Below are 72,089 nucleotides of genomic sequence, written 5' to 3'. Positions count from 1 at the left end.
CCAAGCAAAAGCAACATAGGGTCCAGACGTTCCACGTCCGCATCATCGTCATCGTCGTCGTCTATCCTGGGGAAGAGTCTACATGTGTCTGCGACCACTGCCCCAGTACTTCCGGCACTAAGATCAGGGCAGGAGGGACTCTCCCCAGTAAATGGCACTTGTTTCAACTTCTTCAACCTCAAAATGTGGAGAAAGAGAGTGGAAAAGAATAATGAACCTTCCGGCACTGGGGATCATGATCCACAAGACGAAAAAGTACCTTTTAGAAACCAGGAAGAAAACCAGGTACGAAAGAAAAAATCTGCACCGGAGATTGTTCAGGTATGGCATTCCTCCTCGATTAATTATTGAACTTTGGTTTCTTGATTTTACTTTTATGTGGGCTACTACCTCCATAACAATGAATAAGATGTACATACGTATTAAACCAGGACCAGGATGAAAAGCAGGTACTAGAGAAAAAATCTGCACCGGAGATTGTTCAGGTATGGCATTCCTCCTCGATTAATTATTGAACTTTGTTTTCTCGATTTTACTTTTATGTGGGCTACTACCTCCATAACAATGAATAAGATGTACATACACGTATTAAACCAGGACCAGGATGAAAACCAGGTACTAGAGAAAAAATCTGCACCGGAGATTGTTCAGGTATGGCATTCCTCCTCGATTACTTATTGAACTTTGTTTTCTCGATTTTATTTTTATGTGGGCTACTACCTCCATAACAATGAATAAGATGTATACGTATTTCAAGACTAATTTTGATCTAAATAATTGAAATAGCCGAATTGAATTTCCGTTTATATTGTACTACTATGTAATTAGTATTGTTGGGTTTGATATATTGAAACAACAAAATATGGAGTAATTCTTGGTCAAAGAAAAAATATGTAAAACGAGCACGTCTTATTCATTGGAGTGGAGGAAGTAATTAACTAGTCTTAAAGGTAGGGCTCGTGATATGCCTTAATTTCCTGGTAGTTTGACGGTCTAGAAGTGTTGAGTTGTCGTGGTATGTTAGGACCCTAACTCACACTCTCTTTTATTTCAAACGACGCAGACGCTCATAAATACGTATATACACCTCTATGGACGTGTATGTTCCAACGAAAATCCTCACTAATATTCTGTGATGAAAAAACTAATACAGACTGAAACAGTGTAACATAACATAAATGGAACTGCACGCACTACGGGAAAACTACACGTTGCCGTGCGAAGAATCGCACGGCAAAGGACCCTGTATGCCCGGCAAAGGCTTTGCCGTGTGTGGATGCACGACAAAGACCGCCCGGCAAAGGTTCTGACGGCAACGTGCACGTTGCCGTGCGCATCGCCAATTCACACGGCAAAGGCATTTGCTGTGCGTGCGCTGGGCTGCCGTGCGCGTAGCCTTTGCCGTGTGTGCACTGCGCTGCCATGCGGCAAATCTTTGTCGTGCGCCAACTCCTTTGCCGTGCGCGAGGACGTTGCCGTGCGGCCAGACTCTGCCGTGGCGCCAGCTTTGTCGTGCGTTGTCAGCCCAGACGCACGGCAAAGACTCCTCCAGCCACGCCCCCAGGAGCTCCCAGGAGCACAGCTGCGTGCCACATGGCGTCTTTGCCGTGCGTGTGCACACAACAAAGTGGTAGGTTTTTTTCATTTTTTTTGTTGTTTTTCATTAATCCATACATTTCAAATATTGAATTTCACAAATATAGCATATACAACATATATATTCAGCATATCATCACCAAACACATCAACAATACCACAAATACATCGAACACACATAGTTCATGCATACAATCCATTACATAGAGTCCATCCATACAAGTTAAATAGCAATGTCCATTACAAGTGCAATCCATTACAACAACGACAAGTGCACGACGACGAGTTCATAGAATCGATGCCATCAACCTTGTCCTCCTCCATTGCCTCCCATGGCATCATCGTCATTGCCTTGTCCTCTTCCTACAAGGTTGATGGAATTAGCATTTGCATTTGCATATTGATATGGAATTGAACAAGTAGTAGCATTTGCATGTTGACATGGAATTGAACAAGCATGGATCCATGGCTACACTTGAACAAGTACAAGAAGCGGGTTGGGCACAAGTGTAGGAGTACTCACCGGGGATCAGGTTCCGGATGATGTTCGTGTTGTTCACGGTGTAAGGTGTGGTCACCAGGCTCTGAGTGGACGGTGGCGGCATCCACGGCAAGGAGTAAGGAGGAAGAGGAAGACTTCCCGGTGGAGAAGATAGATTGGTCTGGCTCATCAGCCAGATCATCTGCTGCTGTTGTTGCATCTGATGCATCATCTGTGTCTCGTGCTGCTTGTAGTCCAGAATCTGCTGCTCCATCTATGCCCTTTGCTCCTAGGCCGCCTGCTCCTTTGTTGCCATCTCCGCCTACGTTGTGTTGCCGCGATGTCATTAACATTTTAATGGAAAGCATGTAAAGGAAAGGTAGAGGCCCGAGGAAGAACATACCCGTAACCGCTCGATAGCTCGATCCGAAGCCCGTGGCCGGGTCTCTACCTGAGGTTGGCCGCTCTTACGACCACGACGGATCTGGCGGAGAGAGGGAACCTTCGCTGGATCGACGCACCCGTCACCAAGACATAGGCGGCCATGCTTCATGTCTTCTCACGCAAGCACCGCAACCTCAGGGTCAAAGTCCTCGGCCTATGGGTTGGCGCTATCGCCGTACTTCTGCTTGAACTTCGAGACATACGACGTACACTGGTTCTCGGATTGCAGGCTAACCCATATGGACCCCATCTCAGGATGCGGCGTCTTCCTTTGCTTCATCTTTTTTAGCAAGCTAAAGACGTTTGGATTCGCTCCTGTCCTGACTTCCTGCAAAAGAGAACATATAATTAAGTGAAGTGGCACACCCTTGCGGACTTAACAATATATAACGTGAACTGAAAGAATGAAGGAACAATTTGCTCACCTCGGCCTGCATGTGAAGAGAGATGGGGATGCTACATTGGATATGCGATCCACCTCGCATCTCTTGCCGCTTCAGCTTGCGCTCCTCGTGCTTCTTGAGGTACTGGGGCATGTCCACCACATGACCATCGCCAGAAAGCACTTCTCGTTGTTGCCGACGTACTGAGGAGGATTCTACATACACAAGATAAACCCATTATGGTAAAATAAATTACATGGCGATAAAGAAATCAATAACACATGAATGCAAATACCTGCAGGTACTGACACGGCTGCATGAGCGTGTCGCAAGCGTCCTCCTTAGTCATATGAACGAAGCGGTCGGCGTGCCAGTTGCGGACGCACTGAACACGTGCCTCGTAGTGCATGCCATTCACCCTCGTCCTTGCCATCTGGTGTAGGCATCATCGCACGCAATTTCCATACCCTCGGCCCTCTTGAAGTATTTCTGCAACCATGCACATAGGTAAAACAAGGGGCATTAGTGCAATTATTGTCAACCAAGGAGAGTGTATGAATGGTAAGAAGTCAAAAGTCACGTACCCAAAATTTACGAACAACCACGTCCTGTATGCTGGGTACCCCCCAAGAGGATCTGGAGCGAGCCCGTAGTGCGCCCACCTCCAAGCTATGTCGCGACCACCAGTAGGGAGCTCGACTAGCCCAGGGAAATACCTTCTAAGTAGGCCCCCAAGGATGTTCGCATACCCACGTGGCGGCTTCTGCAACGGGTCTTCATACGTGAATGAACTGCACTATGAAACGACAACATCAATATGTATTGATAATAATTTCGATAATGACAAAATTGCGATAACGAAATGCCAAAATTAACATGTACCTCCTTCCAGCGGGCACTAGAACAACATGGTTGTAGGGCCAGTCTTTCCGCGCGGGGAGCCGTGTTTTCCCACGCTGATATGGCCTCTTATCACATGGCCTCGGCCTCTCCACAGCTGCAACGTACTGCTCCTCCGTCGGCGCTTCCCAAACTAGGTTTGGATCAGGCTCAAACGGTAAGTCCCCCAAGCCCTCATCCTCCGAGAGGTCCTCCTCCTCCACCCCACCCCCGTGCTACTCGTCCTCCCCACCCTCCTCCTCCACCCCACCCCCGTGGTGCTCCTGGTCCTCCTCACTTCCATCCTCCACCTCATCGGCTCATCATCATCTTCGGCTGCGCGAGGGGGGCTAGGACTAGGAGTGAGTGCCCGCGTTGCATTCTTCCTATGTGGCCGCGGTGGTGAAGCGCTAGGAGGGGGGCATCACCACGGCGTCTCCCCCTCGAAGAAGTCCCTGCACCTACCAAGTCTGCGAGCTTCTTTTTAAGACCGCCTCCTCTTTTTTTGGCGGCATGTTTCAATCACATGCAAACACAAATGAAGAGAGTGGTTTATTAGTACGCAATGTAAAGAGATGAATATTAGTGAAAGCAACAAAGATATAAGTAGATGAATATTAGTGAAAGCAACAAAGATATGAGTAGATGAATATTACTGAAAGCAACAAATAGGTAGCATAGAGTTCTCTCAAACATAACATGAAGTTCTTACAAATAACCTAGCTGGACAATCACTATTACACAGAGTTATTACAAATAGGCTTCCAATCTTGGTTCTCCATGTGTATATGTCCTAAACAAACCTAAAGAATGAAAAAGTACATTGGTGCACCCTCGCGCGAAGAAATCTAGGGGGTAGACCCGTCGGGGCACACATACCGCTGTTTTGGGGGGGGAGGGGGAGAACGACCGCCGGAGCACCGAAATCCCACCAAATCTTTCATGTGGACCTATGATATGTGTGAAAGTGTGGTGGAAGGTGTAATGGTGCAAAAGTAGCTCCCCGGTGTGACCTTCCTCACATTTGGGCAATAACACTTAGCAGATTTTCCGAAACGCGGATTGCTCCGAAACCCTGATATATGTGGGGGATGAACATGGAGAGTAATTTTGTATTGCACATTGTCTTAAGTAACACTAATAAATAGTCATTAAAAGTAAAACTAATTAAAAAATAAATATAAGTATTAGATGAAATAAAATAGAAAAAAAACAAATAAAATGTATGATGTCGCACGACAAAGAAAGGAACACGCGGCAAAGGAGCCTTTGCCGTGCAACTTGTCTGGCCGCACGGCAAAGGGAGCGCCACGGCAACGTCCAGAGCCTTTGTCGTGCAGCATTTTTTGTCGTGCAACGTGTAGGGTATTTATAATCGTAGTTTCTTTGCCGTGCGCTTTGGTTGGACATTGCCGTGCGTAGGATCGTTGCCGTGCGCCACTGCTAACTTTGCCGTGCAGGGATTCTTTGCCGTGCGCTGCTCTCAGACTTTGCCGTGCGGTTTGTTTTTGCCGTGCGTGGTACTTGCTGCGCACGGCAAAGATGTCTTTGTCGTGCAGCGGCGCACGGCAATGATTGGCTGCACGACAATGACCTTTTTTCCCGTAGTGACGTGATGATATTGCCATAAATAAAATATTCAAATACATTTAATAGTGGGATATTCAATTTGCCCAAATGATTTTTTTATCGGGCATGTACATACTATAGACAATAGCAATAGTGCGACATATATAGTTGAAAATCGTGACCTGGTCCAATGGCTAGGGTTGAGAACGGAATGAAAACGGATGAATACATGCTTTATCGTTCTCGTTCTCGTTTTTGTTTCAGCCCGTGTTTCTATAATCCGAAACAAAAAAAACTGAAAATCCGAAAACTAATACCATAACACATAGTAGTATGATACCATGTTTTGTACACCAAAAGGCACACATAAAAAAGTAGTCAAACATGATGATGACTACTATCTCCGTTTCATGTATTCTATGGCCCCATGAGCAAAGGAACGCACAAACTTGGAGTAATATTCCGTACTTAGGCTTGGTTTGTTATATTTCTAGGAAGTTTCTCTATTCATTTTTTTGGAATTTTCTTGTCGTTTCTATTTTCGCCGGAATTGGCTTCCCCATTACCTTTTCAATTTCCGTTTAAAAATATTTCGTTTACGCATAGTTATGATATGTGCATAGTTATATGTTAACTTCTTATAGTATCTTGGTCTCCTAATAGTCATTGTAATTTGCTATGTCCGGTGGAAGGATTAAATGATATGTGTATAGTTATATATTAATTTCTCGTAGCATCTCGGTCTCATAGTTATCAATGGAATTGTTGTTGTTGATCATTCTGTAGGGTTGTAGCTAGGCATTCTGTTGATTCCCATTTCCATATTAGTTTAACTTGCTACGAAAATAATAAGGCTTCGTAGAAAAGTGATACCATCTACAACATGTAAAATTCTTGAGGAGCGGTATATTATAAATTTGGTGCCCACATCATCGAGCACTGGCATAGGAGAACATGGAAGAGCGTCTATTTCTGAACCGAAACCTTGAGGTTATGCTGGTCATTAGTTACTTCAAAATTTTGCAAATTATTTTACAAAATATAGATCTAATTTGATATGCAACATGAAATCTCGGCACAAGTCTACCATTTGTTGTGTGGATAATATGAATAGGCAAACCAGATATAAAAATTTGGATGCTTGGAGCTAAATATTTAAGACAGCGGTGCACACATCAATTGAACTAGCACGCGTTCATATTGCGGGATAGTTTTCATTGATTTGTTCTCACAACTCCAAGATTGATTATACAAACATGTTGATAAAAATTAATCATATTAATATTGTATATATTTAAGAAAAAATACATTACTGCTTATAACTGTAATATGTGAAATAGAGACCAAAGTTACACCTTAAAAAATTATCCATGTCAAATCATGTATTCATAATGGGGTAGATGAAATGGAGAAATATTGGACATATAACATTTTCGACACACTTTATTGCATATCCTGAGATTTAAATGGACATAATTGTTTGTAAAACTTATTTATAATATTTTAGATCTACCTAAAGTTCTTTGTGTGCTTAGCCGCAGAAAGTATAGCTCGTTTGTGTGATAAAGTTAATTTTCGTTCTTATATACCATGACATCATTCATGTTACATCTGATTTGGATCTTAATCCAATACATGCAAGTGTATCAAAATTCATATATGTTCAGTCAAAGTAGTGGAGCTAGATCAACATGCTTTTGTTTATATAGGCAAATTTTCACCCGTAACCATGAAAAAATAACAATTAATATGTGTTTATGTGTCAATCTCTTTTTTTTACCTTCCATTAAAATTTAAGATGATGTACAACAAAAATTATACATTATTTTAAAATCTTGTGAATAAATTTATTTGTCAATAAGTTGTGGTGTTATGATGACACTACTAATGAGCAGTGTTGATGACTAACTACCATAAAAAATGGGATCCTAGGATTGAAAATTTTGATGTGGGGAAGACACACGATAATACACAATATCACCTAATTAAGATTTGATCTTAGTCATTTTACAAGATAAAACAGATATATTAAAAGGTGGAAGATGCTGGGAATGAATTCTAGAAGATAATTTACAATACGACTACCTTTGTTTCTATACATATAACATTGTAGAATATTCAGAGTATATAAAGTAGTATCGTGAAATTTGAGCACAACAATTCTTTCTGGAATTCCATTATTCATAATATATACATAAAAGGTCAAATTTAAATGTTGTAGATAGTGTCCCCGCCTAAAAGGTGACATATTTTTTAATAAACCGAGAATGTCAAATATATATATATAGTTAAGGGAGTGGTGAGAGAAGAAATTTATTCAGATAAATTAAGCTGAAAATTCCCCCTATAGAGTTTTCCTACAGCTATACAAGCACATAATATTTTGTTATTCCATCAAAACATTATATAAATGATAAAATGGTTATACAAGCATCAAATCAAATTATCATAGTGTTGTGTTTAAACTGTTCCTCCATTAAAAATATCATCATCATTTGTGTTCATATGGAACCATTATTGTCATACTGAAGCACATATGATGAATCTAGGAAATATAGAGAATTGTCCAGACAATTTCATGGTAGACCAAAAACTAATTACGAAGCTAACCACAACTCATAGTTTTTCGGGAAACCTATTGATGATGTATCTTTATTATAGTAGACCATGGCCAATTGGTCTTAGTAACTATACATAAAAATCGAGGAGTGATACATTATTACACATCATCGACTGAGAAATTATTATTTACACATCAACATATATAATAGATCAAAAATATGTGGTCATAATCTGAGTTTTGACCTCACACAAAGTAACATCAAATAACTACATAATTGCAATATAAATTATTTCTATGTACTAACTAATATCACCACATGCAAAAATCCCATATAGTAATTGATAAGTTCTTTTTTATGGCAACATTATCTAATCTCCCACAAAGTAAAAAAAAATGTTTAAAGATATCTCCCACACAAGTAATATTTTAGTTACTCTGATATTCAGGGTAACTATAGAACTATGATAATAATAATTGCATAATACAAGTTTCTATAGAGCTATAAGATGTTTTGCAAGGGCTACCATGCTATTTAAATAGAAAAACAAAAAATAATTTATATTAGTTTATAGCTAACATCTTCATCATGTTTTAATATTTCCCTGCACCGGTGCCACTCTCACCAACTCACCAACTCGCCAAAAGGATACCTTGCAAATCATAAACTGGAAAGAAGAAAATATTCCATTTCTTTGGCTTGCATGATGAAAGCAACAAGCTTCCCCCTCTCTCTTCCACATCATCACCTATCTTGGGCTTGTCATCTTTCACCAACGATGATGCTAGTTCTAGTGAAGATGCCTTCACTAGAGACTTGATGCTCTCTACAATACGAGAAGTTCTATCCTAATGGCGTACTATTAATATAGGCTCTAATTTGATTAAAAAGGAAAAGAGGGAACATGGAGGAAGCCTCTTTAGAAGGAATAACGCACTACATAAATATAGTGTGAATTTTTTATCTTTCACAACTAATATATCAAAATTACTCCAATGTGCTATTTGATGGATAGACAACATATTCTTACATTAGCTTCTATAAGTAAATATTTTTTAACTGACAAAATAGGGCTCCGTTCACTATTACAATGGGAAACACAACATATGGATAACAATCTTTTGGTTCATCACCTTTATTTTTTTTGTGGGGAAGGTTCATCACCTTTGTTGTCGGAAAGCTTGTTGCCAAATCTTTCTGATCTTGACTAATAATGTATAACCTATTTGTAGATTATTTGTTCACTCACATGGTCCTATAACAAATAGCAACCATAGTTTGTCAACAAGTACTCAAGAAAAATGTAACACCCTGACCTTCCCTAGTCGGGCATGTCACCTCTGGCGGCTCTCTAGGATCTCTAGACTGGCCCTTTTTGCGCACTTTATCCTTACTCATGCATACCCGGAAAGGACTTCCCTGTCGGGCACCCATCCTCAAATCGCTCCGGGCCAAGCACGTTTAACCTCGGAGTTCTTTGGGGGTGAGCTTCCGGAAAAAAAATTGCAACTTATTGGTATATGAGTATACTATTATTCATATTAATCCTGGCCAGGATGTCACAGAAAATGACAAGTCAAAGCTGCCATATTCGTTGAAAATGGTGTACTGTGTTTAATGAAAGGAAACAGTGACAAGTCCACCTCATTTGTATTTGTTCTTTTTGATGGTATGTATTTCCACAAATAAGGACATTCGTATTTTTGTTTGTTATTTTACTGTATCCTTTTTACTTCGCTTGGCATTGGTTTCAGTTTCAGAATATGTATCAACTGGGCGTGATTATTAGAATCTTTTTTCACTCTGTACCTAAGTTGCAATGCCTGTAATTTAATGATTGTGACAGTTAAATGGACAAAATATGATCAATCATGAAATTTTGATACTTATGCAGGAGCCTTCCATCATGGACGCACAAGTGACTCAACGAGACCCCATCCCGATTATGCACTCACATTTCATTGTAAAAACACATGGGTCAAGGTCCAGGAAGCATGCGAGGATTGAAGTAATGATGGAAACAGACTGCTCACCGCAGCTAATAAAGGGAGGAATGGAATGGCTATCAAAAAACGCCGAATGTCCAGGTCAGCATGAAAGGTTAATCATTATTGCATTGTATGAGGAGGCTAAAAATGTAGATGGGCTATAGCTTAGCAAATCCTAGAGATTTGCTCTATGTTTCACTTTGCTGAGAATTTTCACTGAGCTGGCTAGAAAATTTTACATCTGATTTTTCATGGAATTTGCAAAGTTTTCAACACAGAGGCACTTATGGAAGCAAGTAAAAGAGAACTACATTCTCTTATGAACACTAAAATGCCATTGATTTTTTAATAGATACTCACTCCTCTGTTTCAAAATAAGTGTCGCAAGTTTATCAAGATTCAAACATATCTAAATGGGTTTTACAGTGTGAATACATGCAGCGACACTTATTATATGTTAACTGCTCTATGGTATCTGTGCTAATATATTCCCTGCCATTCACCTCTCCTATCGATAACAGAACAGAAATATTTAGGAAGATAATATTAGCATGATTGAGACCATCAAAAACATGTACTGTAAGATTGTTGTCAGGAAATGAAAGAGTCACGCTATGTATTCCAAGAAAATAAGGTTGCGCGGGATACAAGAGCATATCATTTAATTAATTTCTACAGATTGTTTGAACTCGACTCTTAGGTTGTTACTTGATTTGACTATAACAGGTTTGGATGCAGCATATGATGGTAAGAGAGGCGTCATCAGTATCTTCGGCTTGCAAATTGATCAAAACACGGATCCAGTTGACCTGATAGGGTATCTGCTTCCCAAGATCAGGCAAAAAACAAGATTTGCAGAGACCCAAACAAAACCTGACAGCCCCGCAAGACTTAAAGACATGATGGTGCGTTTCCATGATGTTAACTGCTGCAAGGATGCCTCCAAGGAATCAGGAAAGAATGGGGTATAGTTATGAGAACGTATGAGATGCCGATTATTTACTCAAAGCTGTTGTATTGTGATCCAAATTCATATACTAAAGGGAGGCTAACTTCTGACGGTACGGATCGTTGGCACCGCCTATATATACATCTTGTAAGCCGCCGGCTAGGGTTGATCAGATTATAAGATAACCCATGGCGTTTGTAAACACCTCCCGATATAGTGAAGTTTTGCTGGCTGGCGCCCGTAGTTTTTTCCCCTTCTGTGTTGGAAGGGGCTTTCCACGTTAAATCTTGTGTCCCCTGCGTGTGTTCTTGTTTCGTTCTTCGTTATTTGCTTGTCGCTTTTATAACAAAAGCAAGATGGTTTTAGCTTTATCAGTGGAGATATTATGAATTTTATCCCTTTTTATTATTGAATTTTAGGTTTGTTTTATGATTGTGTCCCTAGCTCTCGTCAATATTATGGTGATACCATCGAGTTAAATGGATGCCATTAACTTTGGCAAAGTCCTTGTTTCTGTGCCACTGGATGGACGTGACGCCTGCTACCGTTTTGCCTAGCTAACTTGCCGTCTCTTTGACTCTTTTTCTTATATGTAGGTTCCCCCTCACTTCGACATTGTAGTTGTTATCCTTACTACCGGGCCCCACCACGTCAATAAAAGACTACTTGCGTCTCAAGTTCGAGGGTTCGAGGCCCAATTTTGTGTCATTTTCCATTTTTATCGCTTGCACCTCTGCTCTTGTAACGTCACCGAAAATATCTCCAATTAGATTTTGCATGTTGTTTTTGTCATATACATCATCATGCCATCATGCATATTTTGGAACCTAAAATTATTTTATTAAACTCTATTTTGGTAAATTATTCTATCTTTTTATCCCAAAATTAAACCTTATTTCCTACTTACTTTTCTGGTCTAAAAACTATTTGCCAATGGTTTAAACAAAAAATAGGAACGTAAGAAAAGTAAAACCTTTTTGTAAATAAGGGGGCGAGAAACCTTCCCAACCCAGCCGGGCGAAGTCGTCGCAGCCCACCTAGGCCCATCCCAGGTCCCCAGCCAGGCTTTCAAGTGGGGCGGGACGCGGGATCACTTTTTGCACTACCCATGCTTTAAATCCTCTTCAATTTTCACCTCTATTTGCTCCATTATTTGTTTTTCGGGAATCAGGATGCCTGCTTGCGGATGCCGCTCTGCAACCCTATCCCCAGCCATACCCTAACCGGATCCCCACCAAACCCCCTGGCACTTTTGTTTTTGCCGCCGGCCTTCCTCTTGCTCAGGTCCTCCACCCACTCTGTCTCTCCCGCCCCGAGGAAACCCACAATGATGCAACGCCTCGACCTCACCTCGCTCCCGTCACCGACGCTTCCCTCGTCCTCACCGGCTCGTCTCCGCCATCGGCCGCCTCTGGCCGGTTCGTCCCCGTGGCCTCCTCTTCCCCGTGAAGATTCCCTATGCCTTATCTGGACCGTGCCTTACCCCGCATCCTCGCGCGAGCCGGCCGTCGCCCTTTCCGAGCACGCGAGCCGCTCAGTCCAAACCATGCGCCCATATCTAGAAAGAAAACTAATACATGTTCATGAGCTGAAATTATAGATTATTTTATTTCAAATCATAATATTGGTAGGTTTCCTATATCTTTCTCCAAGAACAAAGGAACTACTCACATATGAACGAAATCAACATCGTGGCAATAATATGGATGGGATATGAGAGTACAATCGAATACAAGTGGAGATCCACACTAGGGTTTGGGTTACAACCAAGTAAACGAAGGGATCGGTTGGAGACGTTGTTGATGATGATAATGTAGATCGGTATTGAGGCCTTCAACATCCAAGGCCATATATGTATACTTTGAACCCAAAATGAGCTCTACGGACTGATCACGCTACGGTAGTAAATGAAGTACCGATGATATGAAGCAGAAATGCACTTTTGATCTCAGGTGCACATGCTCCCTTTACCTAGAAAATGTATTTTAAAATGTTAAAAAAATTGGGACACAATTTTGGCTCATATATGTCCACATTCTATGTGCTTGCTTATGGTTTGATAAAAAACTGACGTTCTTCGTAGGCTGTGTAAAAAAGACAAAACAATTGCCTCTAAAAATCCTTATTTTAGTACCGAAATTTATCTTTTTTGCAATCACCACACAAAAATTCTTTTTCCCTTCCAACAACTTCATGAGCATGTAGGATATGGATATGTACGCACATCATTTTTGTTTGAAATATTTTGAAACATTTTAATATGTTTTAAATGCATTTCAAATATAGGGAGCATATGCACCCAAGAGCAAAAACACCATGTCCCATAAGAAGCAGAAATGCACTTTTGATCTCAGGTAATTTCACCATGTCCATAAGAAGGCAATTTCACCATTTTTATGATTCGAACTGTACACAATCGAATTTACTTTCTACTCGGCTCAAGAAGAAATGTTACTTTGTACCGGGCATTGTGTTATCTCTCGGTGCTTCTGCATAAATTGTTCAGAAAAATAAAAGGAACGAAAAGCTTCATATCTATTCACTTGGACTATTGAAGCTGAATCAAATGAACATTGTCATAGGCACCCAGCGCAAAGCACAAGATGGTGCAGAAGTTTAGACCAAAAAAAGGAATTTCAGATCGTTTGTCATTGGCTTATTGCACATGCTGAGTATATGAACATACTAGGATGCACAATATGATTTAACATGGTTCCAATAATATACACAAAGCCAGCATGCCAGGGGGTACACCCCAACCGTTCATGGTTGACCATATTACTATTATCTACTCTTAAAATGCTTTTCTAACTCTTAAAAAAAGATGTGTCAAAAGTTAAGCCGTCCTCACCGGATACTCCCACTAATCCAAACAAGAGCAATGGAAGTCACAACAGTGGCCCAATATTAGCTGTTGGCTAACTGCACATGTTGAGTCTGTGATGACCATATCATGATTACAATGTTCAAGTAATATACATGGCGGGGATGCTAGGAGGTAAGAAACAATAAGCCAGTGGTTTCTCCGAAGAATAAGAAAAGTTGAGCCGTCCACAGTATATACCCAGATACTAACATTAATCCAAACAGATCGCAGCAGCGGCCGATCATCAATTTATTGTGCTGCAAAGCATTGCCTCAAATAGGCAAATGCGCACTATTTTATTGTTTTGTTCCATTGCATCCTACACATTGCTGGAGAAACCCAGGAACATGAAGATTGCATTGCAAGTGGAGGAGCAGGCGGGGGCTCTACCAAAGGAACATGATAACCGTTACACAGCCAGTGGAAAAGAGCAACATGTCCAAGGGGGCAAACTGCGCCTCCATGGAACTGCCCGTTGCCGCTGACAAACAGTGGAATCACCATCTAGAGCCTCGGAAACCAGGCGAGGCTACTCCTACGCCAGTGTTTCCGGAAGTAAATGGATTACATGCCCCCACATTTTGCCACTTCTACTCCAGGAGAAAACGAGATAGGTTTTACTTGGGACGCTTGCGGTATGGGTACAGGATATCATCCACCGTGTCTTTGACATACGTACCAACTTTATTCATGTTCCTAACCACACCATTGGCCACGAGTCCAGCATTCCTCTGGAATCTGCAGGTTCAGTTAAAAAAAACATCATTTGTAAATTTTTGATGAAAACTAAGGGATTGAAACAGAGTTTAAACAATAACAGGAACGCACTTGGTTAGGAAATCATCTCCTGTCTGCCCAGGTTTGTTTCCACGTGCTTGAGTATGCCCAGGTTTGTTTGCATGTGCTTGAGTATGCCCAGGTTTCAATGCATTTGCTTGAGTACCTGCAGAATTATAAATAAAATTTCAAGAAATAATCACGCTGAAGTCTGGATACATGCTTTCTTTCACGAAGAGAAAGTCTTGTTGACCAACGTGTAAATAACTGCAGTTTCACGCACATTGGAGAGGTATACTTTTCCAAGTGATAAGAATTAAGATTGTTTCAACTAAGAATTTACTTAGGATCGAGTCCCTCCAATCATCACAAGAAGTTACTTAAACTACAATTTCTGATGCTCTATTACAGTGAACATTTTCTGTATACTAAAGCAACATAGACTTTCAGAACAACATTTTGTGGATTTGAATCATGCAATAACCAGGATGTAACACCAGTATAACCATTCATTTCTTCATTAAGCTTAGTTCTGAGTTCTGACTAACTTCCGATGAGGCCTTGAAGTGGGTTTCAAGCATACGCATTGTAGGGCCAATACCTCATTACATTCTACAGGCAAGGCAGCTCATTCATTCTAAAGAGAAATTTAGTTTGTTACACTGGACCTACAGTACAAAGCCACAGAAGGCAAGCTTGACATGCTGAGAACATTTGGGCTCTGGCAGTGGTATAGCCATACCTTTGGGGTTACTGTCATAGAATTATTATAATACATGGCTACAGACATGTCAGGCAAATAAAATAAATGCGTTCGTTACCTTCTTTTCTAAGTTGAGCAGGAGCTTGGGCTGGTGCTTGTTTAGTTGGAGCTCTGTCAGCCAATAGCTGCAGCAACACATAATTTATCAGTTTACATACACTAACATACGATGCTCACTAATATTAAATAAATGCTAAGGAAAATATCAAGAGACTGATGGAATGACATGGTCAGCATTCATTTATACTGTGATTGAGAAAAGAAGAACAGTGTGATCAAGTCCCCATTGTAGAGAAATACAGGTATACAAAATGCTATGAACACTGATTTTTTCAGTGTTCATAATACTACAGAACTAGGATTGGATGCTGAACTATGTTTTCATCACAAATCAGCTGTCAATCATATTTTACGATATGCCTGCTACTGAGAGTCTAGGACAATCCATACAGCATGCACTAGCAATCCATATTGCTTGCTTGAGAACTGATAGGTTACACATAATTTCAGTGATATAACATGCTTAAGAAAAAATACCTCAACACCAACGCAAATAGGCAGCTCTGCATGCTTCTCTCCTTTTCCAGGAGGGTTATCCTTGTCATCTAGGTATATGGAATACCCAGCGCATGCATATTTGAAGTTGGAAAGGTGGCGACCTTCTTGGATAGCTCCCAGCTCAATTTCTCCAACCATGCGATCAGGAACTGGTAGTCAAGCAGTTATAAATTAAAAAAATCAATTGAGGGCAGGTGGTCAAATTGAGTCAACTGTCGGTATTGATACCGAGAGATATCAAATCTATTATACATGGTACAGAGGTGACATATCGTGATATGAAGTAGCACTTATGCAGAGACTATCACAATTCACACAGAAACCCCAAATCCGATACAAAGTGACATAAACACTTTCTTGTACTGCCCTGGGGAGTGAACAAACAAACCCTGTACTAGAGAAGAGTTTGGCAGAAAGCTTCACGGGAACAATATGCGTAGAGTTATAGAACATGCTAAACATTCTATGATCAGTAACCTACTAGATTCATTGCTAGAAATCTTATGTGGCACTGATGTTATGCGCTAATCTGGGATGTAGTACCTCTTTGGACTATTAGCTGGGTTAGACAGTTCACGGCGTGTGGGGAACGGACATCCCCTATCTGATGGCAACACAGGAACCCTATATATCTATGCCTCCCCATGGTTAGTGCGCGTGTGCATCACCGCAGAAACCGAAATCCGGCGCCAATCAGAGAATCCAGCAAAAGCTCATGGAGCCAGAGCCTAGATGCCGCGGCTGAACCATGAACAGGAGAACCCTAGCCCACCTGAGACCCTAAAACAAGCATCGAGCAATCGAGATGGAGAAGGGTAGATGGCGTGGGCGCGATTCCCTGACCTTGGGGGATGGAGCGGGTGACGCCGAAGCAGACGGGGCCGCGCCCTTTGGACCGGAGCACCGACGAGTAGAAGAGGCAGCCCTTGCACGACCGCCCCTTCACCAACCCTGCCCCCTTCACCACCTCTGCTCCAGCCACCGTGGTCGGCGGCGCCGGCGCCGGCGCCGCCGCCGCCGCGCCCTCCCCTGCCGCCGGGACCCCCGCCGCGCCGGCTCCGCTGCCGCCGCCGGCGCGCTCCATATCCGCAAACGGTCAGCAGGGGCGTCGGCGTGGTTGTTAGTTGATCTGGGCCGCGGGTTCTTGGAGAGGGAGGAGGGCTTCGCCTTCGAGGTGCCACCTCTGGTTTTTATTCAGTCGGAGGTGTTTGGTTTTCCATTTCGTTTTGTGCACTTGCCAGAAACATTTGCATTCGGTTTCATAAACTTTCATCAGGGCTTCTTTGTGTTCTCAAATACAGATTTTGTTGGATTATTTGTAGATTGAGCTGTAGTTGTAATTATGAATAAAATACATCTGTAATAATTGTGAATCTGAATCCAAATACATATTTAGCTATTTTAGAGACTTCTGTGTTACCAAAATAATAGTTTGCGGATTAAGAATGTGAACAACTTTTTTTTCCATAGAATTACTGTCCATGAGGATGGGAGAGTATCGAACTATTCCCTTGGCAGGAAAAGAAAGAAGTCACGTAGGAGGTTGTATTCAGCTTGGGCAACTTAACAGCACCAACACATAGTTTAGTGATAAATGTTAGTGATGACCAATATTTACAGAGAGACCAAGGAACATAGTTCCTGTACAAATGAGTAGAATATACAAGATTAATTTACACGTAAAGAACGGGCATGCTTCTCGACAGATTGATCATGCCGGGTACATCCGGTGCAACTACGGTACTCATGACTGGAACAGAGTGACGGTTGCGATGTATCCATTTTTCATCACCTGTTGATCAGTAGAAACAAGAATCGCAATGTTACATCTGAGCAATAACAAATTGGCAGTACAGTTTGTACAAGAAAAGGAAGTTTTTGGGGCAAAATAAGAGATAAAAACCTCAAAAGCGATATTTTGGTATCCGTACACCAAAGTTGATCCAAATGGATTATTCATGGAACCTTGTGTCTGGATTGCTGCTCGACCGCAATCACCAAGGATCTCCTGATACAGTAGTATCAACACACATGCGTCAGTTAGAAAAGAAGTGTGGAAATCAAAAGCAATAATATGTTACCATTACCGAGAAACAACATTAACACTTACACGATTGTTACACAACTGCAGCTCAGGTAAAAATAACTGTAGCACTCAAGTAAAAGAAAGATGACACTTTTAGCAAGGGAGCATTAGCCATGATCTGAATTTATTTTTATTTGTATGCTGTTCAATGAAGCATCAGTAATCATTTATTTGCATGCAAGTTAAATAAGTTTGTCATTCAACCTTTTTTTCATAAAAGCAAGTCATTAACCATTTGAAAAGAGGGAGATATCTCATAAACCAAACTATAGGGAAAAAACAAGTTTGCATAGAGGAACCACAGAAGGTTCGACTAATGAAATGGCAACTCGAAGTAAAGTTGATAGTTACAAATCTACATGGCAATCCTGGCAGCGTAAACTCATGGTAAAAATCATACCTTGACTTGTTCCCATTTTGTACGAGGTGTTATGCAATTCTTTGAAACATTACCAGGCTGCTGTGCCCCTTCACCTGAAACAAACAAACAGTTTATTAATAACAATCTCATCACCAGCAGACAAACTCTACAGCGAGCAGTTCAAACCTTCAGGATCGTAGATAACAAAGTTGCATTTCATGTACGAATTGAAATCTGAATGGCCGGGGAAGTTTGTATGTAAAACAAACTTCTTTATCCTGTGTGTCTGCACCAGAACAAAAAAAATCTCAGACCAGCATTCTGGTTGAACCTCACAAAAGAAATGTTGCATGAACGCTGAAGTGTGAGGCACACTTATATACTATAAAAGCAATCCATACCTGTCCATCAAATAAGATATCTATACCACGCGAGAAGTAATTGTAAAAGTAGTCTCCACAAAGAGTAGTCCGGGGCCGGAGGTCCGATGCAGAGTGTATTACCATTTGGTCAACCTAGCATAAGAACACAATATGGTAAGCTTTACAGACGAGAATGTGGTATAGACTTCTTACTGCTTAGGAGTTTAGTTTTATATTATATTGTTCTTTCGATAAAGAAAAAAAGAAGAGCATATATCACAGAAGAGTTGCCACGTATCAAGAGGTAAAACTGGTTCGTATATACAATACTACTATTACAACTAAAAAATCAGAAAACGAGGTGAACCCAACTTTTTGACTGATTTGTCTTAAACTGTGTGAGAAGAGCATTCTTTTGCAAGTACAATTCAAACCTCCCAGACCAATATTCAAGCGCCTGAAATCTTGTCCAACCATGACATTTGACATGTTCCAAGTACACTTTTTCACTTCATTTGATCAATTTTCCACATTGTTTTCTACACAGTACCAACAATCCCAGAATCTAACACCTAGTATGGTAATATTTAGATGTTCTCGGATCTATTGGACCATATGGAATCGCCTGAGTGCATAGAACAATTTCTTGTACACCGATCTTCGACCTAACAGGATAACTCTGTCTACTCTAGCATGTTGACGATGTTAGCTTTCTTTTTGTGCCTTATAGGATAAAATATGGAGACCCAAATGCATGCTTCCAATGAATCGACTAGAAAATATGCATATCATGTAATTTAGCATATCTCATTTGTAGCAATTGAGAGGTTAATATGTCATAAACCTCTATGAAAATTCATATTCCAGTCATCCAGTAAAAAACATCATTGTAACAAACAGACCTGCTTCTGGTGGATACCGCATGGACGACCCAACTCAGTCCAGATATCCTACCAAAGATACAACGTCATATAAGAAACCCTTAAAGAATATTCAGAAAAGAGAGAACAGATGGTACAATGATTTACACCTGTGGTGATGCTCCAAAAGGAATATGTTGACCCCCAATAGTGAACCAAAGCTCTTCACCAAGCTGAGAACAAGATAAAGCTGTAAAATGGTTTAATCTAGTAATAAAGATATTCATGAGAGCTTATATGAAGACATATATATTTTCTCATACGCGCAAAAGACCGTATAATTTTTTGCATGACACATGAACCAGCAGCTGTTCAGCATGCAGCTCTCCATTACTTCTGCCTTATAGGTTTATACACCTTATTAGAAACTAAAAAAGAGAGTGTGCTTGTTTGGGTGTGGCAAGGATTAGCAGTTGTAAAACCAAATGCATGGATTACTGAATTATGAAACAGGAAAATTTCTGCCACTTTCTACAAGATAAATAGGCTGGAAATATCACCAATGAATAGGCAATGTACCTTTGCATGCACTTCCTCCATATATAGACTGCCAGATGGTAATGCAGGCACCACTGCCTTATCCATCAACGACCCAACCCCAACCTTGCTATCTGTTGAGCTATCATATATAGATACCCGGCAAGTAACAGGGGTTGTTCCATCGGAAAATTCCAGGGGCAAATCTGCCACTGCAATTGCAATAAGGCAGCTGAGCTGAAATGCTAAGAATGATACGTACACAGACATGAATGTGACTATTTGTCAGTATACCTTCCCCATTGTTGAAGAAATTTGTATATTGGCCTGGAATAGGGAATGCAAATGATAAACCCTGCAAAAGCTTGTAAGTTAGACAAAACCAAACAGAGCAAGAACAAAGAACAAAACTTTTAAAAAACAAATCAAAGCCAGGGCTATTTATCATGACATACTGGATAGAAGAGGGTATAAATGCCCCTGTCTTTATCAAATATGCCTGGAAAAGTCGGACCAAATAGTGCATAAACAGACACAAAAGTGGCCAACGTTGATGGACCGCTGAAAGAAGAAAAGAGAGAAGGAAACTATGAGTAACACAGCACATAACCTTTTGATGAATGGTTAAGGCAAAAATGAGTGGCCTTGCCACATATAAGTTCCACTCAACCCAAGGGTGCTTGACATAGAACAGCGATACAAGAATGCCTGCAAGCACCTCACCCAATCAAAGACGTCGCGTATCTCAATTGCAGTCTCTTAACATCAAAAATCTCTATTAGACGGAGCCTCTGCAAGAGAAATATGAGGAAAACTTCAAAATCTTCTGAAGGGCAGTAAATAGATTTGACCGATCTCATATGTAAAGCATGTAACTTGTTTCTAAACCACGTTCTTGAAGCAACTTCTGCAGAATTCAAATTATTATGACACTTACAAAAGGGCAGCCCGGTGCATGAAGCTCCCGCTTTGCGCGGGGTCCAGGGAGGGGTCGGACCAAATTGGGTCATTGTACGCAGCCTTTCCTTGCAATTTTTGCAAGAGGCTGTTTCCACGACTTGAACCCGTGACCTCCACGTACTATGACACTTGCAATTAAAAGATTTGCGTTGTACATTCTAATTTTTAGAAAATAAACCACCCTAATTTGGTTACATAAAGTATAAACATTTCACAACATTATTCGTTATCAACAAACAAGTTCACTTTTATACCAGATTATGTAGAAAGTGAGGCCAATGATGTCTGCAATGCAACACTGTATAAAGGAGAACCCAAGGATGTATGACTGAAATAGCACAAGCATACCTGCGACCAAGGATCAAAGCGTAAATGAAACCCGTGATCCGGAAAGCTTATGACAAAGTCCAGCTTCAGAGGCTCCTGAAATTACCGAACGGACAACACAAATCATCAGTTAAGCATAATTTGCTGGCTCTGGTGACATCAAACAAAGGCTGCCCAACACGAACAAACCTCATCGAAGTACTTCACGTGGACAACGTCGTAGATGTTGGGTTGATGCTCTATCTGGGCAAACGCATCCGAAATCGGCATCCCTGCACCGATCACCGAAGCTCTCGCGTAAGAGGCGACCATAAAAATCGAAACTTTTAGCTTAGCGGTTGCTTCAAGCACAGGTTTTTCTGACCCCCTTCCCGAAGCGGAAAACAAGCAACCGCCGGGTCCCGAATTCGTATCCCACCCGAGGCGGCGGCGGCGGCGGCGGAGGGTTAGGTAGGGTTGGGGGGGTGGGGGACTCACCGAGGGTGAAGGGGCCGACGCCGACGCCGGGGCGGAGGTCGAGGGTGACGGCGCCCATGGCCGTGCCCTCGCAGCGCCGCCGCACTGGCACCGTCGCCGGGGACGGCGACCCGGCCGCCGACCCGGGCCCTCCCCCCGCCATCGCCGGTGATCTCTGCGCCTGCATCGCGGGGTGGACCGCCGGTTTATTCCTCTCGTGCGGGGTTTGATCCGATTGGGGTTCGTGTGGGCTTGCGTCTGCTCCAATTCCTTCTACTCGCCGAGTACTAGTTTAGCTTAACGAGATGCCAACGGCACGCGAGGCCGGGCTGTCAGTGAGAGCGCCGAAGACGTGGGGCCTAGCTGTCTGTGAGGTTGGCGCCGGCAAAAGTAACACTTGGCGAGGTCGGGGTTGCTTGTGCTTAAGTTTTGCTTCCTCGTAGGGATTTTCCACATCGTGGCCTCGTATGGTCATCAAAAGTTCAGAATCTTCATCCAAAAAATATTTATCTTCTGAAAATAATCATTTAGGGTCTGTTTGGTTATTGGCACCGAAATTTCCCCGTTTCTGCTTTTGAGCCGCTGGATGTCGTATGAGGTGAAACGGAGGCTGAGTCTGTTTGTGCACTACGTTCGTATGCCAATAAAATTTCATCGTCCAATTTCGGTCTACTGATTAGTTGGCAACAATGTGCGCTATGTTGGCTCACGAGGGAAGAACCGGTTGTTTGGTTATGTGCTAAGCAATGATGTTGTTATATAAGGCGATGTTACCCTAACTAGCTGTCACCAAGAGAGTAGCAAGCGCTCAAGAGAACAGACATACTTAGATAACTACACCACCTAATCACCATTGGCAGGGCTTACAAACACTACCTGAGCAAAAGCAAGGAAGTTCCAGGACGCTATAAGCCTGTAGAACCCTTAATCAAAAGCAAGGAAGTTCTAGGGGGATATAAGTTCGTAGAACCCCTTGATCAAACACTAGTCAATGTCTTGTACGCATAAGTTCAGAAGTAACACTACAACTACAGATGAACAGAAAAAACAGACATATAAAAGGAGGGCCGCCGCCTAGCTCTATCGGGGCAGGTGTAGAGCCTAGCGGTGGAGCATTCGGTCTTGTAGATGATCATATTCAAGGAGAATGCATGGAGCTTAAACTCCACGACGTCACTTAGTGGAGATCTGATTGCTCCCAAGTGCAGAAAATCAATTGTAGTACTTTGATACGTCCAAAACGTATCTACTTTCCCGAACACTTTTGCTATTATTTTGCCTCTAATTTGTGTGTTTTGGATACAACTAACACGGACTAACGCTGTTTTCAGCAGAATTGCCCTGGTGTCTTTTTTTTGTGCAGAAAATTAACTTTCAGGAAAATCCCCGGAAATAATTGCAATGGGCCTATTTTCACAGAAGATTGACGGAGCCAGAAGACGAGACGGAGAGGGGCCACGAGGCGCCCACACCATAAGGCGGCGCGGTGGGCCCCTGGGCCGCGCCGCCCTATGGTGGCGTCGCCTCGGCCACCCCCCGACGCTCCCCTCTGGACTACTTAAGGCATCTGATCTAAAAACACACGGGGGTTCGACCATATTGCCAGAAGACATCCAGAACTCCGCCGCCGTCGCGAAACTCAATCTCGGGATCAGAAACTCCGTTCTGGCACCCTGCCGGAACGGGGAATTGGAGGAAATCATCGCCATCATCGCCACCGACGCCTCTCCATCGACCATCCATGTTTCCCCCATCCATGTGTGAGTAAATCCCCGCTGTAGGCTGTAGGGGTTGGTAGGGATTGGATGAGATTGTTCATGTAATAGCATAAGATTGTTAGGGCATAGTGCCTAGTATCCGTTGTTGGTACTTTTATGATATTGTTGCAACTTGTTATGCTTAATGCTTGTCACTAGGGCCCGAGTGCCATGATTTCAGATCTGAACATGTTATTGATTCATGATGATATTCATTGTTTTATGATCTTACCTGCAAGTTGTATACACATATTGTTGTCCGGAACCCGAGGCCCCAAAGTGACAGAAATTGGGACAACCGGAGGGGAAGGCTGTGATATGAGGATCACATGTGTTCACGAAGTGTTAATGCTTTGCTCCGGTACTCTATTAAAAGGAGTACCTTAATTACCAGTAGATTTCCTAGAGGCCCGGCTGCCACCGGCTGGTAGGACAAAAGATGTTGTGCAAGTTTCTCATTGCGAGCACGTACGACTATTTACGGAACACATGCCTATGGTTATTTAGTACTTGGATATTGTTTTATTATTATCTGCAAATGTCTTGCCTTGACTGTTACATGAGTTCTCTTATCCATGCAGCGCCCGTTCATCCATCCCTGTGCCTACAGTATTTTAATCCTGTTGTTTACTATAATCACTACTGCTGTCGTTATTACACTGCTGCTTATATTTCACTACTGCTACTGCTATAAAACTGTTGCTACTGATAAACTATTGCGAGCAAGTCTGTTTCCAGGTGCAGCTGAATTGATAACTCCGCTGTTAAGGCTTACAAATATTCTTTGGCTCCCCTTGTGTCGAATCAATAAATTGGGTTTTACTTTTCTCGAAGACTGTTGCGATCCCCTATACTTGTGGGTCATCATACTTTTTAATAAAGAAAGGTTGTCGAACCCACGAGGAGCTGAAGGTATTGGTTAGCAAAAATAACAAGAAAACAGTAATAATAAAGTAACGGTTTTGATGTTTTGGGTATATAGTTTGCAATAGAAATAAAGTGCGGAAAGAAAATTGCAAATAAGTAAATGCTCTAGAGAAAAGCCCAATCTTCTATGCAGCAACAGGACAAGCTCAAGTGTGTGTGCTTATATGAGACAAAAGTTCATGAGGGCGACATGGATTCACTAGCATCTAAGTTCTAAACAACATGGTAAATATCTTGTCAAGCTTTATTTAATTAGAGGCGAAGCCTTAGTTAGGTGCAGCCATAAGCATGTGCAAATACACCCCTTATGATTGGTCCTAGAGCCATTTTCATGTGCAAGTATAGAAATCATTAAGACATAAATGTCCCATCATATCCATAAGATTTAGGGTCCCGACATAAACCCCTCTAATGCAACTCATAGTGTTGGAAGACGGTTTCTGTCATTCCGACCCCTCCAACACTACTGCATTACATCAAAGTGCAGCCCTAAGCCCATATAGGTGAAGTAATATGCAGTCGACGTTCGCATAAAACCATCATAGAACAACATAAAAGATAGAAAACTTGACCAAATACTCATTGCACATCATATAGAATCATAGCCAGATCATCATATGCCCTCAGAAACGTGGGGAACTACTCACAAGTGACAAACATGATATGGGCCATATGCAAAATGGTTCCAACACAATCTGAATATATAATCTCCCCACCAAATAATGACAAAATACCAATCACGGACATGCAATAGCACTAAAAACAATATCTGGGATTCAATTCAACACAAACTATGAGGGGGATGACGTCGATCTCGTAGATGGAGATGGTGGTGACGATGGTGCTGGTGGAGATCTTGATGGAGATGCCTCACCCCAAGCCAAGGAGGAGTGGGGATGTCGATGGTGTCGCTTTCCCCTTCACCGGAGGCACCGGTGCAGAAGGATCTGCCCTCTCCCGGAGTAGGAGAGGACTTTCGCCTCTGCCGCCGCCTCAATGAATCTCGGGAAAATATGGCTTAGGTTTTGGGGTGAAACGGGGCGCATGGAATAAAAGGGGGCCCGAAACGATGCCCGAGGTGCGAACTGGCATGTGTGGCATGGCCAGGAAGTTGGGCCGCGCCACCTGGTGTCGTTTGCACCACGTGGCCCCTCTCGTGTGATTCTATCGCTCCCTGCCTTCCTTTGGGTGAAAAACTGATCATGTATTTTTCCCTCGAATTTTTGCGATCCAGAAAATCCTGAAACAAATAAAATACGAAAAATGCGACTTCTCCCTCCCACGAATTAAATACCAAAGAAGGGGACTTTGTAGGAAAGTCCTGAAAATCATCTAAAAATGCATAAATAACGATGTATGAAGGTAAATAACAAAGAAAATTAACCCTAATGTGGCAATAATGATGATGCAAAATGCACGTATCAAGATCGTACTTGTAGACCACCTGTGCCCAGTTCCGGCCGAAGACCACCTACCCACCATGGTAGGTGACCTGCTCGCAGAACCGGCAGGCAAACAAGGGCAGAGTACGAGGTAGTGGGATCTTGATCCACTCCTAGAGCGCATCCTGGAACCATGGCGGCACAACGAGCATCTGGAGGTCATCTGTGTTGCGCACATAGAACCTCTGCGGCATGAGCGACCTAGCGATGTGCCCCATCTTAGGCTGGTGGCTGATGACCCACAAGTATAGGGGGTGTATCGTAGTATCTTCGATAAGTAAGAGTGTCGAACCCAACGAGGAGCAGAAGGTGTTGACAAGCAGTTTCGATGCAGGAATCACTGTAGATGCTCACAAACAAGTATTCAGGGGGTTTTAATGTAGCAGTTGAATAAAGTACGAGTAAGTAAAATGCGAGAGTAACAATTGCAGTGAGTGGCCCAATCCTTTTCAGCACAAAGGACAAGCCGGTTTGTTTACTTATAATGACCAAACGTTCTTAAGGACACACGGGATTTTAGTCTAGTGCTTTCGCTACATACGGCTAATTAATCTTCACTAGATGACCTGTTGCGCTATCGCGCAATGACGGAGGCTAACCATAGGGTTTCACTTATTTTAGTACCGAAGGTTGGAGCAGAGCTCTTCCATCAAGTACAATAGTATCCGACGTGCGTGTTATCGCATTGCTCGACGACCCTTGTACTTTCATGTGGGTAATGCTCTCGATATCTCTTCCACTTTCCTTTGCGTAATCCACTCGCTATCACGGGATTATTATGGTTAAGTGGTTGCGATTCCTTATTTCATCACTTGCACATTTGTCTTTCATCGCAATGTTTAAGTGTACCTATGCACGGCGTTTTAATAACTTTCAAATAATACCCGTTGCGCTATCGCGCAAATGGCGGAGGCTAACCATAGGGTTTGGCTTATTTTAGTACTGATGGTTGGAGCAGAGCTCTTGCATCGAGTACAATAGTATCCGACGGGGCGTGTTACCGCGTTGCTCATCGTAACCGTTGGTTTATTTTAATACTGGAGGCTCGGGAGCGTGTAGCTCTTTCGATGGCCGTCCCATGGTGAGCTATAGTAGTATTCAGCGTGTTTCGTTGGAGGAAACGCCCTCGACGGCCCTTGTACTCTCATTTGGGTAATGCTCTCGATGTCTCTTCCACTTTCCTTTGGGCAATGCAGTTGCAAAGTGGCTGCGATTTCTTATTTCGTTACTTGCACATTTGTCTCTCATCGCAATGTTTAAGTGTACCTATGCACGGCGTTTTAATAAGTTTGAAATAATTTCTAGGAATAGACGCAGCTTTAATAAGTTGCCCAACTAGTAAGTTGCCCACGTACTCTCGGAAAAAAAATTCGCTTACGCGCACGCAGTTTGGTGTCACTATTCGCTCCCTCTAGACAGATAACGGTTCCGAGTTCCTCAACAAGACTGTTGATAATCTCCTCACCACCCACGGCACCGCCCTGCGACTATTATGCCCATGCACTTCCCAGCAGAACGGTAAAGCCGAGCGTGCCATTCGTACCATTAATGATACTATGCGCACAATTATGTTCCAGGCTCACATTCCAGCTCCTCTCTGGGCCGACGCTCTGGCTACTGCCACATACCTGCTTAATCGTTGTCCTAGTACAATCTTAAAGTCCCAGGTTCCGTACACATGCCTCCACAGTCGTCCTCCCTCATACATTGATCTTCGTGTCTTCGGTTGTCTTTGTTATCCTAAAATCGCATCCACCGCTCCACATAAGCTTAGTGCTCGTTCCATGGCATGTGTGTTTCTTGGGTATCCCTCTAACCATCAGAGTTACCGCTGCTTTAACCCTGTCACTGGAAGAATACTCGTCTCGCGACATGTTGTCTTCAATGAGAAGGTTTTTCCTGTTCAGCATGCAGCTTCGTCATCCGCGCTTGCGCCTCCTGCGCTGCGCGGACTCGACGACCTCTTCGGCACGCCGCCCGTGCCGCCAACGCGAGCTCTTGCACCGGCCCCGCGCACCCTAGAGCCAGCCCCAAGTGCGCCCGCCCTGGCCTCGAGCGCCCCCGCCTCAACACCGCCTCGCCCAGCCGGGTCCTCTACCGCGGCAGAGAATTCGGCGTTTTCTCTGCCGCGGCAGGCTGCCACGGCAGGAATTCCGGCAGTTTGTCTGCCGCGGCAGGCAGCTACAACAGGAACTCCTGCCGCACCTCGCGCTCGGCCCGCCGCCGCATGCCCTGCCCCTGCCACAGCTGCTGCTGCCGCCGCCCCGCCGGCCTCCTTGAGTGGGGCCTCCGACCTTCGGCCTACGCTCGTCTCCTCCCAATCTTGTCGCGAGGGGGAGGATGTCGGCGCTGATTTCCTTAAGGAGGTAGGAGGTGAAGTCGGCCTTCTTGACGTGGTTGAAGCACTCGTCGCGGGGCACGTAGAACTGCTGAAGCGCGGGCCTTATCTCAATAGCCGTTCAGTATTACGATTGTTTGATATATGTACTTATCTGCAACAATATATTTTATTTTGTTTCCAACTAATAAGTCACTTGGCGCAACCGTCAATACTTAAGCCAAAAGTTTTGTTTTCCATGGTTCTGCGGTTGCTATAATTTTGAGGAAAGAAAGTGAAATAAAAAATGAAAATGGGTTATACACAATCAAATAAGTTGTGTTTCTTTTTCTATACATGTTCTATATGACCAAATTAAAAGACTAACTCATTAATCTTGGTCAAAATATAAAAAGGTAGTCTCAACATTTCAAAAAAAAACTAAGAAAACACATGATGTTGTTTGAAAACCCTAAAAATAAATCAACATAAATAATAAAGGCCGTACCAATGCACGCACATTCAACTGAAGCAAAGACTTTAAAAATAAAACTAAGACTTAAATATTTTATCAAGACCAAAGAGTCGGGATACTATCCACATGCTATCGTCTAAAACTTTACACACACTTTACTGTGGTTGAAATAAGCTAATTGCTAAGAGTCTACATGTTTTGTCTCTTATCTGAAAATTAAAAGGAATAAACACGTCACACAATTGTCTGTAGACGGTGTACCAGTCACTGACCTTCCCCTTTCTTCTCCAGTGGTCTCGTCTTGTCCCCCACCCAATTCTCCAATGTGTTGCGGCTATGCCCGCCAATTTCTCTCCCCGGCCACCATGGATTGACTCCACCGGTCCCAATCCCTCATTCTACCGTGTCTCGACCACGCGACCCAATCATCTCTCCTTAGTCCTCTGCCCATCTTGATTGTCATTGGTGGCGCCTGACACTCGCTGCGTGCCTCTACGCCGCATAGGCGCCTGCCGCTCTAGGAAGCTGCAGTGCCAAGACAAGCCGCGCCCTCGCTGCAGATTTGCTAGGATCTAACCAAGAACTAATTGGTGGAGCGGGAGGAGAGGAGGACGGATGTGTGTGTGTTCTCTAAATTAAATATATTAAAGTCAAATTTTTAAGAATTTGCTCAATCCCCACCGGTCTACTCCTTATCACACATAGTATGTTTCCAAACCAGTTTTCAAAAATAGAAAAAACTATACTGAAATATACTAACAATGGCAAAACGAAATAAGAAGTCACGTGCACAGCCCAGGAAACAGGTACATGTCACTCTATTTGTATATTCTAGTCTAATCCTGAATTTAATTTGACTGGAAATTCTCAATATTTGAATGCCTCATAACAACAAAATATAGTGCACAGAGAAACAACCTTGTTAATCGTAAGGGCGAAAAAATGTAGTTTAGCTCTCCACTCTAAAGATGTAATAACTGAATGGAGTAGCAAATACTGCTCAAACTAAGAACGTTCAGCATTGGCTTGTTCTAACTGCATAAATGAGCCCTGTCACTTCATATAGTTTCGGCTGAGTTCTGCTGGGAGCGTCCAAAACGTCACAGGTAAACCATGACCATTTTCACTACACTATGAACATTGTCTTGAGTAATCTGCTCTCATCTACCGACGGCCTCCCGCTTTTCTTGCACCTGAAACCTGCTCCTCGTCAGATTTAACATCTCCATACTGCCAAAGCCGCAGACTTTCCTTCTTTCCTTCCTCTTGGAACTGTCTTTTTTTATTCTGGAGACCTGCCTTCCTCTCTTTGGTGTCCCATCTCTAATATCTTGCTTCTTCAATGCCCAGCATGCCCTTCCTGCACATACAAAATAAGCATATGAGGAATGAAGATAAAGTCTCCTATTCCTAAATACATAAACATGCATGTAACATAGCCTATATGAATGAACCTTACAACGTAATACTCCATCTCATTATGGTTTTAAAATAATGCGATAAAGGTACTCATGGCAGCTATTCAGGGAAAAAAAACTAACGAGATGGAGTAACATTCAGGTCAGATTTGTTGCATTTAGAATGGGAGCTATCCACTTTGGTCAGTAATATTCGACCATGAATGAGTCAAGATGTCTAGAATTAAATAAATAGCAGTACAGAACATGTACCCGAAAACCACATGTTCTGCATGATTATACTTGACAAATCTCACAAAGAAGATGGACCTTGGCACAAGACAACAATTTCACAATGTTGGCTCTTGCGAAAACCAGTAGGACCTCAAAGATGAACATGTAAATTACCTTTGGTGGGTACTAATTAGCAAGCTGCTGCAACTGCCATACATACTGCAGGTAAATACACCAAGGAGAGGTAAATAAATGTAACTGCATAGTACCTTTTCTTTCGAGGTGTTTTCTCAACCAATGCTCTGCCAAATCTGAAACACCAACAGTAGGCAAATCTTGAGGCAAATCGTGAGGAAATCTGATACAGAAGCAGTAGACAAATCTTGAGGCAAACTGTGAGAAAATCTGAAACAACAGTAGGCAAATCTTGAGGAAAACTCCTTGAGAAAATCTTGAGGAAAACCCCTTCACGTTTGGGAAATCTGAGCAGCAGCAGGCAAATCTTGAGGAGCCGGGAGAAAGAAATAAAAATACCAGGAAAATATATGGGAGCTCGCGGATCTGACGCCCGCAAAATCGTGGACGGAGAAGATCCTCCGCCGTGAGGAGGCCCGGGTCGCTGGCAGCCGTCGTTGTCCTCCGCTCTCTGACCCAAAATATTTCAGCATTACTGGGGTCAATGTATATCTATCTGAATACAAAGAAACACATATAAGTAATATATCTAAATAATTGGGAAGCCTGTAAGAACATGACTAAGCTCACTAATTTGAAACAGTTCAGCATTGTAAACACGCTAATGATATGCAATCCCTGTAACCTAGGTTGGTCATGTCCCTGAAGCTATTCTTGAGGTGATGGTAAATGACAATCTAAATGCATTTAACATGGAATAAAAACCCCATTAACTAAAAAAACAATACACATACAGTCCACATATATCAGAGAATGCTTAACCCTTCGATCTAACGGTCATAGGTAATCATGTAAATGAAGGGAAAGCAGTGTAAGAATATTAACTGGAAAATACAAAGGGCATTTACCTGGGGATTGCGGTGCCTTTGGAGTGAGGTGTTGAATGACCAATATAGGGTCGTAGTGAAGGTAAGGATAATCTGTGATATCCATAATATGCCACAGTCAAATCATACCAAATATCCCTACATAGATATTTCTAGATTAGATAACTCATGCGACCAAATTAACCTGCAAACTAAAAGAACAACATATCTAAATTCAAAACGTTGAAAGGACAATAATGGGAAAAATATAAACATGAATCATCAGCAAATAATTCATTCACCAAATACCCTGTGCAGAAAATTAACCCGCATATCAACCCCCACCAAGCATTGTTGATGCCACAACTTTCATTAAAAAAAATTCACGAGCCCATACTTATATTCGAACAGACCACAACCCTAACGCCAGGTGAAATCTTCTAGCGAGTCAATGCTTTATGACACAACAAGAGTACAAATCTAGAATATGGAGAAGAGAGGTAGAGGAACAACAACTACCTGAACAACGGAGAGGATGACAGCAAGGATTATTGCTTGGATACATCAATATCTAGTTCAGTTTAGAGGAGTATCACCTATTGCCAAAAAAACAAACATCAACAAATCATCCCTACAATCTTCTCAATTTTCGATGGGGAATAAATCACCGAAGGAGATATCTCCAGACTCATGTGCCACCGAAACTACTTAGTCCATTAGCGTCCTAAAAAACTGAACAACTTCGATGGGGAATAAATCACCAATTGTCATTTTAGTCTATGAACTATCTCTATATATAAATAGTAAATCTACCTGGTGTTTGATAATGTGTTTCTAGGAAGTTTTAGCCATAAAAGCCATATCTAGTGACATAAAAAAACTACCGGCCATAATGCCGACCAATATTTAATTCCATAGGATACATTAGTAAAAGCTAAAACTTGATGTCTTTATAATGACTCGAGTCGATGGAGGAAAAGCCAATCGGGAGAGTTTTCCTTTCTCTAGCGTAGAACACCGGAAGAAATATGGAAAACCGCCTCCCGCCCATATGTGGGACCAGCAGTGCAGAGGTGGCCTGCCATTCACCATGACGCCAGCGCCACCAAGGAACAACCACTATTTTGAACATAAAAAGAGATAACTTAATAATCACTAAAAAGGCAAATACTGAAAATGGTGAGTTTATTACTAACACACGGTGTTCTATTTCTAGGGAGAAAAGCTATATAAATTAGTAGAAAAACAATAGTTTGTCATACTATCATCAAAAGAAGTACATCCACCTCTGCAATTTCAAGCAGATAGTAGTGGTAAAATTATTTTTCAGCAACCCCACATCCCCTTTTGATCCCAAATTAAACTATATGTAGCAGTTCTGAGTGGCTACCACACTAAACATCACGAACTATTTCACAGACACAATTATGTAGAATAAAAATAAGCATACATGTGTACAAATGAGCCGGGCAGGTTTTATTTTTAGGAAGAACCAAAATGCATAGAAATAGTAGACGAGAAACTGATCAGAATCTTTCATATTAACGACTCAATTCTACCAAAAAAATGAAAGTCTTTTTGAGGTGTCATTTCTATCTGGAAGACTGTAAAGCAATCAATCAACAACACAAGAGGCAATGGATATGCACATCGGCTGGAACAACATTCAAACAAGCTTAAACCACAACATTCCATGATTACATGTACCATTCTTCTATATGATTTAGCATTCTCTTTAACTAATACCAAAGATCACAAAACCATTCTCTGCAAATAGACCACAGTGCAAAATAGGGCACAGTTCAGGAATTATAAAGACATCACAGCCCAGCAGCAATGAACTTCCCATTGTATGCATACGTACCAGGATGTAGGACACACCTAGCAATAGTTTAATTTATAAGGAATATGATCACTTGTGATCATGTATAATGAAGATTTTAAAAAAATTGCAGCACAAAACAAATGAGGGATAAATATTAGTGAAATAGTAAAGCCACCATAATAAAAACATGTTGGCTGTATTTCAATACATTACTAACTGAACCAATCCCAAACTCATCATAGTATTCTCCAGAGGGATATTTTACCTACCTTGATGGAGAGCTTGGTCTGGAGCATGAAGGAGGCAATGGATCGGGCCTGAGATGGCCTCACCAAAACTACCTCGACATACGGCAGTGCTGCAGCAAACTATCTACCTGCGTGAAACGAATAAAAAAAGTCAAGGAGCATACAAAATTGAATAGAAAAATAGAGAAGGATATCATATTAACACAATTCGCCAATGCATCAAGGCAGCCATGCCACGAGCATTATGCTACAAATAGAAAGAGAACGGGTGAATTCGCCGATGCATCATGGCCACCATACAACGAGCTTCATTCACCGATTACTATATAAATGCAGTTGACAATTCACTCACCGACAAACACTCTAGCTAGACATGAAACCAGGTTCTGAAAATGACATCAGTGAAACTACTGAAACTACTGACTTCAGTGAACATGATATCTTGGAAAAAATGCAATTAGAAAACAGGGAGACAAGCACCTAATAATAAGATCCAATACACACGCTGAAATAAAAATAGAAACTCACAGAATGGAGAACTCCATTATTTTTTAGTAATTAAAAGGGTTACCATAAATGCAAAGGTTTGATACACTCCAAACCTTACCAAGATCCAAAAATGGCAGAGATTAAGCGGAAAATGCTGAAAATTGTAAAATAAAAAGATATGAGCTGAACAATACTACGAAAGGAAAATACTACAAAAGGAAAATAATCCCTCTTGCAACGTCCAAATAATCCCTCTGAACATGTACATAAAACATCTAGGATATGAACTGATTGGCTTAAATTTTCATTAGAACGGATTGATTCTATCTAGGATTATTTTGCAGCAAAAGTTCCAGTTTACCATATTTCACTGGTCAAAGTAATTAATGGGCAAGAGGATACCGATCAGCTAAAACACCACTTTGTTCAGTTGCTCTGCAAGATTTTCACCCTGCTTTGTTCACCTAATATTGCGTGCAAAATACCACTAATGAATAACCAGAGTGTGAGCTGTGCGCCTGTGCATTTATTCCTACATGTAGGAACGCTATTTTGATATTCAACGAAACAGTGAACACAAGATACATTGGCACAAAATCAGAGAAGTTGATACCAAATGGTACAAAAAAACCCTCCAAAGCAAACAAGAAAATCGAGAAACATTGGCAGCCAGGGCCAAATGAACAAAATGTTCTCCCCTCCCAAATAGCACACAAAACTCAACCCAAAGTCCTGAAGCGAAACTCTTCAAGCCGAGATCTGGCAAGAAATCCAAAGCAAAACATTCTAGAGGCTCCACGAATAGCATATCAGTTTAGTAAATGCAGTGGTAGCTCCTTTTGGTTCATTTGCTATATAGCCTATAATCTTAATTTCGATGAAAAGCTAACCAACACAGGTGAAGAATATATGGTTACATTATGTTTGGGAAAATAAATGTAAGTACAGTTGTACAATTCTAGCAGCATGAGAAAGAGTTGCATTGTATCTACTTCATAATATAATATCAACATCAATCTCTCAACAGTATACAAGTTTGGTACTCTTGTTTAGGAACTAAAACATCTGCACAATATTTGTAAGAATATATGTCTCATCCCTGTAAATCAGCACAAGGTATCTGCTATAGGGAAAACAATTTCACTAAACCAAAATGAGAAAAGATATCATATAAAAGTGAGCACCGAGGACTGGTCAAACTCAAAATAGGATGTACGTCGTGGAAGTACATTAAGAAGGCTAGGCTATCCTCTTTTTTTTGCGGCATCTGTTATCCACGAGCGGTAATAGACAGTACCAAACGGATCCTTTATTCAATTTGAGTCTCTAGAGAGCGAAATCACATTGCTCCTATTTTTTTAAAATAGTAAAACAGTGCTAAAGAGCCGGTACTCAGAATCTGGGTGCTCACCTAGGATTGGGAGAAGATCCATGGCATCCTCTCAAAGTTTCGGGCTATTCATCTATCCCAGTAACATCTGAACTGATCCCAAAGCTCCAAGCATCATCAAATAGGTTACGTCCCATGCTACAAAGTTGCAGGTTAAAGGGAGAAAGAACCGGTTAGAAAGAAGATTCACATTGCTTGACAATATAATATGCATGTTAAGTAGAATATTGTTAGTGATATTGCTATAAATGCACTTATAAATTATTAGCCAGAGTATAAATTTAAGTAAGAGATCACCCAGAATACATGGGAGTAACATTATCCGGCCTGTTTTAACGAATATACAACATATTTGAGAATTTTAAAATTATGGATATTCAGCTACACAATTAACAACAAGAATATCATGCGAGGTCTCCATACCCAATAGTGTTTGCAAGACATATTTAGCTGCAACTATTGATACTGTTGCAGAAGCTCACCTTCTTGTGGAATTGTCAAGGGTCAACTTTTCATCTATGTGATCCCCCGTAACTCATCAATGCACCAAGACCACCTAAATACCCTTCATATTGCATAATGCAGCTTGCAATTTCCATGGATGATAAAACAAGGGTAAAACATTAAATGATAAACCGCAAGGAGGTTTCTTTAAAACCCTCTTGAGGGCCATAAACTGTCCCACTGACAAAAGCAACCATTGAGAGGAGGAGGAAGGCTGCAACCTTCAAGCTGATGAAAAAGAGCATGTCGTCGACATGCTAACCAGCGACTCAAAAATTACTGGTGCCTTGTTGTTGGCGAGCGATGAGAGGCTTGGTTGGGAGGTAAAACAGTTTGCTATGGTTAAGGTACCGTCACAGCAAAGTAACTAACTCTCTTGCTATATTGATTTGAGAAATAGGTGCAATTTGTAGATGGAGGTGGGGAAACCTGCAAGGGAAAGAGTGTTCATTTATCCACTCTTTCTGTAACAACCCAAAAATTTCAAAACAAGCAAAATGAATTTCCCTAGTTCCAAATTTTGGAACCAACAAAAACTTTTATTAAAATAAGATTGATACCTATAGATCTTGTTTAAATCTTGTGTTTTGCCATGATGAGTGTTATTATGCTTATGTGCTAAACCGTAAAACCCTAAAGTGATCAAGTGAAGATCACCAACCAAATAAAATAAAAGAGAAAGAAATCAAATAAGAGAAACCTTAAACCCTAATCTTCTCCAAAAATCATTTGGATCCTTTTTGAGAAACCCAAAATAAAATAAAAGACATATGGGGGCATATAGCCCTAATAGGTAAATCTTGAACCCTACCTTTATATTTTTTATGCTAAATGGTGGGGAACCTTTGTGAACCCCACTAAACCCTAAACCTCACCCCTCTCTTCACCACCCTAGTGAAATTATAATAAAAGGAAAATAAATAAGATAGAGGCATATGTGCCTATGGCAATATTTATAAAACTTTACCCTAAGACTTTCTACTTTGCTTAGAGGTTTGGAAAACCTTCATACACCTTACCTAGTACCTATCAAACCAAATCCAAGTGGTTTCCAAAGAAAATAAAAAGAAACTAAAAATGCCATAGAGGCATATGAGAGAAAGGTGCAAATTTGTGAATTTGAGAAGTTTGACCCTAGGACTTGTTGTGAATGGTTGGATCACTTCCATATACCCTTCCAACACTCAACAACATCAAATGGGCCAAGAACACTCAAATCAAAAATCAAATGCAACATATGCATGGAAGCATATGTGGCACATAGCCATTTCACCAAAACTTTGACCTATGGCTTTAAACCTTGACCAAATGATGGGAAACCATCTCTCAACCTAATATAACACTAAATTGACCCTAACCCATGCCCAAGTAAAGCAAGGTGAACCTTTTACAAAAATAATAAAATTTAACACATCACCTCTTATGTGTTATGGCCAATTTTGCAAATCTTTGATCAAGACCTTTTGAAATGGATTCAATGGTTTGAAAATGTTTCTAAACTAATAAGAATCACATTAGAGTCAACAAAAGTCAACTCAAATGGGGAGAAATCAAATAGGGAGAAAATCCCCAAAATTCACTCACATACACTTAGCCCATTTTGCAAATCTTCAACCAAGGCCACCAATGCTTGATCTCTTGTTGGTAAAACTCTTATATATGATAAACAAACACAATTGCATCAAAGAAACCAAAATCAAATCAAAGCAAAATTCAAAACTATCACACATATGATAGTGGTCATATGTCACATTTATATTTTCTTCCCCACTTTGCACCCCTGGTTTTGACCTTTCTTCAACCAAACTTGGTCAACTCTGACCATGTCATCCAAGACCATGTCAAGGTCACCAACTTCCATGTTGACCACCATATCTCATGTTGACTAGGTTGACCAGAATAGAGGAGGCAAGTGATGACATTGAAATAAAGAGAAGATCATCTCACTTTGGCCATTTTGCAATTCTTTTCCAAAATGAACACCACCACCACCATTCCATCTATATGAATATATGATTAAGACCCACCAAAGGAATTTCAAAATTTTGAAAACTTTTCTCTTTCGGCCATTTTTACAAACACCTTGCAGGCAGTGTATAAATTTGAAGCCCATACTGATTTTGGCTTGGACTTGGTCCAACTCTGGCCCTCCTCAGATGCTCTGGCACCTCCCCTCACCTTTCAACACCAGTGCCACCACTTGCCTGCCCTGGCATTGGACTCTCTTTGACCAGAACACCACCATGCCGAGCTCTTGTCACCCACCATGCCATCCCTTCCTCATCTCACATCCATCTCCCCTCACCATGTCAATTGATTTCCCCTGACCCTCCTGAAGCTGACCATGCCTGCCCTGGACCAAGACGACGTCGGCATTGACCGGCCCGAGCCGTGCCCAGACGCGCCCAGAAAACGTCCACGCGTGCCAGGACGCGCACACTGGCAACCCTGGACGCGACAGGACGCCGCTGGCCCCCGTCGTTGCTGACCTCCTCCCGTCCTCTCCCTCTCTCCTACGCACTCACCTGGTCACCTGCTCCCTCCAGGACAACCCCACTGGCCCGCGCAAGCCCTGAAGCCGACGACTTCGTCGCCGACCGCCGCCACTGTTCCGCAGGACGCCGCACTATGCAGACCAAGCCCGTCCCCCTCCCGCTGTTCTGAGACCACCGTGACGACCGCCAGACCATGCTGCACTGCCCTGCCCATTCGCCCGTGACGCTAGACGCCGGTAGCTTCGCCTCCATGCTCGACCTGCCCCGCTCCACCACGGCCACCACGCGCCGCTATAAAAAGAGACCCTCCCCCTCGATTTCTTCACACCGCCAGTCTCCACTCCCTCTTCTCACTCGCCTCGCTCACTCCCCTTGCTCGATTAGCCGCCGACGCCGTCCAATTGCAACGTCGGAGCCGCGGAGGTGCTGAGAGGCTCGCCGCCGATTGCGTCCTCCTCAAGCTCTCCCTCGACCACCGTTCGACTCACCGTCCTCGACAACGTCGAACGCCGCCAACGCCCAGTCTCGCTGGAGCTCAGGTGAGCCGCCCACCTCCGACTAGCGCCGCCAGTAACCCTGCCCCTCGCCATCGACGATGACGACGGTGGACCGTCGATCCCAACTCTAATCCTACGGCCTCCTTTCGCGTACCGCTTCGGCGTTTTAAAACGCCCTGACAGTGGACCCCACTGTCAGGCGGCCCGCTCGCATCGCCAGCGTAGCTGGGCCGGCCCATTTAGTTTCCCGCCCCCGTTTAAATTCAAAATGGTTTAATTCTTTTTCATCTATTTTACCATCTGATGCTAGATTCAAAATTTAATAGATCCAAATCTACTGAGCCAAATTCAACAATTTTCATATATTTGGAAAGCTTATTAAAAGCTCTATCCATGGCCACTGGATTCAAACCCATATCTGTTGCAGAATTAAAGTGGGAAAATAAACAAGACATGGACTTTTCTGATTTAGAATAATTATTAAAAATCAACCCTTTTGAATTTTGAGGTGATTCCACCTCTCATAATTCACTTTTCACAAACTCTAATTGTTTATGTAAAAATATGATATAGGTTCTGTGTATGATCATGGCCTAGTTTAAAGATTGGCCCTATGGCTAGTTCTAGATCATTTAAATTGGGCAAGATAATTTATTAAAATGTATGAGAGCTTCCCTCTCATTTAAATCTTGTCTCAACTAATTCAACATGAGGTAGATACCATGATTAGTTAAAGCTCATACTGAATTAGTTGATGATATTAAATTATTACTATGTGTTATTAAAATGCATGAGGTGCACCACCTCATTTAAAGTATGTTCAAAATTAGAATTCAACTCTAGGAGGTGTAACACCTCATTTAAATCAACTTACCAAGTGGCCTAAAGTAATGTGATGACCCTTATTGTTTGGTCTCATATATGCTCACTTGAGGATATTAATAGGAATTAAATGGCATGAGGTATGGAACCTCATTTAAATCATTTTCTTGAATGATAAGTGTGAAGAGGTTGACTTTGGTCAACCTAGGTCACACATTATGCATAAGAGAAATTAAATCTTAATAAGATAATGAGAGGAAGTTATATCTCTGAATAATTAAAAACACTCAAGATTAGTATGAGAGGAAATTATTTCTCCTAAATAAGAAAAACAACACACTTACCCACTTAATAGTAATGAGTGATACTAATTTACTTGTGTAACTTATAGGAGGTGTTTCACTTCATTTGAATCTTGTCCCAAGTACTTTCATATGAAGTATGAACCCCTGGTCAAATACTCTCACATGAAATACTTGGAGATTTTAAATCATAATAGGCCTTAATAAATGGTATGAGGTATCCCTACCTCATTTAAATCATTTTCTCAAATGATGATGATGAATGGTTGACTTAGGTCAACATAAATTCATGTGTGAAGGTTTGAGAAATTAAATCTTAAAGAAGATTCAATGAGAGGAAATTATTCCTCAAGAACTATATGGAAACTATCATTTACATATAAAATGAGAGGAAATTATTTTTCCTCAAAGCAAGACCACCAATGCACCAAATTGTATTAATTGTGTGAATAGAATAAGTTTGTGTGAATATATGTGATGTTTGGAATAGCCAATGAATTGTTTGGTGATTGTATCCTCGTATTCGTATTTTAGACGCTAGTACCAAGGAGTATCAAGAGGAGGAGGAGATCTACTTCCAAGGAGAAGAAGACCACTTTGATCACCTCAACAACCAAGGCAAGCTAACACTCTTGCAAGGTTCCCTTGTGCAAAGCTCTACTAGAGCAAGGCACCATTACTTTTTACTTTATGAACCTATCCCAAGTTTTTACTTTACAAGTTTTACTTGATTTCATTTATCAAAGTTACTTTTTGATTTATGAATCACTTGGTTGAATTATAGAGTAGTACAAGAGCATCACACTTAGTCTAGCAAAGCTCCAAGATATTTAGCACCCCTCAGGACTAGTTGCTAGTGCTCAATATCAAAAGTGGCTACTCTAGTTGGGAACTTGTGAATTGAAATGATTTTTAAAAACCTTGGAATGATGAGTCATTCTATTGAAAGATTTTGAAGGTGAATATGACTGGTGAATGACATGGTGAACTTTACAAAAACTGATGGTTGGGTTCGGATGCGATACCATTCCAATTTTGCGAGTACCCCCACAATACCTGATATGGGTAGGGCTTAACTAGAAGTTTATGTATCTTAGTATGGGTTCCCTCTAAACAAGCGTCATCGGGGTTATGCCAAGGGCTGCCTCCAAATAAATATGGAATGATGTGATATGACGTGATTATGAGGTGAATGTCCGGCCCAAGCCCTGTGCAGTTCCCAGGCTGACAGTTTGTCTTCACTGGGAGGCCAAGCTCATGGGGAGAGATGCCTATACTAGGGTATGTAAGTGAAAGGTTATGGTTGGTAGTCCGCACACGGAGTGTGGTAAATCAGGGCCAGTTAACCCTGGCGGATTATTGCAAATGTTGTGGCACAAGTGTACGACCTCTGCAGAGTATAGATCTATTCGAATAGCCGCGTCCACGGTTATGGACGGTTGGAAAGGCCATACTGTTCCGTCATCAGACCATTTTCAAAAATGTGACATGTGAAGGGTGACTTGTGATTTGAACTTGAGATGGTAAATTTGATTTGAATCACAGCAGAGTTGTGGGAATGACACTAATGTTCCCACTTGAGTTAGTTGGCAAATGAAGAGGCTTTTACTAAATGTTTGTGAACTAAAATTGGCTTTATGCAAATAAACTTAGAGCTTAGCACCCCCTTACTGTAGTTGATAGTGCTTACATTAGTATTAGTTTGCGAGTACTTTAAAGTACTCACGGCTTTGTCCCTGGCTATTCAAATGGCCAGACTATGAAGAGGAGTACCAGAACCCGGAAGAAGGACATCAGGACGTCTACGACAACTAGGATCACTCCTGACGTCAACAGTTGCCTGTGGAATAGATGGACTACTACTACGCTACTTCGCTTCCGCTATGTGTTTTGTAATTGATCAATAGATCATCTACTATTGTAATGAGACTGGATCATGTGATCCTTTGTTGTAAGACAATTACGATGTTGTAATGAATGATGTTCTGTGATATCAATCTATTATGTCTCGCAAAAACAATATTCCTGGGATTGCGATGAAGGGCATAATAGGCATCTGGACTTAAAAATTCGGGTGTTGACAAGTTGGTATCAGAGCCATTGTTGACCTTAGGAGACCCTAGTTAGAATGGACGTCTGTAAAACCTAGTTTCAAAACCAAAGAAGTGAATATTTGTGAAAAACTTATTCTCACTCTTAACCTTGAATTCTTTTTCAAAATGAGAAATTCATACTCTATTTCTTTGCAAGCCTACATAAAACTTTGCACACCTGACTACTTCTCTAATTTACTCCTCCTCTTTGTTCACAGATGACGTACCAATGGGAATCCTATAAGCTTGGTTCCGGAAGCGACCAAGGGTTTGAAAAGGAGTTGAAGCAACTAGTGAACTATCTAGGACACCCGTATCCCGAGTTCTTCGGAATACCCCTCAAAGCTCAGTTAGGAGAACCACCTCAGTGGGACGTTTCTACTGATCTACGAAGGAAGCTTGATGCCCCGGTATGGGAAACCATATGGTTTTCTGTAACGGGAAACACTTGGAAGGAAGGACTAGACAAAGCTATGCAAGAAGCAATTTCCCGTCTGTGTGGACAAAATGAGGACAAGATCAAGAACACTCGTTTCATCTACTACCCAAGACATGACTCCATGGGAAGACCGATGACCATGCCCCCACCACAACCAAAGATGAACCCCTATGAAGCACCGCAGGACTTCAGGCAGTACAAAACCCGCAGAGATTTGGACAACGCCCTCGCCTCTCGCCAAGCACCTCACCCGTGACGAAGAATCCACCCTGAAGAGTAGTATTACCCCAGCACTTAAGTAGGTGTGAGTTGTATCAGGATCCCCCTTGTATCGTAGAGCGATGAATGGTTCTTCAAACCAACGGTGTGTTAGAATTGTAATATGTGATGCTTGGTATGAATGAAAAAGTGTTGTTGGTTTTTACCCCTGCAACACTACTCAAAATTTCAATTTGTGAAATTTTAAAAATTTAACAAAACCAAACCCTAGAAATTTCCCTCTTATCTTATCAGCTACCTCACTGTTCAGATGGCCCCTCCCACCCGCAGCGCCAATCAAGACGCCATGATGCAGATGTTGCAAACCATGCTGGAAGACAGAGAAGCAGAAAGAGCTGAACGCCAAGCCAACATTGCAGCACTTCAACAGCTTGCAAACAACAACCAAGGCAACCACGATCACCCTGGATCGAAGCTGAAGAACTTTCAGCACACCAACCCACCCGTGTTTAACAAGACTGAAGAGCCCCTAGATGCTGATGACTGGCTCCAGACAATGGAGAACAACCTCGAAGTCGCGGGAGTTGAAGCCGCAGAGAAAGTGTTGTTTGCCACGCACTATTTAGCAGGACCAGCCAGAGCTTGGTGGACCAGCACCCGTGCCATGAATGCAGGACAGATGATGACCTGGGAAGACTTCAAGCTGAAGTTTAGTAAATACCATGTGCCCCAAGGATTGATCAAGAAAATGAGAGACGAGTTCCGGGAACTCAAGCAAGGAAGGATGTCCGTGGTGGAATACCGCGACAGGTTTCTCACTCTGTCAAGGTACGCCCCGGATGAGACCGACACCAATGAGAAGAGAAAGGAAAGATTTCTGAACGGACTGCATGATGAGATGCAAACTGTGTTAGTGAACATTCCGTTTGCCGACCTCGAAGCCCTAGTAGACTCAGCCATCCAAATGGAAGGGAAGCTGCATCAAGCCAACGAGAACCGCAAGAGAAGAATGATGAACCAGAGTGGACCCCACCATAACCAGAAGTATCGCAACAACTCCTCTGGAGGATTCAACCCAAGATACAACAAGCCCCCTGCTCAGACTTATCGCCCCAACTACACCAACAACAACGGAGGACCCCCGAAGCCCGGAGGAAACAACAACAACAACAGCAACAACAACAACAACCACCCCAACAACAACAGCAACAATGGGAACAACAACAACACCAATACTGCCCCAAGGACTGGAAGCAATGCCACCCCTGTCACCCCGAAGGACAAGTCAACTGTGAATTGCTATGAATGTGGAGTTGTGGGTCACTACTCCAATGAGTGCCCTAAGAAGCTTGCCAGGATTGCCGCCAATACCGCAGCACCTGCTCAGCAACAGCGCCGCTTCGCAGGTAGAAGGAACCAGAACAACAACAACGGCCGTCTCTACCACATGACTGCCACTGAAGCTCAGGATGCCCCCCAGACCATGCCAAGTATGTCTTCCTATTAAGAAAATACTCAATCTCTCTTAGGAACCTAACTTTTCTTAAAATCTCGGGACGAGATTTGTTTAAGGGGGAAGGGTTTGTAACAACCCAAAAATTTCAAAACAAGCAAAATGAATTTCCCTAGTTCCAAATTTTGGAACCAACAAAAACTTTTATTAAAATAAGATTGATACCTATAGATCTTGTTTAAATCTTGTGTTTTGCCATGATGAGTGTTATTATGCTTATGTGCTAAACCCTAAAACCCTAAAGTGATCAAGTGAAGATCACCAACCAAATAAAATAAAAGAGAAAGAAATCAAATAAGAGAAACCTTAAACCCTAATCTTCTCCAAAAATCATTTGGATCCTTTTTGAGAAACCCAAAATAAAATAAAAGACATATGGGGGCATATAGCCCTAATAGGTAAATCTTGAACCCTACCTTTATATTTTTTATGCTAAATGGTGGGGAACCTTTGTGAACCCCACTAAACCCTAAACCTCACCCCTCTCTTCACCACCCTAGTGAAATTATAATAAAAGGAAAATAAATAAGATAGAGGCATATGTGCCTATGGCAATATTTATAAAACTTTACCCTAAGACTTTCTACTTTGCTTAGAGGTTTGGAAAACCTTCATACACCTTACCTAGTACCTATCAAACCAAATCCAAGTGGTTTCCAAAGAAAATAAAAAGAAACTAAAAATGCCATAGAGGCATATGAGAGAAAGGTGCAAATTTGTGAATTTGAGAAGTTTGACCCTAGGACTTGTTGTGAATGGTTGGATCACTTCCATATACCCTTCCAACACTCAACAACATCAAATGGGCCAAGAACACTCAAATCAAAAATCAAATGCAACATATGCATGGAAGCATATGTGGCACATAGCCATTTCACCAAAACTTTGACCTATGGCTTTAAACCTTGACCAAATGATGGGAAACCATCTCTCAACCTAATATAACACTAAATTGACCCTAACCCATGCCCAAGTAAAGCAAGGTGAACCTTTTACAAAAATAATAAAATTTAACACATCACCTCTTATGTGTTATGGCCAATTTTGCAAATCTTTGATCAAGACCTTTTGAAATGGATTCAATGGTTTGAAAATGTTTCTAAACTAATAAGAATCACATTAGAGTCAACAAAAGTCAACTCAAATGGGGAGAAATCAAATAGGGAGAAAATCCCCAAAATTCACTCACATACACTTAGCCCATTTTGCAAATCTTCAACCAAGGCCACCAATGCTTGATCTCTTGTTGGTAAAACTCTTATATATGATAAACAAACACAATTGCATCAAAGAAACCAAAATCAAATCAAAGCAAAATTCAAAACTATCACACATATGATAGTGGTCATATGTCACATTTATATTTTCTTCCCCACTTTGCACCCCTGGTTTTGACCTTTCTTCAACCAAACTTGGTCAACTCTGACCATGTCATCCAAGACCATGTCAAGGTCACCAACTTCCATGTTGACCACCATATCTCATGTTGACTAGGTTGACCAGAATAGAGGAGGCAAGTGATGACATTGAAATAAAGAGAAGATCATCTCACTTTGGCCATTTTGCAATTCTTTTCCAAAATGAACACCACCACCACCATTCCATCTCTATGAATATATGATTAAGACCCACCAAAGGAATTTCAAAATTTTGAAAACTTTTCTCTTTCGGCCATTTTTACAAACACCTTGCAGGCAGTGTATAAATTTGAAGCCCATACTGATTTTGGCTTGGACTTGGTCCAACTCTGGCCCTCCTCAGATGCTCTGGCACCTCCCCTCACCTTTCAACACCAGTGCCACCACTTGCCTGCCCTGGCATTGGACTCTCTTTGACCAGAACACCACCATGCCGAGCTCTTGTCACCCACCATGCCATCCCTTCCTCATCTCACATCCATCTCCCCTCACCATGTCAATTGATTTCCCCTGACCCTCCTGAAGCTGACCATGCCTGCCCTAGACCAAGACGACGTCGGCATTGACCGGCCCGAGCCGTGCCCAGACGCGCCCAGAAAACGTCCACGCGTGCCAGGACGCGCACACTGGCAACCCTGGACGCGATAGGACGCCGCTGGCCCCCGTCGTTGCTGACCTCCTCCCGTCCTCTCCCTCTCTCCTACGCACTCACCTGGTCACCTGCTCCCTCCAGGACAACCCCACTGGCCCGCGCAAGCCCTGAAGCCGACGACTTCGTCGCCGACCGCCGCCACTGTTCCGCAGGACGCCGCACTATGCAGACCAAGCCCGTCCCCCTCCCGCTGTTCTGAGACCACCGTGACGACCGCCAGACCATGCTGCACTGCCCTGCCCATTCGCCCGTGACGCTAGACGCTGGTAGCTTCGCCTCCATGCTCGACCTGCCCCGCTCCACCACGGCCACCACGCGCCGCTATAAAAAGAGACCCTCCCCCTCGATTTCTTCACACCGCCAGTCTCCACTCCCTCTTCTCACTCGCCTCGCTCACTCCCCTTGCTCGATTAGCCGCCGACGCCGTCCAATTGCAACGTCGGAGCCGCGGAGGTGCTGAGAGGCTCGCCGCCGATTGCGTCCTCCTCAAGCTCTCCCTCGACCACCGTTCGACTCACTGTCCTCGACAACGTCGAACGCCGCCAACGCCCAGTCTCGCCGGAGCTCAGGTGAGCCGCCCACCTCCGACTAGCGCCGTCAGTAACCCTGCCCCTCGCCATCGACGATGACGACGGTGGACCGTCGATCCCAACTCTAATCCTACGGCCTCCTTTCGCGTACCGCTTCGGCGTTTTAAAACGCCCTGACAGTGGACCCCACTGTCAGGCGGCCCGCTCGCATCGCCAGCGTAGCTGGGCCGGCCCATTTAGTTTCCCGCCCCCGTTTAAATTCAAAATGGTTTAATTCTTTTTCATCTATTTTACCATCTGATGCTAGATTCAAAATTTAATAGATCCAAATCTACTGAGCCAAATTCAACAATTTTCATATATTTGGAAAGCTTATTAAAAGCTCTATCCATGGCCACTGGATTCAAACCCATATCTGTTGCAGAATTAAAGTGGGAAAATAAACAAGACATGGACTTTTCTGATTTAGAATAATTATTAAAAATCAACCCTTTTGAATTTTGAGGTGATTCCACCTCTCATAATTCACTTTTCACAAACTCTAATTGTTTATGTAAAAATATGATATAGGTTCTGTGTATGATCATGGCCTAGTTTAAAGATTGGCCCTATGGCTAGTTCTAGATCATTTAAATTGGGCAAGATAATTTATTAAAATGTATGAGAGCTTCCCTCTCATTTAAATCTTGTCTCAACTAATTCAACATGAGGTAGATACCATGATTAGTTAAAGCTCATACTGAATTAGTTGATGATATTAAATTATTACTATGTGTTATTAAAATGCATGAGGTGCACCACCTCATTTAAAGTATGTTCAAAATTAGAATTCAACTCTAGGAGGTGTAACACCTCATTTAAATCAACTTACCAAGTGGCCTAAAGTAATGTGATGACCCTTATTGTTTGGTCTCATATATGCTCACTTGAGGATATTAATAGGAATTAAATGGCATGAGGTATGGAACCTCATTTAAATCATTTTCTTGAATGATAAGTGTGAAGAGGTTGACTTTGGTCAACCTAGGTCACACATTATGCATAAGAGAAATTAAATCTTAATAAGATAATGAGAGGAAGTTATATCTCTGAATAATTAAAAACACTCAAGATTAGTATGAGAGGAAATTATTTCTCCTAAATAAGAAAAACAACACACTTACCCACTTAATAGTAATGAGTGATACTAATTTACTTGTGTAACTTATAGGAGGTGTTTCACTTCATTTGAATCTTGTCCCAAGTACTTTCATATGAAGTATGAACCCCTGGTCAAATACTCTCACATGAAATACTTGGAGATTTTAAATCATAATAGGCCTTAATAAATGGTATGAGGTATCCCTACCTCATTTAAATCATTTTCTCAAATGATGATGATGAATGGTTGACTTAGGTCAACATAAATTCATGTGTGAAGGTTTGAGAAATTAAATCTTAAAGAAGATTCAATGAGAGGAAATTATTCCTCAAGAACTATATGGAAACTATCATTTACATATAAAATGAGAGGAAATTATTTTTCCTCAAAGCAAGACCACCAATGCACCAAATTGTATTAATTGTGTGAATAGAATAAGTTTGTGTGAATATATGTGATGTTTGGAATAGCCAATGAATTGTTTGGTGATTGTATCCTCGTATTCGTATTTTAGACGCTAGTACCAAGGAGTATCAAGAGGAGGAGGAGATCTACTTCCAAGGAGAAGAAGACCACTTTGATCACCTCAACAACCAAGGCAAGCTAACACTCTTGCAAGGTTCCCTTGTGCAAAGCTCTACTAGAGCAAGGCACCATTACTTTTTTACTTTATGAACCTATCCCAAGTTTTTACTTTACAAGTTTTACTTGATTTCATTTATCAAAGTTACTTTTTGATTTATGAATCACTTGGTTGAATTATAGAGTAGTACAAGAGCATCACACTTAGTCTAGCAAAGCTCCAAGATATTTAGCACCCCTCAGGACTAGTTGCTAGTGCTCAATATCAAAAGTGGCTACTCTAGTTGGGAACTTGTGAATTGAAATGATTTTTAAAAACCTTGGAATGATGAGTCATTCTATTGAAAGATTTTGAAGGTGAATATGACTGGTGAATGACATGGTGAACTTTACAAAAACTGATGGTTGGGTTCGGATGCGATACCATTCCAATTTTGCGAGTACCCCCACAATACCTGATATGGGTAGGGCTTAACTAGAAGTTTATGTATCTTAGTATGGGTTCCCTCTAAACAAGCGTCATCGGGGTTATGCCAAGGGCTGCCTCCAAATAAATATGGAATGATGTGATATGACGTGATTATGAGGTGAATGTCCGGCCCAAGCCCTGTGCAGTTCCCAGGCTGACAGTTTGTCTTCACTGGGAGGCCAAGCTCATGGGGAGAGATGCCTATACTAGGGTATGTAAGTGAAAGGTTATGGTTGGTAGTCCGCACACGGAGTGTGGTAAATCAGGCCGCTTAACTCGACGGATTATTGCAAATGTTGTGGCACAAGTGTACGACCTCTGCAGAGTATAGATCTATTCGAATAGCCGCGTCCACGGTTATGGACGGTTGGAAAGGCCATACTGTTCCGTCATCAGACCATTTTCAAAAATGTGACATGTGAAGGGTGACTTGTGATTTGAACTTGAGATGGTAAATTTGATTTGAATCACAGCAGAGTTGTGGGAATGACACTAATGTTCCCACTTGAGTTAGTTGGCAAATGAAGAGGCTTTTACTAAATGTTTGTGAACTAAAATTGGCTTTATGCAAATAAACTTAGAGCTTAGCACCCCCTTACTGTAGTTGATAGTGCTTACATTAGTATTAGTTTGCGAGTACTTTAAAGTACTCACGGCTTTGTCCCTGGCTATTCAAACGGCCAGACTATGAAGAGGAGTACCAGAACCCGGAAGAAGGACATCAGGACGTCTACGACAACTAGGATCACTCCTGACGTCAACAGTTGCCTGTGGAATAGATGGACTACTACTACGCTACTTCGCTTCCGCTATGTGTTTTGTAATTGATCAATAGATCATCTACTATTGTAATGAGACTGGATCATGTGATCCTTTGTTGTAAGACAATTACGATGTTGTAATGAATGATGTTCTGTGATATCAATCTATTATGTCTCGCAAAAACAATATTCCTGGGATTGCGATGAAGGGCATAATAGGCATCTGGACTTAAAAATTCGGGTGTTGACACTTTCGTACCAAATTCCAACTCTCTAGGCTATATTTTTGTACCTGGTGCTTCGGGCCAGGATGGCTAACAGCTTGCAGCAAATGTCCAAACTTCCTAATTGATTGTCATTTGCAGTTCATCTGTGCACACGTGATCTTAGCTGAACATGCATCATCAGAACAGATAACCTTAGCCAAAATGAACAGGGCAAATCATGATAAAATTTGGAGGTGGATCATAGATTACCTATCAAGTATCCCCAAGCTATCATCCGTTGCTCCTCTCCATCGCTTCAGAAGCGGCAACACCTGCAGCAGGACACATGGACACCAACGTTGCCGTCTCCTGGGCACCCAAACTCAACTGTAAAACAACAACAAAATTAGGAAATAGTATATCGCCCTTTATATGTAGTAATGCTGCTGGGATATTGTTAGAATGTTAGCGTACCGTATGCCTCTTCGATCGCCGATAGTGCTGAAAACAATGTTGAGGTTGGCTTATTATGTACGTGAGCGCGTTCAAGCGATAGGACTACTCATTAGGAAATTATATATCGCAAAGAATATGATATGCATTTAAAACTATAAAGAATATGCTTAAGGAAAAGCAAATATCTCCCAAGTTAAGCATAGCTATCAATGAAACACGGGGTATTATAAAAAGGAATGGCCATTCCTAATAAGGAGCTCCTTCCCAAGCAAAAAAAGAGTCCATGCAACACAATTGTGAGTACATGGTAACAAGGATCACCTGTGACGCAAGCTCGTATGGGTTTAGCAAATTCTTATCTTCCCATACCTTTTTGCTGTTAAACCCCGTCCAGGGCGGCCAAAGGACAGCACAGTACGACCAGAGAATAAGCCTAAACTGATTCGTTCCAGGGAAGCACAGCCAGCACAGTACAACCAATGAATAAGCCTCTTTCCAGGGAATACGTCTTAATTTCCCAATCCAACAACTGGAAAAATCATTTACTTCATAAGCCTAAACATCCAGAGATAACTAAATCTGAAATCACCCTCCTTTGTTGCCGCTGAACAAAACACTTGAGAATCATGGACTTGCCAGGGAGGCGCATATGGTGTCAAGGCATGTGCCTGCAAACCGTCAAGTGCTGCTATGTTTTTCTTTAAAACACTGCTATTTTCAGAATGCTATTTCTCTCACATGAAAAAGCTAAATATTCAGAATTTAGTTCTAATAGTCTCACTAATTCTTGCAGCGCTAAGAATTACAGACGTTGTAATAAAGTAGAAAACTGAAACAATTGGCAAGCTCAGGAAAAAAACGAGAGAATCAGTTTTAAACAAGTAAGCACACACCACTTATAAATTGACAGCAAAATGTGATCCATTGTGGGGAGACAATATGCATAGGAAAAAAAGGTGAGGAATCCACTTCGATCATAGACACACAAAATACTAAATCCAGAGAGTTTTAATAGACTCCAAGAAACCTTCTACTTTGCTGCTATTAACATTAGAGCAGACATCCTGGCTCCTAAAACCACTATAGAATCTCATTGTAATACTCATTACAGCAGATATCCGTAGAACTTTAATACTCATTATAAATTCTTTCTACCAGGAAACATCCACATGAAGTTAATAACTTTTTATGAACATTACCTAACTGGAATGGCTAGAGTAATTTCAAAGACTAATTACCAGCCCAAACAAACATATACGATTCACTGAATTTCAGCAGACATTCACTGAATTCAATAATATAGACACGTGGAGACAATTATGTTGAATAAAACAAACATGAGAGGAGGATCTATGACTCACCATGCAGAAAATGATCTTATTGGCAATGAATGTGGCTCCATGTCCAAAACGTATATGTAATCTGCACAGTGCACTTGCTTCATATAAGAGGATTCAGCCAAATAACTTTATGGTCTGGCATAATCTTGATCTTGCCTTTGCATGCCCTTGTCAACAAGGCTGTAAGGTACCTCCACACCTTCAGGCTGCAAGTCTACCAGACCTTGCCATTTAGAACAGAATCAAAATTAATTACCGTCAAATAGGGTCAATGCACAAAAGATAGAACCATGCATTGTATCTCAAAAGGCGCCTCTAAAGGACATATCATTAAATCTACCCATATATTCTTGAAAATATGAGGTACAAAAATTATCCTTGGCAAACATCCAACAAGTCTTGCTCTCTTACTCTTGCTGTCGTCAGAGAAAATGTTAGCAACAACACACATCGATTAAGGAAGCAATGAGCAGCAGCAAAGGCAGCAGCCAGGCTTGGCAGCAGTAGATCTAGCAGTACACAACGGCACTGACCACATTTACAACCAGCAACACGCACATATAGCAGCACAAGTAGCAGAAGTAGCCCACAAAGCAACAGCACAAAAACACAACATAGTACAAGCAAGGAAATCTAGGGGAGACAGAGAGAGGAAGCAAAGGCTCATCTATATTCTTGAAAATATGAGGTACAAAAATTATCCTTGGCAAACATCCAACAAGTCTTGCTCTCTTACTCTTGCTGTCGTCAGAGAAAATGTTAGCAACAACACACATCGATTAAGGAAGCAACGAGCAGCAGCAAAGGCAGCAGCCAGGCTTGGCAGTAGTAGATCTAGCAGTACACAACGGCACTGGCCACATTTACAACCAGCAACACGCACATATAGCAGCACAAGTAGCAGAAGTAGCCCACAAAGCAACAGCACAAAAACACAACATAGTACCAGCAAGGAAATCTAGGGGAGACAGAGAGAGGAAGCAAAAGCTCATCTGCCTGACGGAGGATGAGACGGGGAAGAAGGGCGTGGGCGACCGGCGTGTGGCCCCCACAGGCCGACGAGCTGCATACGCGCGACGAGCTCCGGCGACTCGTCATTCTGCTCTGCACCACCATCTGTCGAGGAGGAAGGGCGCAGTGGGGAGAGAAATTGAGAGAGGCGGCGGGGGAGAGGAGACGGGAATTGGGGGAGGGCGGCGCACCTCACCAGCGCGAGTGACTCACTGACGTGCCGCCAACCTCCTCTGGGACCTGCTCCTGTAGCGCCTCCTCCCACCCTCCAAGGGAAGAGGCGGGGCTGGACATAGGCGGACATGGCGCGCCAGGGAAGAGGCCGACGAGACGCATCTCCATGCGGCGCACCTCGCCAGCGCGAGGGACTCACTGTCGCGCCGCTGCCCTCCTCCGGGAGCTGATCCTGTATCGCCTCCTCCCGCCCACCTCTGCGGCCGTCCGCTCACCCTCCGTGCCGCCGCCATTCTCCGGGACGCGCTCGAGCAGCGCCTCCTAGGGCGCGGGAGACGAGAGAGGTGGCCAGATATTTTCACCAGATCGAGATCTAGGTTTTCACAGCGGGATGTGCGCGACGGGGAGAGGCTTTCACCGCCCCAGAGAAGGAAGGTACCCGAACGAGCCCGCACGGCTGCCTCTGACCGAATGACCCCGCACGGAACCGGTCCCAGATGTCATGGACTCGATAAGAGTGTGAGGAAGTGCAAACAAAATCTACAGATCGAACGGTCAGGGTGAAAAGCGGGAGTCAAGTTTTACTGTACGCAGTGAAACGCACGGACCAGATTGGTTTGCTCCTCCAGGTGCCTTGGATGGCCGGGTACTCTAGCATCATTTATAGGAGGAATTGTTTTGATAAGTGTTGTGTGGGTGAACCTATGCTAATGTACCGCCCTTCCTAGGACTAATACATACTTGTGATTATACCCCTTGCAAGCATCCGCAACTACAAGAAAGTAATTAAGATAAATCTAACCACAGCCTTAAACTCTGAGATCCTGCTATCCCTCCTGCATCGATATACCAACGGGGACTTAGGTTTCTGTCACTCCGGCAACCCCGCAATTGGCAAACGAGTACAAGATGCATTCCCCTAGGCCCATAAAGGTGAAGTGTCATGTAGTCGACGTTCACATGACACCACTAGAAGAATAACACCACAACTTAAATATCATAACATTGAATATTACTCAACCATAGTTCACTACTAACATTTAGACTTCACCCATGTCCTCAAGAACTAAACGAACTACTCACGAGACATCATATGGAACATGATCAGAGGTGATATGATGATGAATAACAATCTGAACATAAACCTTGGTTCAATGGTTTCACTCAATAACATCAACAACAAGTAGAAATCAATACCGGGAGAGTTTCCCCTATCAAACAATCAAGATCAAACCCAAATTGTTACAGTGGTGACAATGTGCTGCGGTGGAGACGGCGGTGATGATGATGAAGATGATGATGATGGTGATGGAGATGATGTCCAGCTCGATGACGGTGGCGATGGCGTCGATTTCCCCCTCTCGGGAGGGAATTTCCCCGGCGGATTTCAGCCGCCGGAGAGCTCTTTTCTCTCTGGTGTTCTCCGCCCCGCAGAGGCGGCTGTAACTCTTCGCGAGGTATCCTCTGTGGCTCAGGTCTTCGGGACGAAGGGTTTCGCGAAGAAAAGGAGGCGAAAGGGTCTGCGGGGGCCCCACACCACCAGGTGGCGCGGCCAGGCCATGGGCCGCGCCGGCCTGTGGTCTGGCCCCACCTTGGGCCTCCTCAGCTCCTCCTTCTGGCTTCCTTCATCATCTTGAAAAATAGGATTTTTGGTATAATTTCTTTCCACAGTTGATCTTCCGAAATATTGCATTCTGCGGTGCTTTTTCCAGCAGAATCCTGGCTCCGGTGCTTGATCCTCCAATAATGATGAAACATGCAAAATAGATGAAATAACATAAGTATTGTGTCCCAATATGAAATATATCAATGAATAACAGCAAATTATGATATAAAATAGTGATGCAAATTGGACGTATCAACTCCCCCCAAGCTTAGACTTCGCTTGTCCCCAAGCGAAACTGAACTCGGTAAACAGGACCACATGTTTATGGAGTGAAGAGTCGATAAATAAAATACGGACAAGAAGCATCATATTCATTCACACAAATCATTCTAGTAAACAACTTCCTCATATAACTCAACTTGAAACAAGTATAAGGTAATCACAAACAAAGGTGCATAAGAAATCATAGTTGGTGATGGCAAACTTCGTTCTTGGTCGGAGAACAATTAACAGATTATACTTATCTATCGAGCAGCGCTCTTATGTTAAAGTTTATATGGCACAACTTGCATACTCAATCATAATAACCTCCTCATGATCATTGATAACTTGCAAAGCTACATTCATTCAGATAAAACTTGTACTAAACAAGGAAGAATAAAAGACATGATAAAGTAAATCACAATATAGATGGTTTGATCACAACAACTCAAATGCTTGCATAAGATGGAGGGAAATAGGTTTACTGACTCAACATAAAGTAAAAGATAGGCCCTTCGCAGAGGGAAGCAGGGATTAAATCATGTGCTAGAGCTTTTTCAGTTTTGAAATCATATAAAGAGAATGAAAGTAACATTTTGAGAGGTGTTTGTTGTTATCAACGACTGGTAGCGGGTACTCTAACCCCTTGCCAAACAGACCTCCAAAGAGCGGCTCCCATGAAGGATGTCATCTCTACCAGCAAGGTAGATCATCCCTCTTCTCTTTTGTTTACACATGTACTTTAGTTTATTTAAGGATGACACTCCCCCAACCTTTGCTTACACAAGCCATGGCTAACCGAATCCTCGGGTGCCTTCCAACAATCTCATACCATGGAGGAGTGTCTATTGCAAAATTAAGTTGCTTACTGATGAATCAGAGCAAAACATGTGAAGAGAATTATTAATAAAAGTTGATTAATTGGGGCTGGGAACCCCGTTGCCAGCTCTTTTTGCAAAATTATAGGATAAGTGGATGAAGCCACTAGTCCATTAGTGGAAGCTGCCTAACAAGACTGAAAGATAAAACACCACATACTTCCTCATGAGCTATAAAACATTGACACAAATAAGAAGTAATAAATTTTGAATTGTTTAAAGGTAGCACATGAAGTATTTACTTGGAATGGCAGAAAATACCATACAGTAGGTAGATATGGTGGACACAAATGGCATAGGTTTGGGTTCGGGTTTGGATGCACGAGAAGCATTCCCTCTCAGTACAGGTCTTTGGCTAGCAAGGTTAATTAGCAAGCATAAGAGTTGATGGAAACAAACAAATGTACATGTGATAGACATAATCATGCATCTTCCTTGTAAGCACAAATAATTTTAACTTCAGAATAATATGCTATGAGCTAACAAGAAAGAAAGATAATGAAACAACTACATGTATTTCTCTTTTCTACTTAAACCTCAAAGTGTTGTTGCTATTGACCAATGCTAAGTTTGCCAAAACCAAATAGATTTACTCAATGCTCCCAAAGTGATACCAATACTAATAACAAGATCAATCATAAGGAATGCAAACTAAAATAAGATGTGCAATATGTAAATGATAAGACTTCTCATTAATATTCCATAACGATAACTCACACCAAGGGATACATAGACAACCAACTAAAGGAGAGATACTTCCATACTGCAACCCATCTTATATGATAACTTCCCTACTCATGATATGACACTACTTGATAGTAAAAAGTAAAAGGTAGTGATGATGTGATACCGCGGCACTCCCCCAAGCTTGGAACAAACCAAGGGGATGCCAATACCGATGATGAATTACTCCTTCGGCGATGATGGTGATGAATTCCCGTCATCAAACTTCCAGGGAAGAGGCTCTCCATCAAGAAACGACATCTTGGTCTCGGGGATCCTGAAACTAGCAGCACGGCTTATGCGTTTAAACCTGTTTTCATACTCACAGTTTTGATTCCGAACGTCATAGAGTTGAGCTTGGAGTTGGTTGGTGGTGTCATGAAGTGAGAGGATGTCGCCCCAAAGCTTTGCAGTTTCCTTCTCGTGTTCAGCAATGAGTTCAGATACAATCTTGTGGAAGATATCCACCTCACGCTCAGCCATCTTCTTGTATTTGAAGACCTCTTGTTCTAGCTTCTCCATCCTGTCTTCCAAGCTTCCTTGCCCTTTAGGACCCTGGACATCCTTGATCTGCAGTTCTCCCTCAACGAGCAGCAACTCCTTGGGGTGCATCCTTAACTCCTCCATGTACAAGTTGCCCGCATCCTTGCAGGAGCTGCCCTTCGGAGTTTCCAACGAAGACATGATGGATCTAGATCCGGAGCAGAACCTGTCAGAAACAGCTCAAAACAAAACACGTCGAGAAAACAATATACGGACCTCCAGGGGTCCGGGGGATTATATAGAATAAATTTTTACGACAAACGGAAAGTACCAGGTCGAACTAGAGTCGGAGGGGGGCGACGAGGCGGCGTCACCATAGGGCGGCGCGGGCCCAGGCCAGGCCGCGCCGGCCTATGGTGGCACGCCCTCGTGCGTCTCCTCCACTCCGTTTCGATCTCGTAATTTTTCATATTTTCCAAAAACAGCAAAAATATTGTTCGGAAGGTAAATTACGAAACTTTTATTACCAGTATTGTTACCTATTCAAAGTCGAGTTCTGGCGGACTGTCAATTTGTCCTTTGATGAAAGCCTCCGGTGTTTCCACTCGAATAATATCAACATCAACATTATAAGAATCACCTGAGATATAATGCTTGAGCCTTTGTCCATTCACCACTTGCGTGGCATTGCCTTGGAGAGAACTAATTTTAATTGCTCCTGAACGATACACCTCCTCAACAACATATGGTCCTTCCCATTTTGAGAGTAATTTCCCTGCAAAGAATCTGAGACGAGACCGGTACAATAGGACTTTATCCCCAATATTAAATTCTCTTTTGATAATCCTTCTATCATGCCATTTTTTAACTTTCTCTTTAAATAAAGAGTTTAGCATTTTCATAAGCTTCACTTCTCCATTCATCTAGAGAACTCAATTGCAGCAACCTCTTATTACCAGCTAGTTTAGGATCTTTATTTAATTCTCTAACAGCCCAATAAGCTTTGTGCTCTAATTCTAAAGGTAAATGACAAGCTTTTCCATAAACCATTTTATAAGGTGACATTCCCATGGGGTTTTTATAAGCAGTTCTATAAGCCCATAATGCTTCCTTCAATTTACTAGCCCAATTCTTTCTAGTTTTATTAACAGTCTTTTGCAAGATAGATTTAATTTCTCTATTTGATAGTTCTACTTGCCCACTAGTTTGAGGATGATAAGCAGAAGCAATTCTATGATTAATGCCATATTTAGCAAGAGTTTTTCTAAAACCACCATGAATAAAATGAGAACCTCCATCAGTCATAATATATCTAGGAACTCCAAATCGAGGAAAAATAATATCTAAAAGCATTCTTAAAGAGGTCTCACCATCAGCACTTTTTGTAGGTATGGCTTCCACCCATTTAGTAACATAATCAACAGCAACAAGTATATGAGTGTTACCTTCTGAAGAGGGAAAGGGTCCCATGAAGTCAAATCCCCAACAGTCGAATGGTTCAATAACAAAAGTATAATTCATAGGCATTTCATTGCGTCTGGAGATATTACCAACCCTTTGGCATTCATCACAAGATAAAATAAACTTCCTTGCATCTTTGAAGAGAGTTGGCCAATAAAAACCTGATTGTAGAACCTTTTGCGCGGTTCTATCTCCGGCGTGATGTCCTCCATAAGCACTCCCATGACATTTACTCAATATTTCCTGTTGTTCATATTCGGGAACACATCTCCGCAGAATACCATCCACTCCTTCTTTATATAAGTGTGGGTCATCCCAGAAATAATGCCTCAAATCATAAAAGAATTTCCTCCTTTGCTGAGCTGAAAAGGTCGGAGGCAAGTACTTGGAAACAATAAAGTTAGCATAATCAGCATACCAAGGACTGTCTCGCGAGCTCACCTTTATTACAGCCAATTGTTCATTTGGAAAGCTATCATTGACAGGAACAGGATCATAAGAAATATTTTCCAATCTAGACAAATTATCAGCAACAGGATTATCAGCACCTTTCCTATCTACAATATGTAAATCAAATTCTTGCAACAGAAGCACCCACCTAATAAGCCTTGGCTTAGCATCTTTCTTTTGCATAAGGTATCTGATTGCAGCATGATCAGTATGAATAGTAACTTTTGAATCAACAATATAAGATCTAAACTTATCACAAGCAAAGACTACAGCTAACAATTATTTTTCAGTAGTAGCATAATTTCTTTGAGCAGCATCAAGAGTTTTACTAGCATAATGAATAACATTCAATTTTTTATTTACTAGCTGTCCAAGAACAGCGCCTACAGCAAAATCACTAGCATCACACATAATTTCAAATGGTAAGTTCCAATCAGGAGGTTCAACTATAGGAGCAGTTGTTAAGGCTTTCTTTAGAGTTTCAAAAGCTTCCTTACAATCATCACCAAAAATAAAAGGTACATCTTTTTGAAGAAGATTAGTAAGAGGCTTTGAAATCTTAGAGAAGTCTTTAATAAACCTCCTATAAAACCCAGCATGACCAAGAACACTATGAATACCTTTAACATCCCTAGGATAGGGCATCTTCTCTATTGCTTCAACTTTAGCTCTATCAACTTCAATACCTCTCTCGGAAATTTTATGTCCCAATACAATCCCTTCATTAACCATAAAGTGGCATTTCTCCCAATTAAGAACAAGGTTAGTTTCTTCACATCTCTGCAAAACTTTATCAAGGTTCCGCAAACAATTATCAAAAGAATTCCCATAGACAGAAAAATCATCCATGAATACCTCCACAATACTCTCGTAAAAACCATGAAAAATAGCAGACATGCATCTTTGAAAAGTAGCAGGAGCATTACATAAACCAAAAGGCATACGTCTATAAGCATATGTTCCATAGGGACAAGTGAAAGTGGTTTTCTCTTGATCCTTAGCTTTAACAGCAATTTGTGAAAATCCAGAATAACCATCAAGAAAGCAAAAATGAGTATTTTTGGATAACCTTTCTAACATCTGATCAATAAAAGGCAAAGGATAATGATCTTTCTTAGTAACTTTATTAACTTTACGAAAATCAATGCACATTCTATAACCTACAACTACTCTTTGAGGTATGAGCTCATCATTATCATTAGGCACAACAATCATTCCTCCTTTTTTAGGAACACAATGCACAGGACTAACCCATCTACTATCAGCAATAGGATATATAATACCAGCTTCAAGAAGTCGTAATACCTCATTTCTTACCACATCCTTCATCTTAGGAATTAGACGACGCTGAGGTTCAACAATAGGCTTCGCATCATCTTCCATATTAATGGCGTGTTGGCAAATAGAGGGAGAAATCCCCTTCAAGTCATCAAGAGTATAGCCAATAGCACCTCGGTGTTTCTTCAATATTTCCAATAGCCTTTCTTCTTCAAACTCTGTAAGCGTAGAACTAATAATAACAGGATATATTTTCTTATCATCAATATGAGCATATTTAAGATTATCAGGCAAAGGTTTTAAATCAAAGACAGGATCTTCCTTTGGTGGCGGTTGATACGCGTACAGCACGCGTCCGTTGGGAACCCCAAGTGGAAGGTGTGATGCGTATAGCAGCAAGTTTCCCTCAGTATGAAACCAAGGTTTATCGAACCAGTAGGAGCCAAGAAGCACGTTGAAGGTTGATGGCGGCGAGATGTAGTGCGGCGCAACACCAGGGATTCCGGCGCCAACGTGGAACCTGCACAACACAACCAAAGTACTTTGCCCCAACGAAACAGTGAGGTTGTCAATCTCACCGGCTTGCTGTAACAAAGGATTAAATGTATAGTGTGGATGATGATTGTTTGCAGAAAACAGTAGAAACAGTATTGCAGTAGATTGTATTCGATGTAAAAGAATGGACCGGGGTCCACAGTTCACTAGAGGTGTCTCTCCCATAAGAAATAGCATATTGGGTAAACAAATTACAGTTGGGCAATTGACAAATAGAGAGGGCATGACAATGCACATACATGACATGATGAGTATTGTGAGATTTAATTGGGCATTACGACAAAGTACATAGACCGCTATCCAGCATGCATCTATGCCTAAAAAGTCCACTTTCAGGTTATCATCCGAACCCCTTCCGGTATTAAGTTGCAAGCAACAGACAATTGCATTAAGTATGGTGCGTAATGTAATCAATAACTATATCCTCGAACATAGCATCAATGTTTTATCCCTAGTGGCAACAGCACATCCATAACCTTAGAGGTTCTTGTCACTCCTCCAGATTCACGGAGACATGAACCCACTATCGAGCATAAATACTCCCTCTTGGAGTTACAAGCATCAACTTGGCCAAAGCATCTACTAGTAACGGAGAGCATGCAAGATCATAAACAACACATAGATTGATAATCAACATAACATAGTATTCTCTATTCATCGGATCCCAACAAACACACATGTAGCATTACAGATAGATGATCTTGATCATGATAGGCAGCTCACAAGATCAGACAATGATAGCAGAATGGGGAGAAGACAACCATCTAGCTACTGCTATGGACCCATAGTCCAGGGGTGAACTACTCACACATCAATCCGGAGGCGACCATGGCGGTGTAGAGTCCTCCGGGAGATGATTCCCCTCTCCGGCAGGGTGCCGGAGGTGATCTCCAGAATCCCCCGAGATGGGATTGGCGGCGGCGGCGTCTCAGTATGTTTTCTCGTATCGTGGCTCTCGGTACTGGGGGTTTCTCGACGAAGGCTTTAAGTAGGCGGAAGGGCAACGCGGGGGGCCACACGAGGGCCCCACACGCCAGGGCCGCGCGGCCAAGACCTAGGCCGCGCCGCCCTGTTGTGGCGGTGCCTCGTTGTCCCACTTCCTTTCCCCCTCGGTCTTCTGGAAGCTTCATGCAAAAATAGGACCCTGGGCGTTGATTTCGTCCAATTCCGAGAATATTTCCTTACTAGGATTTCTGAAACCAAAAACAGCAGAAAACAACAACTGGCTCTTCGGCATCTCGTTAATAGGTTAGTGCCAGAAAATGCATAATAATGACATATAATGTGTATAAAACATGTGAGTATCATCATAAAAGTAGCATGGAACATAAGAAATTATAGATACGTTTGAGACGTACCAGCGGTGTTGTACCCAAATCTTCCACCGGTAAATCATGCTTAAGAATAGGTTGGCGAAGAAAAATTTCATCAAGCTCATCTCTTTCTTTCCTAAAAACTTCACTCTCGCTATTCTCCAAATGTTGCTGCAAAGGATTATTAGGAACAAGAACAATAGATGCACACTGTTCCATTTTAAAATCATCATTAGGCGGATCAATTTTATAAGGAGTTTTGGTAAATTTAGAGAAGTTAAACTCATAAGATTCACCAGCAAATTTAGTCAAAATTTTCTCTTTCTTGCAATCTATAATAGCTCCACAAGTATTTAGAAAAGGTCTACCAAAAATGATAGGACAATAATCACTAGCAGCAGAACCAAGTACCAAAAAGTCAGCAGGATATTTAATCTTACCACATAGAACTTCCACATCTCGAACAATACCAATTGGAGAGATAGTTTCTCTATTAGCCATCTGAATAACCACATCAATATCTTCAAGTTCACGAGAACCAATTTCGTGCATAATCTCCGTGTAAAGCTCATAAGGAATAGCACTAATACTTGCACCAATATCGCATAAACCATAATAGCAATGATCACCAATTCTAACAGAGAGCATAGGAACACTAGCTTTCCTAGACTTATTAGGATGTGAAACAATATTAGAAGCATCTTCACAAAAAATAATATGACCATCCTCTACATTTTCAGTCACAAGATCTTTAACTATTGCAACAGCAGGTTCAACTTTTATTTGTTCTTCAGGTTCTATAGGTTTCTTTTCACTTTTATGAACCGCACTATTTATAACAGAGTACTCCTTCATTTTAGCAGGGAAAGGAGTTTTTTCAATATAAGCTTCAGGAATAACATGGTCCATAGTTTCAACTACAACACATTTATTTATAGATGAATCAATTTTATCTTTATACGGTTCATGAAACTTATCAAAATTCTTCTTAGGCAATTCATAATGAGAGGCAAAAGCTTTATAAAGATTTGCAGCAACTTGAGAATCAAGACCATAAGTAGCACTCATATTACGAAATTTATCAGTTTCCATAAAAGCTTCAATGCATTTGTAATCATAATTTATACCTGATTCTCTTTCTTTGTCGATTTCCCATCATTCAGTATTTTCCTGGATCCGATTAAGAAGGTCCCTTTTAAACTCTTCCTTATTGCGCGTGAATGATCCTGAACAAGAAGTATCCAGCAAGGTCTTGTCTCCAAAAGAAAGTCTTGCATAGAAATTATCAATAATAACATTACCAGGAAGCTCATGAATGGGGCATTTGAGCATTAAAGACTTCAATCTCCCCCATGCTTGGGCAATACTCTCTCCATCATGAGGCCAAAAATTATATATGCGGTTCCGGTCCTTATGAATTTCACTTGGAGGATAGAACTTAGAATAAACCGGGGCACAATATCATTCCAATCAAGAGAATCCCCATTATCCAATAATTTATACCAATGCGCCGCTTTACCAGACAGCGATATAGATAATAGTTTCTTCCTCACTTCATCCATAGCAATACCTGCACACTTGAATAAACCGCATAATTCATGTAAAAACAGTAAATGATCTCCAGGGTGGACAGTTCCATCCCCTGTATAACGGTTATCCACTACACATTCAATAATTTTCATAGGTATTTTGTATGGTATCTCTTCCTCACCTGGCGCCTTATCCACTACCTTTGCAGTAGTAGTAGATTTTCCAAACAAACATTCGAGAGAAGATCTCTCCATAATGAATTATAGCAAGAAAGTAAATAAAATCAGCACTAACAGTAAAAGTTTCCCTTACCAATTCCACTTACCAATAGCGCTTCATTCCCCGGAAACGGCGCCAGAAAATAGTCTTGATGACCCACAAGTATAGGGGGTGTATCGTAGTATCTTCGATAAGTAAGAGTGTCGAACCCAACGAGGAGCAGAAGGTGTTGACAAGCAGTTTCGATGTAGGAATCACTGTAGATGCTCACAAACAAGTATTCAGGGGGTTTTAATGTAGCAGTTGAATAAAGTACGAGTAAGTAAAATGCGAGAGTAACAATTGCAGTGAGTGGCCCAATCCTTTTCAGCACAAAGGACAAGCCGGTTTGTTTACTTATAATGACCAAACGTTCTTGAGGACACACGGGATTTTAGTCTAGTGCTTTCGCTACATACGGCTAATTAATCTTCATTGTTTTGATAAGTGTTGTGTGGGTGAACCTATGCTAATGTACCGCCCTTCCTAGGACTAATACATACTTGTGATTATACCCCTTGCAAGCATCCGCAACTACAAGAAAGTAATTAAGATAAATCTAACCACAACCTTAAACTCTGAGATCCTGCTATCCCTCCTGCATCGATATACCAACGGGGACTTAGGTTTCTGTCACTCCGGCAACCCCGCAATTGGCAAACGAGTACAAGATGCATTCCCCTAGGCCCATAAAGGTGAAGTGTCATGTAGTCGACGTTCACATGACACCACTAGAAGAATAACACCACAACTTAAATATCATAACATTGAATATTACTCAACCATAGTTCACTACTAACATTTAGACTTCACCCATGTCCTCAAGAACTAAACGAACTACTCACGAGACATCATATGGAACATGATCAGAGGTGATATGATGATGAATAACAATCTGAACATAAACCTTGGTTCAATGGTTTCACTCAATAACATCAACAACAAGTAGAAATCAATACCGGGAGAGTTTCCCCTATCAAACAATCAAGATCAAACCCAAATTGTTACAGTGGTGACGATGTGCTGCGGTGGAGACGGCGGTGATGATGATGAAGATGATGATGATGGTGATGGAGATGATGTCCAGCTCGATGACGGTGGCGATGGCGTCGATTTCCCCCTCTCGGGAGGGAATTTCCCCGGCGGATTTCAGCCGCCGGAGAGCTCTTTTCTCTCTGGTGTTCTCCGCCCCGCAGAGGCGGCTGTAACTCTTCGCGAGGTATCCTCTGTGGCTTAGGTCTTCGGGACGAAGGGTTTCGCGAAGAAAAGGAGGCGAAAGGGTCTGCGGGGCCCCCACACCACCAGGTGGCGCGGCCAGGCCATGGGCCACGCCGGCCTGTGGTCTGGCCCCACCTTGGGCCTCCTCAGCTCCTCCTTCTGGCTTCCTTCGTCATCTTGAAAAATAGGATTTTTGGTATAATTTCTTTCCACAGTTGATCTTCCGAAATATTGCATTCTGACGGTGCTTTTTCCAGCAGAATCCTGGCTCCGGTGCTTGATCCTCCAATAATGATGAAACATGCAAAATAGATGAAATAACATAAGTATTGTGTCCCAATATGAAATATATCAATGAATAACAGCAAATTATGATATAAAATAGTGATGCAAATTGGACGTATCAGTGGCCGACTGCGGGAGGTGGCATCAACACTACCTTCCTCCTCCTTGGCACCACTGGCTTCAGAGTGCTCGTCCACCGGTTAAGGACGATGTTGTTTTGGTAGCCAGGTGGATGGAACCATCCTTTGCCCACCCTGTCGCACTCCAGCTTCACGACCTAGTGAGATAAGAAACTTTGTGTAAGTGGCATGATAAAGAGCTATGGCAGTGCCAATGTGTTGATCGCCATCCAGACCATGAGCAGGAGAATGATCATGAGCTATGGCAGTGCCAATGTGTTGATCACCATCTAGACCATGAGCAAGAGCATGATCAAGATCTATGGCAGTGACAAAAACAATGTGTTGATCACCATTCAGACCATGAGCAAGAGCATGACCAACAGCTATGGCAGTGCCAATGTGTTGATCACCATCCTATTGGAGATATGCCCAAGAGGCAATAATAAAAGTGGTTATTATATATCTTTATGTTTATGATAAATTTTTATATACCATGCTATAATTGTATTAACCGAAACATTGATACATGTGTGTTATGTAAACAAACAATGAGTCCCTAGTAAGCCTCTTAACTAGCTTGTTGATTAATAGATGATTAGTTTCATAATCATGAACATTGGATGTTATTAATAACAAGGTTATATCATTATATGAATGATGTAATGGACACACCCAATTAAGCGTAGCATAAGATCACGTCATTAAGTTATTTGCTATAAGCTTTCGATACATAGTTACCTAGTCCTTTCGACCATGAGATCATGTAAATCACTTATACTAGAAAGGTACTTTGATTACATCAAACGCCACTGCGTAAATGGGTGGTTATAAAGGTGGGATTAAGTATCCGGAAAGTATAAGTTGAGGAATATGGATCAACACTGGGATTTGTCCATCCCGATGACGGATAGATATACTCTGGGCCCTCTCGGTGGAATGTCGTCTAAATAGCTTGTAAGCATATGAATAGTTCATAAGAGACCACATACCACGGTACGAGTAAAGAGTACTTGTCAGGATACGAGGTTGAACAATGTATAGAGAGATACCGATGATCAAACCTCGGACAAGTAAAATATCACGTGACAAAGGGAATTGGTATCGTATGTGAATGGTTCATTCGATCACTAAGTCATCGTTGAATATGTGGGAGCCATTATGGATCTCCAGATCCTGCTATTGGTTATTGGTCGGAGAGAGTTCTCAACCATGTCTGCATAGTTCGCGAACCGTAGGGTGACACACTTAAGGTTTGATGTCGTATTAGTAGAACTTGAATATGGAATGGAGTTCGAAGTTTTGTTCGGAGTCTCGGATGGGATCCCGGACATCACGAGGAGTTCCGGAATGGTCCGGAGAATAAGATTCATATATAGGAAGTCATATTCCAAGTTTGGAAATGATCCGGTGCATTTATGGAAAGTTCTAGAAGGTTCTAGAAAAGTCCGGAAGAAATCACTTTAGAAGGCGGAGTCCCGAATGGACTCCACCACCCATGGCCAGCCAACCCTAGAGGGGTGGAGTCCCAGGTGGACTCCACCAAGGTGGCCGGCCACCCCCTCCCAAGGAAAGGTGGGAATCCCACCTCAAGTGGGAATCCTAGCTTGGGTAGGTTTCATGTCATATGGAAGGTTTTGGTTTGGGGTCTTATTCGAAGACTTGTAGACCAACTCTTGGGTGTTCCACCTATATAATGAGAGCCAAGGGGAGGGGCCCGGCCACCTCAAGCCACAGCCTTGGCCGCACCCCATAGTGGCCGGCCACCCCCTCTCCCAAACCCTAGCCGCCCCACCTCCTCCACCTCTCCCGCAATGCTTAGCGAAGCTCCGCCGGCGATCTCCATCGCCACCGCCACCACGCCGTCGTGCTGCCGGATCAAGGAGGACCTACTACTTCCGCTGCCCGCTGGAACAGGGAGAAGGACGTCGTCTTCATCAACACCGAACGTGTGACCGAGTACGGAGGTGCTGCCCGATTGTGGCACCGTCAAGATCTTCTACGCGCTTTTGAAAGCAGCAAGTGATCATCTACCGCAGCAACAAGAGCCTCATCTTGTAGGCTTTGGAAATCTTCAAGGGTGAGCCTCGATCATCTCCTCGTTGCTCCCATCTTCTAGATTGCATCTTGGATTGGATTGCGTTCTTGCGGTAGGAAATTTTTTGTTTTCTATGCAACGAATCCCTACAGTGGTATCAGAGCCGTGTCTATGCATAGATGGTTGCACGAGTAGAACATGTAGGATAACGTTGCATAGAAAACAAAAATTTTCCTACCGCGAACACGAAATCCAAGCCAAGATGCAATCTAGAAGACGGTAGCAACGAGGGGATTATCGAGTCTCACCCTTGAAGAGATTCCAAAGCCTACAAGATGAGGCTCTTGTTGCTGCGGTAGATGTTCACTTGCCGCTTGCAAAAGCGCATAGAAGATCTTGATCACGATCGCTTCCGGCGCCACGAACGGGCAGCACCTCCGTACTCGGTCACACGTTCGGTTGTTGATGAAGACGACGTCCACCTCCCCGTTCCAGCGGGCAGCGGAAGTAGTAGCTCCTCTTGAATCCGACAGCACGACGGCGTGGTGTTGGTGGTGGTGGAGAAATCCGGCGGAGCTTCGCTAAGCGAGCGGGAAGTGGAGGAGCGGGGCGGCTAGGGTTTGGGAGGGGGTGGCCGGCCACTCAAGGGGGGCAGCCAGCTTGTGGTCTTAGGGTGGTCGGCCCCCTCCCCTTGGCCCCTCATTATATAGGTGGAAGCCCCAAGAGTTGGTCAAAAAAACCTTCCATATGGTGGGGAAACCTAGCCAAGCTAGGACTCCCACTAGAGGTGGGAGTTCCACCTCCCATATGGGGGGGGTGGCCGGCCCCCTAAGGGGGAGTCCACTTGGGACTCCTCCCCCACTAGGGTTGGCCGGCCATGGAGGTGGAGTCCCATGTGGACTCCACCTTCCTTGGTGGTTTCTTCCGGACTTTTCTAGAACCTTCTAGAACCTTCCATAGAACCTTCCGCGTCAATTTAATTCACATAAAATGACATCCTATATATGAATCTTATTCTCCGGACCATTCCGGAACTCCTCGTGATGTCCGGGATCTCATCCGGGACTCCGAACAAATATTCGAACTCCATTCCATATTCAAGTTCTACCATTTCAACATCCAACTTTAAGTGTGTCACCCTACGGTTCGCGAACTATGCGGACATGGTTGAGTACTCACTCCGACCAATAACCAATAGCGGGATCTGGAGATCCATAATGGCTCCCACATATTCAACGATGACTTTAGTGATCGACTGAACCATTCACATACGATACCAATTCCCTTTGTCACGCGATATTTTACTTGTCCAAGGTTTGATCTTCGGTATCACTCTATACCTTGTTCAACCTCGTCTCCTGATAAGTACTCTTTACTCGTACCGTGGTATGTGGTCTCTTATGAACTCATTCATATGCTTGCAAGACATTAGACGACATTCCACCGAGAGGGCCCAGAGTATATCTATCCGTCATCGGGATGGACAAATCCCACTGTTGATCCATATGCCTCAACTCATACTTTCCGGATACTTAATCCCACCTTTATAACCACCCATTTACGCAGTGGCGTTTGGTGTAATCAAAGTACCTTTCCGGTATAAGTGATTTACATGATCTCATGGTCATAAGGACTAGGTAACTATGTATCGAAAGCTTATAGCAAATAACTTAATGACGAGATCTTATGCTACGCTTAATTGGGTGTGTCCATTACATCATTCATACAATGATATAACCTTGTTATTAATAACATCCAATGTTCATGATTATGAAACTAATCATCCATTAATCAACAAGCTAGTTAAGAGGCATACTAGGGACTCTTTGTTGTTTACATATCACACATGTATCAATGTTTCAGTTAATACAATTATAGCATGGTATATAAACATTTATCATAAACATAAAGATATATAATAACCACTTTTATTATTGCCTCTTGGGCATATCTCCAACAGAACACAATGGTTTTGTGGGCGTTGATGCTTATGTTGTCTTTAGTTTGAGTACTTTGCATCTTTGTGGCATAGTGGGATGAAGCGGCTCGGGCTAACTTTACATGACCGCGTTCATGAGATTTGCTCCACGCTCGACATGCAACTTGTATTGCATAAGTGGCTTTGCGGGTGTCTGTCTCTCCTACTATAGTGAAGATTCAATTTACTCTTCTATTGACAACACTAGTATCACCGTTGTGGTTCATGTTCGTAGGTAGATTAGATCTTACTCGAAAATCCTAAACCACGTAAAATATGCAAACCAAATTAGAGACGTCTAACTTGTTTTTGCAGGTTTTGGTGATGTGATATGGCCATAATGTGATGATGAATATGTATGAGATGATCATTATTGTATTGTGGCAACCGGCAGGAGCCTTATGGTTGTCTTTAAATTTCATGTTGAGTAGTATTTCAAAGAAGTTGTAATAGTTGCTACATGGGAGAACAATCATGAAGACGGCGCCATTGACCTTGACGCTACGCCGACGATGATGGAGATCATGCCCATTGATGATGAGGATCATGTCCGTGCTTTGGAGATGAAGATCAAAGGCGCAAAGACAAAGGGGCCATATCATATCAATATGAACTGCATGTGATGTTAATCCTTTTATGCATCTTATTTTGCTTAGATCGCGACGGTAGCATTATAAGATGATCCCTCTCACTAAAATATCAAGATAATAAAGTGTTCATCCTTATTAGCACCTTTGCCAAGACTTATCGTTTCGAAGCATCTCATGATGATCGGGTGTGATAGAATCAACAAGTGCATACAACGGGTGCAAGCCAGTTTTGCACATGCGGATACTAAGGTTGCCTTGATGAGCCTAGCATGTACAGACATGGTCTCGGAACACGTGATACCGAAAGGTAGAGCATGAATCATATGATTGATATGATGAACAGTTTGAGTGTTCACCATTGAAGTTACATCTTGTCTCGTGATGATCGGACTTGGTGTGGTGGATTTGGTTCATGTGATCACTAAGACAATTCGAGGGATATTGTTTTGAGTGGGAGTTCACCTAGTTTTTAATTTTGTTGAATTAAAATTTGAACTCAATTTTTCATAAACATTAGTCTAAACTATTGCAAATATATGTTGTAGATATGGCATCCCCAATCAATTTTAACCAGTTCCTAGAGAAAGAAAAGCTTAAGAGCAACGGTAGCAACTTCACCGACTGGTTCCGTCATGTGAGGATTTTCCTCGCTGGTGGAAACCTGCAATATGTGCTTGATGCACCGCTAGGTGACTGATAACCCACAAGTATAGGGGATCGCGGCAGTCTTCGAGGGAAGTAAAACCCAAATTTATTGATTCGACACAAGGGGAGGTAAAGAATACTTATAAGCCTTAACAACTGAGTTGTCAATTCAGCTGCACCTGGAAAAGCACTAGTAACTGTAGGATAACGTTGCATAGAAAACAAAAATTTTCCTACCGCGAACACGAAATCCAAGCCAAGATGCAATCTAGAAGACGGTAGCAACGAGGGGATTATCGAGTCTCACCCTTGAAGAGATTCCAAAGCCTACAAGATGAGGCTCTTGTTGCTGCGGTAGATGTTCACTTGCCGCTTGCAAAAGCGCGTAGAAGATCTTGATCACGATCGCTTCCGGCGCCACGAACGGGCAGCACCTCCGTACTCGGTCACACGTTCGGTTGTTGATGAAGACGACGTCCACCTCCCCGTTCCAGCGGGCAGCGGAAGTAGTAGCTCCTCTTGAATCCGACAGCACGACGGCGTGGTGTTGGTGGTGGTGGAGAAATCCGGCGGAGCTTCGCTAAGCGAGCGGGAAGTGGAGGAGCGGGGCGGCTAGGGTTTGGGAGGGGGTGGCCGGCCACTCAAGGGGGGGCGGCCAGCTTGTGGTCTTGGGGTGGCCGGCCCCCTCCCCTTGGCCCCTCATTATATAGGTGGAAGCCCAAAGAGTTGGTCTCCAAGTCTTCGAATAAGACCCGAACCAAAAACCTTCCATATGGTGGGGAAACCTAGCCAAGCTAGGACTCCCACTAGAGGTGGGAGTTCCACCTCCCATATGGGGGGGTGGCCGGCCCCCTAAGGGGGAGTCCACTTGGGACTCCTCCCCCACTAGGGTTGGCCGGCCATGAAGGTGGAGTCCCATGTGGACTCCACCTTGCTTGGTGGTTTCTTCCGGACTTTTCTAGAACCTTCTAGAACCTTCCATAGAACCTTCCGCGTCAATTTAATTAACATAAAATGACATCCTATATATGAATCTTATTCTCCGGACCATTCCGGAACTCCTCGTGATGTCCGGGATCTCATCCGGGACTCCGAACAAATATTCGAACTCCATTCCATATTCAAGTTCTACCATTTCAACATCCAACTTTAAGTGTGTCACCCTACGGTTCGCGAACTATGCGGACATGGTTGAGTACTCACTCCGACCAATAACCAATAGCGGGATCTTGAGATCCATAATGGCTCCCACATATTCAACGATGACTTTAGTGATCGACTGAACCATTCACATACGATACCAATTCCCTTTGTCACGCGATATTTTACTTGTCCGAGGTTTGATCTTCGGTATCACTCTATACCTTGTTCAACCTCGTCTCCTGACAAGTACTCTTTACTAAATGCACGTGGTATGTGGTCTCTTATGAACTCATTCATATGCTTGCAAGACATTAGACGACATTCCACCGAGAGGGCCTAGAGTATATCTATCCGTCATCGGGATGGACAAATCGCACTGTTGATCCAT

General features: G+C 42.4%; 4 protein-coding genes and 1 long non-coding RNA gene across 15 annotated transcripts in view; 1 reads left to right on the top strand and 4 right to left on the bottom strand.

Moving 5' to 3' along the window:
- LOC127312874 (uncharacterized) overlaps nt 1-10,905 on the top strand; it is an 11,697-nt gene extending 792 nt beyond the window's left edge. Inside the window, exons 1-5 of one of the 3 annotated variants that reach the window (XM_051343421.2) lie at nt 1-321; nt 432-485; nt 598-651; nt 9,808-10,000; nt 10,628-10,905. The exon at nt 1-321 is cut by the window's left edge and continues 792 nt beyond it. In XM_051343421.2, coding sequence (XP_051199381.1) covers nt 1-321; nt 432-485; nt 598-651; nt 9,808-10,000; nt 10,628-10,872 — 867 coding nt within the window. In that variant the 3' untranslated portion in view covers nt 10,873-10,905. The remainder of the gene's footprint in view (nt 322-431; nt 486-597; nt 652-9,807; nt 10,001-10,627) is intronic. The other 2 variants (XM_051343423.1, XM_051343424.1) reach the window with 2 other exon arrangements.
- Nucleotides 10,906-13,927: 3,022 nt separating this feature from the next.
- On the bottom strand, nt 13,928-17,023 carry LOC127312873 (uncharacterized). 2 transcript variants are annotated; one of them, XM_051343420.2, is made up of 5 exons: nt 16,658-17,023; nt 15,794-15,963; nt 15,315-15,381; nt 14,545-14,650; nt 13,928-14,454 (listed from the first exon to the last, which is right to left on the bottom strand). In XM_051343420.2, the coding sequence occupies exons 1-5, from the start codon at nt 16,896-16,898 to the stop codon at nt 14,334-14,336; spliced, it is 705 nt and encodes a 234-aa protein (XP_051199380.1). In that variant the 5' UTR covers nt 16,899-17,023; the 3' UTR covers nt 13,928-14,333. The 2 variants fall into 2 exon arrangements, with proteins under 2 accessions (XP_051199380.1, XP_051199379.1); XM_051343419.2 differs by having other exon boundaries at nt 14,545-14,659; nt 16,658-17,020.
- A 354-nt stretch (nt 17,024-17,377) lies between these two features.
- On the bottom strand, nt 17,378-22,044 carry LOC127312871 (PHAF1 protein At3g51130). Its single transcript, XM_051343418.2, has 14 exons — nt 21,785-22,044; nt 21,497-21,579; nt 21,329-21,403; nt 20,744-20,811; nt 20,476-20,581; nt 20,315-20,375; nt 20,063-20,232; nt 19,654-19,716; nt 19,526-19,573; nt 18,663-18,776; nt 18,448-18,547; nt 18,301-18,374; nt 17,718-17,822; nt 17,378-17,606 (listed from the first exon to the last, which is right to left on the bottom strand). Exons 1-14 carry the CDS (start codon nt 21,948-21,950, stop codon nt 17,559-17,561), a joined length of 1,281 nt encoding a protein of 426 aa, XP_051199378.1. The 5' UTR covers nt 21,951-22,044; the 3' UTR covers nt 17,378-17,558.
- A 7,442-nt stretch (nt 22,045-29,486) lies between these two features.
- Nucleotides 29,487-35,421, bottom strand: LOC127312869 (uncharacterized). 8 transcript variants are annotated; one of them, XM_051343414.2, is made up of 6 exons: nt 35,287-35,421; nt 33,408-33,496; nt 31,356-31,427; nt 30,847-30,958; nt 30,582-30,623; nt 29,487-30,041 (listed from the first exon to the last, which is right to left on the bottom strand). In XM_051343414.2, the coding sequence occupies exons 1-6, from the start codon at nt 35,306-35,308 to the stop codon at nt 29,842-29,844; spliced, it is 537 nt and encodes a 178-aa protein (XP_051199374.2). In that variant the 5' UTR covers nt 35,309-35,421; the 3' UTR covers nt 29,487-29,841. The 8 variants fall into 8 exon arrangements, 1 of the variants encoding a protein (XP_051199374.2); XR_011749231.1 differs by lacking the exon at nt 35,287-35,421 and adding an exon at nt 31,833-31,909 and having other exon boundaries at nt 29,491-30,041; nt 30,582-30,670; nt 33,408-33,780; XR_011749230.1 differs by lacking the exon at nt 35,287-35,421 and adding an exon at nt 31,833-31,909 and having other exon boundaries at nt 29,497-30,041; nt 30,582-30,670; nt 30,847-31,003; nt 33,408-33,780.
- Nucleotides 35,422-50,000: 14,579 nt separating this feature from the next.
- Nucleotides 50,001-51,311, bottom strand: LOC127311761 (uncharacterized). The gene is made up of 3 exons (XR_007857857.2): nt 50,383-51,311; nt 50,179-50,295; nt 50,001-50,092 (listed from the first exon to the last, which is right to left on the bottom strand). It is a non-coding gene; the product is annotated as an uncharacterized lncRNA (long non-coding RNA).
- Nucleotides 51,312-72,089: the final 20,778 nt, after the last annotated feature.

This window comes from Lolium perenne, chromosome 7 (assembly GCF_019359855.2).
Source record: "Lolium perenne isolate Kyuss_39 chromosome 7, Kyuss_2.0, whole genome shotgun sequence".
Classification (NCBI taxonomy): Eukaryota; Viridiplantae; Streptophyta; class Magnoliopsida; order Poales; family Poaceae; genus Lolium; species Lolium perenne.
This window is presented reverse-complemented; position numbering and strand designations above follow the sequence as displayed.

Excerpts from the sequence above, each read along its gene's own strand:
- LOC127312869 (XM_051343414.2), bottom strand. The coding sequence starts at position 35,308 with ATGGATCTTCTCCCAATCCTAG. Across the intron at positions 31,428-33,407 it reads AGACCAAGCTCTCCATCAAG|ATTATCCTTACCTTCACTAC; the intron begins GTAGGTAAAATA and ends TGGATATCACAG. Across the intron at positions 30,624-30,846 it reads AGCTCCCATATATTTTCCTG|ATTTGGCAGAGCATTGGTTG; the intron begins GTATTTTTATTT and ends TTGGTGTTTCAG.
- LOC127312873 (XM_051343419.2), bottom strand. The coding sequence starts at position 16,898 with ATGGAGCGCGCCGGCGGCGGCAGCGGAGCCGGCGCGGCGGGGGTCCCG. Across the intron at positions 14,660-15,314 it reads TGCTCAACTTAGAAAAGAAG|GTACTCAAGCAAATGCATTG; the intron begins GTAACGAACGCA and ends ATAATTCTGCAG. Across the intron at positions 14,455-14,544 it reads GGAGATGATTTCCTAACCAA|ATTCCAGAGGAATGCTGGAC; the intron begins GTGCGTTCCTGT and ends CTGAACCTGCAG.
- LOC127312871 (XM_051343418.2), bottom strand. The coding sequence starts at position 21,950 with ATGCAGGCGCAGAGATCACCGGCGATGGCGGGGGGAGGGCCCGGGTCG. Across the intron at positions 20,812-21,328 it reads GCTTTGATCCTTGGTCGCAG|AGGCTCCGTCTAATAGAGAT; the intron begins GTATGCTTGTGC and ends TTTCTCTTGCAG. Across the intron at positions 20,376-20,475 it reads TTTATACCCTCTTCTATCCA|GGTTTATCATTTGCATTCCC; the intron begins GTATGTCATGAT and ends AAGCTTTTGCAG.